Source organism: Haemaphysalis longicornis, unplaced genomic scaffold (genome assembly GCF_048455015.1).
Source record: "Haemaphysalis longicornis isolate Haplotype H1 unplaced genomic scaffold, Haemaphysalis longicornis Haplotype H1 scaffold_2, whole genome shotgun sequence".
NCBI classification, from domain to species: domain Eukaryota; kingdom Metazoa; phylum Arthropoda; class Arachnida; order Ixodida; family Ixodidae; genus Haemaphysalis; species Haemaphysalis longicornis.
In genome coordinates this window covers 134,373,854-134,445,438 of record NW_027526295.1, presented here as the reverse complement: position 1 = coordinate 134,445,438, position 71,585 = coordinate 134,373,854, and the positions used below count along the sequence as shown (strand labels likewise).

Genomic DNA, 71,585 nt, shown 5'->3' with positions numbered 1-71,585 from the left:
AGCTTCCCAGACGGCGAAATTCTTTGGTGCAGTAATGTAAAAAACTGAAGTGCTCATTCCGCATAATGCACCCTTGTGCTATTATAGGAGCGTCATTCCTAAGGACTTGACCACTTTTATGCGCCAAATCTACACCTTGGCACTGAGGCGCGCCGTAGTGGAGAGCTACGGATTAGTTTTGACCACCTTAGGATCTTCAACGTGCTCCGCAATCTCCACACATGGGCGTTTTCACTTTTTCATTTATCAGGAAAGCAGCCACCACTTCCAGGATCTAAACCGCGTCCTTTGGCTCTGCAAGACAACGCCTTAGCCGCTCAGCCACCGCGGCGGGTGTTACTGAGGGGTTGCAAAATACGGCTAAAATTAGCGACCGAGTACAAACTTTCTTGCTCATAAATTAGTAGGTTTTGCCCACCGATTAATTACTTTGTAATTAGTATGTCGTTACCTTCTTTACGCGTCCACAGTACACTTTTTTGTGTGATGCACTGTTTTAAAACACGAAAAGTGTGCACAAAATGCATTACCTGCACCGCTTATTTTAGACGGGAGCGAAGTAGTAAGGTTACTTTAGTTTCTTGGAAAACCTCGTATGGTCAAGAAGAGGACTGTGACCTATGCCTTTGAATTGGTTGCGGGGGAGACGCAAAGACCCAGCTCCTACAAATTAATCCGACGTAATTAGCTAGAAATTATCAGAAACCCAACGCTTTCCGGTTTCCCCTCGGCCCAAGTTTCACATTCGGGCCCTTGGAATGGCCGTTCAATAGCAGAGAGAATGACCGAATTGGTAGAAAGAATTGCGCGCAGTCGATTTTTCTTACAAAGAAACTCACAAAAGTTCCTCCTCCACAACTTTTCGTGATAGTAATCAATGTAGGCCTAAGCAAAGGTTTTACCGCCTCAATTCGATCATCACGTTAGGGAAGACCGGGTTGCACGGCTGTACGTCCCTTGAAGCGGGAGACACCACAAGGCGGGTCATTTAGCTGTATTTTCCGATCTCTCGTTTCTCAAGCATGCAGTGATTCAATTCGGGATTCTGTTCCAGCGGAACCATGTATAAATTACCACTGCACCGTCAAGGATCTCTGTATATTTGCAATAAGTACACTCCAGGTATAAGAAGGAAAAGCCATAAAGCGATGCTATAGGGCTTACCCGGGATGATAGTATGCCGTGAAATGTATCATGCCGCGTAGAGTAGGGCTGCAATATAAATGACCACATCTTGTAGTAAAATTAATTCCTACCAATCCATATTTCAGCTATCGAAGACGACTCCGATGAGGCGATGCGAGCAAGGCCAAAGAATCCAAATGCTTCAGGTAAGTGCAACATTAATTATTTAATGGTGCCCTTTGCCAACATTATTGGTGCCAACATTAATCAATGGTGTCATTTACTACTCAGAAAATCAAGCGAAACATAGGAGCCGATGCCATTACATATCCTAATGGGAAGTTAGGTGAGGTGGTTCAATGTTTTTAAACGAAATTTGGTAGAAGATTACACCATTTAGGTGTTTGGGACTAACTCAAAATTGTTTTGCAAACATTGCTAAGCCTAAAATCTGAATAAAAAACAGTTTGATATCTAAACGGACCTGCGAGATAACCAAAACTTCCTGAAAAAAAAGTTTCATTACTTTTCTTCTGATACTGTTATTGTCAAACGGAGCTTAACTGAGCTCTTAATTAAGCCATTTCTGGAGTGTACTACGAAATTTCAATTGCCTGCGTCAAGCAATTTCAGCTTGGGGTTGATGTCACATCTTGGCTATTTTTACGTCGTTCGGGGTGTAACTTCAGAAATCCCGCTGGCGTTTTTCCAGATGCGTTAGGAGAAAATCTTTAAACTTCTTTTCGGGCATTTGCTTACCAAACATATTTGTAAGCAAAGACTAATTTGATTTATCAATTGGCTGAACGCGCATTGAAGAATCCTTAAAAGACGATAATTTGCACCAAATCCAAGGATTTACGCGTGATATTGGTTAATTCGAAAGTCCAAAACGTCTTGTTGTACGTTGAATGCGTCGCAGATATCAGCAAAACACATTTTGATATACGAACAGCAATAAAGCGGATATTTGAGCGTGTTGCGTGGACATAATAAAAGAACAGCGCAGTTGAGACGCGCACAGATATGGGACTGGTGCACACGAGCACTGAAGCAACAGTTTATCTAAAAAATACTAAGCACACACTCATTTAATGCGGCAACCTCACAACAATGCAAAATCTCCTAGTCATTATTCAGCCGAGCATGGGCGAAAATTCCCCTCTTTCTTTGAGATGACAACATAGGGGGTGCACGCTTCAATTGTCTCTTGTGGGACACCGCCTGCCAATTTCTTAACACCCGTTTAGTAAAACACAGGCGTACATCCGCACGTGGAGCAGAGTAGAAGCAAAAACCTGCGCGGTGCATTTTAAAGCTAAGCTTAATTGTTCTCACTGATGGCGTCTGTAACACGAAAACGGGTGAAGTAAAAGAAAAAAACCGCTTTCTGTGGCGGAATCTAACCTGAGTCCCTAGTGTTATGAAGCCGCCTTCTGTACGATAGCTCCATTTCGACATGGTTGAAGTAATTTTGATTTGGAGAGGGGTGCATGGACGTGGGAAGTTAGACAAAAATCCTGCACACCACCGTGTAAAGACGACGATGATCGGTGCAGAGAAAGCTTGGCGTTCAATCATCGTCGTCGTTACACGGAGGGATGCCTGATTTACTTTCATGAATGTTTGTTATAGGATGTAATGACACGAAAATTGTATGTTTCAGTTTTATTGCTTTTGACGGTGCTTAATGGCCTGGCGAACCCGAAACAGCCCATTAAATACTTGAGCGCGCGATAAGTAATTACATTGAACGGCATGAAAATTGTTGGTTTCAATTTCCCGCGCTTTCAGCCCGAAAGGCGCGTATGACAGAATCCCGACGTGACCTCACCGCTTTGTGCGGACGTCAGAACACGGCGGAGGCTGGTGGGGGCGTTGTTTTGACCACGCCGCCGCCGAAGCTCAACAGCTGGGCTCATGGGCTAGTCAGAACACGGCGGAGGCCGGTGGGGGCGTTGTTTTGACCACGCCGCCGCGGAAGCTCAACAGCTCGGCTAGAGTGTACTAGAAGAGTTGAGTGGGACGAGCCGCCGGCTCCGTGCCTGGTTCGCCGCGAAGCGCAGTTTGTGGAAAGTTGGCGTGGCGGCGCTGCGGTAGCAGTGGATTGGGTTGTGCCGGTGAGAACTGCTAGCGCCGGCATAAGTCGGCCGCAGGTCGGAGTTCCCGAAGTCATATTCAGTCATTTGTTTTTAGATGCAGAGCATCTGATTCACTCGCCCTGTCCCTCCGGCGTCGTCGTCGGCGGCGGCGGCGTTGTCCGCCCCTCCCCCATTCTCCTCGCCGCGCCAGCTGCGCTCTCCGCCGCTCACCCCCTCTCCTCTCCGATAGCGAAAGGGCCGTATTCTGCTATCCGGCGCCCATCCGATGCGCCTCGGATGTTCGTGACGTCAAAATGACGTAAAAATCGCCAACCGCCCCGCCCTCGGAGCATGCCTCGGAGATCGCGGGTAGTACGTCATGTCCGGAAGTGCGTGTCAACGCCTTCGGGGACAATCTCATAACTTTGAAATGCTGCTAGATCGAAATTAATAAAATTGTTTGAATATAACAAAGCCTTTTCTGTTTGTGTGTTTTCACGGGCACTGCCGTTGCTGCTAATGCTAGTTGAACAGGTTTACACGCATTTATGTTTTTACTTTGTTCCGTTATGAGGCGCCAGGGAGCGCTGCGAGCGGGACAACTGTTTTTAAAGGAGGCATATTTGAACGCTCAGTACAGTTGCTGCACAAAGATTTCGTCCCACAAGGGCGTTCTCTAGGGACGAAAAGCGACGTAAACGGTACGCTGTTGCCCGGCAGTTATATATGTACGATATTTTGATCAATTTTCTAACGCCATGTCATTCTTCGGCCACTCTCGCTTGTGCAGTGAATTAAACCCGTTTTTCAAAACGCATGTGTGCGCGTTTTGCGCACGATCAGAATGCGTACTTATATTGTCACGAAGCCAAGGATGACGCAGTTGTCTTGAAGGAAAAACACGTTTATTGTAGCGAACGTGTGCTCCCCTAACAACTCAAAAGAATACAGAGGCGGCGAAGCAGCGGTCAACAGAGTGACTTGTGCAGGCGAGTGTCGTCGAATCGAATCCCTCGGCGTCTGCTCTGCACGCTTTTATCTTTCGGCGCAAGTGTTTCTCGAACCGTCCATTGAAATACAGAACATTGTAGATCAGAGAAGATTATTCTGGGCTAGTGCCGTTAGGGCGAAACAGTCTGCTTATCTGAATGAGATAGCCCGTGCGGCATAAAAATAAAGAATGGAAGACGCGCTTCGCGGACACAGATAACAGAGCCACGCGTGGCCGCTCGATAAAAACAAACAATAAATAAACAAACCCATACATGGTTCACGGTAATATCACGGCAAGCTCATTTTAATTTTTTTAATGAAAGCAGGGGTGCAAGTGCAACGTCAATGAAAGAGAGTACTGACCTCCAATCTTTAGCGTCCCGAGGATACGTTTCCCGCCTAGCTTTGTTTCATGAGCTATATTAATATGCTATTCTGCGTGACGAACTGCTCTAACAGCCTCAGCCTGTATCACGTCACATTGACCACGCCCACAAATGTGGTGCTTAATCATGCAACATGAAGTAGTTTGCTGAGTTTTTTTCTTAAAACATCCCGAGAATCAAACCGCCTTCCCGCAGGTATTGTTTCCATCCACGATAATCACTTGTTTCTACAAGCATAGGTACAACTGTGCAATGAGGTGCAATTTTTGTAATTGAGCACCTGCAATGTATCCTTACGTTAGCATATTTTGTAATTCCATTTCCCTATTTAATGCCTCTACCCTTGAGGGTTAAATAGGTAAAGTATATCGCAATAGGCTTCGTTAACTAAGATAGAGACCGAATTTTCAACCCCTTGTTGTTTTTTGGCCGTTAAGCTCATAATAAACACATTTTCAGGCACACTGGATCGGTAGAGCTGCTGGTTGTGGAAGGCCCTGAACGAACAACCAGTACTGGGGGCCTCAACAAGAATAGATGCCAACTATGAGCACTTTAACAAGCTGGAGTAGAGAAAGCAGTTTTGGCATTGCATCCCAAACATCAATGTGCCCTTCTTTATTTTTGCAATGACGTTGCGTTGGTTTCTGTGCACTTTAAATAAGGCTGTGTACCATTACTACAGAAATGCTATAGTTGATTTTGTCACGATTATTTTTTCCCAGTGTTGGTTACTCTTGGACGGTGCTGCTGCATGCAGGGGAAAAGGAAACAGTTCAACATAACTTGTCACACCCTGATTAATTGAGGAAAAATTGAATACACCTTTCTAGATGATGCTGTTGGCATATCATAATTATTTTTTACAAGCAGGTGTCCTTCATGATAGAAAAAATCGCAATATCGTTTTACAAATCTAAGCAAGCAGTCATCAAAGCACTGAGTGCTAGAATACAGGCAATGGTGGGGTAAATAAAACTTTTGTGACCATTTTTCCACTTATCATGAGAATGTCGGAGTAAACCATGACAGTGAACTCTGTGTTAAGAGACAGCCTCCAACATTTTAAGCATCTTTACTTTTTGTATCAACAGTGGAGATGCATACTGGCATATCGTGTTCTCTTAAGTAAAATGATCTGTCAGAGATTGCCAAACAAAGTCACCGTGCAATGGTTGTGCTATGTCATAATATAACTCTTGACAGGACTGAACTAAATGTGTCCAGAAGAGTCCGCAGTATACTGATTATTTTTTTTGTTTCTGGTACATGCATCATCATTCTTTGCTTCACAGCAGAATGACGGTTACAGTGTAATAAACAGAATTTTCTCAAGAGAATCTTGACCGGTCTCTATACTAACAACAAGGCCTCACGACCAATCAAAACAGTAGTCACGGGCTATCCCAGATCAAGCAACACCGTGTGAAGACATAGTATATAGTGGTCGAAAGCAAAGCAACTTTCTCTGTTGTCCTCACACAACCATGTCAAACACAAAACGACAAGAAGCTTCTCTACAGGAAACAATTTCGCGTCAGGGCAAAGTATATGCTGCTTGAAACAACAACAAAACAATTTTCTCCCGACAAAACAAACACCGCACACCACACACAATCAGAAACGGAAGTTAAAAATGACATGTTCAGTGCCACAAAGCTGTCTGAAGATGCATTGGTCGCCCTGTCCTTCAGGAGCAAGAATCAACATGTCGGGGGCAGGCACCTCGTCAGCCGCGTCGTCTGTATCACTGCCCTCGTCCCTTGCTGCTGCTGCAGCCATTGTCGTCAGTCGTTCCAACAGGCAGCCACACAACACACACTGACAATGTTGGCTGCCAGAAGAGGCCTATGAAGAAAAGCTAGTGCTACTGCAGGCAAGGAAAACAGCTCTTGAGAACTGCAATGCTACACTTCACGACAGACCACATCGAAGCATGTGCGGCATTGTACTTTTCTTCAGGTGTCTGGGGCCTGGACGACGAGCAGGGGGTGTCATGAGCCACGACTCGAGCAGGTGGCCACCATCAACCGCAGAACTCGCCAAGCTTTACACGTCACGGGCAACAGTGAACAGCCAGTCACACAAAGGCACTGTAGTTGGCAGTCACGGTCAGGGCCTTCATACTGGCGTCGCACACCTGAAAGAAATACATAACACAAATATGTACTAAAGCATTAAACAAGTACACAGTTTGAAAAAAAGGAAAAGGTAATAAACAAGAGCAAGAATACAAAGAAGTGGGTTACTTGGAACTGATTCACTCCGCAACTGCATGCAACCACAAACGACGTCGCCTTGTTGTATGTGCCTTTTCTTTAATCGTCGTTGTTTCGCGTAGCAGGGGAATTAGAGCATGCAGGCGAGCTGAGAGGAAAATTGGTTACTTACAACTATAGATAAGGGCCCTCCCACCCATCTATGCGGTACAACTGCGAAATACAACCCCTCCCCTGCCCACCCCGCATTTCGACAACGATAAACCCTTAAAACGAACCGACAAGCTGAACTTGTCACCTTTACACTATTTGCCAAGGAGGGGAAAACATCTCAGCCGAAGTGACAAGGCACCGAAGCAGTTGACACACGATGGGGGCGGGGCGAGGGCGATATACGTTACGCATATATTACACGGTTCGTTATGAAGTCAGTTAGACGCCCAACACGATACACCTGTTTATCTTTCTTTATAAGCTTTTTTTCTTTCAAGACGCCACCCTATTCGATACCTCTGAACGTGTTCATTTTAGCCACATTTATTGACATACCTTTTTGATATCATTTCACTTAAGCGAACATAGGCCGGAGACTTAAAAGATTATTTACATGTGCATGCATCTGCTAAGTTTTTTTTTTGACACACTATCTGATCATTCACAATTGCGAAATTTATGGGAGATCACTGCCACCACACCACACCGCTCAAAACAAACGCATTTCAGTGACTGCTTTTCAGACATCGCGTTCCTTTTCCCTTCGATGCAAAACAATGGGGCTACATCATTTTTTGCTTCCGTAACAAACGTAGCCAGAAACAAGTAGTACTTACACCGTGCTTACGTCGCCGGGGTATCCAAAACCCTCGTGTGTCGGAGCTCCGTCAGTGCCGACACCACAGTGTGAACGCTGCGACTGGCGTCGGGGTGCGACAGTGTTTCATGGTGGCAGAAAACGCTTTGCAAACTGTCAGTTGCGAAGAGGGACACAGCACGCACAGCACCTTCGTATCTGTTGACACTTCGCTGCACCTCGATGGCCGATAAGGGCTTCCAATTTCAGCGCCTTGGCAACGGCGTGAATGCTGCGGCTGACCGACGGCTGCGTCATGCCAAGAGTATCACCGCTACCGACAATCTGTTGAAGGCTGCCGGTAGCGAAGAGCCTCAGCGCGCACATCACGTTCGCTTCCGTAGATAGCCCCGTCGCACCTCGAGGCCTAACGTGCTCGTTAAGTGCGTCGCATAGCATCCGCGCCGGTCCCTTGTTGACACGGAAACGGCGCTGAAAGTCGCCGTCACTCGGTCGACGCTCAGGCACGGGATCCTCCTCCAGCAGCTCCAACAAAAGTGCGAACACAGGCGGCATATACGCAGCCATCGTACAATCCGATGCGCTCTCAACCGCGCCGGATTTCACACGCCGGTCGCGGGAGAACGAGCGGGAGCCTTTGGCTACGTGACGTCACCAAAATATAGCCAAAATATAGCCGCATGACGCAGGCCGGCTGACGTTTTCGCTCCGAGCCAATCGCTTGACACCCCATCCGAGCACCTCCTCACGTGACCGCACCGGACTGCGTCTGGGATCTAATCCGAGGCGCGCCGGATGCCCAGCAGAATACGGCCCTCGCGAGGGGCATTGGATTGCATTCGATTGGATTGGATTGGATTGGATTGGATTGGATTGGCTTAGCTTGGCTTGGCTTGGCTTGGCTTGGCTTGGATTGGATTTGGATTGGATTGGATTAAAGTGGATTGTGTTGCGTCATAGCCGCGGCACGTTGCGTCATAGCCGCGGCAGACGCGCTGGGGCCGGTGCATCTGCAGTACTCTCTCTTCCGCGGTTTCCCCTCCTTCGGGCGCACTGCGCATATCACCGGTGTGCCGTTCTCCGGCGAAGCAACATCCACGCTTGGCTCAAACACCTAGAGTCCACGCCGCTTTACAAGTACGCCACCGTCGTCATCGACTGGGACCGGCTTACGCAGTCCCCTCAACGTTATGCGCGCTATAAAACGCGGTTCCTTCGCCGCTCCGCCTATGCGTCGCATCTACACAGGGGTTCCCGCGAGGGGAGGTGGGAGTTTTTTAAAACTGAGCGGAACCGCTGCTGCTGTTAAACTCTCTATTGAGTGTCGTGATGTGATGAGTTTTCAGTGTTTAATTTCAACGTTCTGGGCATGCCTAGAGCCTTCGCCACTTTTACGCGGTGGGATGCCGCGCCGGCTACGCAGGTTTCAAAGCTGTAAAGACTATTATGCATTAGCGTTCGGGGAGATGAAGCTCGAAGATCAACCTGAGGGAGAAAACTGTGCGTGTGCGAGCTGCACTTCGAGTACCGCTACATACGGAGGGACTGCATGCACGTTATCGATGGTAAGCAGGTAAATCACTGGTGGTGTTCCCTGGATGGCGCCCGACGTCGAAGTGTTTGAGCGCGGAAATCGTGCCTCTCGCAGGAGCCACTGCTCATCACATTAGCTTCCAACTGGCATAACATTCAATCGCCATAAACAAAGATGTTGACCAGCTACAGCTTGCTCTGCTGATGCGGGTGATCTTCTGTATCATGGGATGCTGCTGTTAATGATCACAAAGTTTGCAGGCTCGGTCCAGTGCGAATGTTTCGGCAAAGGGCTTGTTTTTCAAATCTGGACGGATACATTTGCTAGCAATCTCGTGCTTTCGACCTTTATTTCCGCCGAAGCAGTCTTCCCTATCGTTCGTTGTATCTGCACTCCCAACTATAATTCAGTACGCTAGACAGAAGCTTTAAATTTATTTAATTCCCGAATTAAAACGTTAATTGCTCTAATTAGATATCGGGACTGGTATGTATGGCATATTCCCAGTATATCTGTAATCATAGGTAAGCAAAACAGAAAGAACTCACTCAAACTCAATCACAATTTTTTTCATTCACGCTGTACTCAATCAAACTCAGACTCAAAAAGCTCGTCTGTGCACAAAATCACTGGTACTCACTCATCAAATACTCATTTGTAATGATACTCACTTGTACTCAAACTCATTTGTCCTCACGAGTATTCGTACTCAATCTGTACTCATGAGTACTGAATCTGTACTCATGAGTAATCACTCCGTACTCATGAGTACTCAATCTTCTGTACTCATGAGTACTACTCATTCTACTGTCACGAGTACTACTCATTCTGCACTCATGAGTACTACTCATACTGCACTCATGAGTACTCAACCTGTACTCATGAGTATTCAATTTGTATTACTTACGAATAATCAACTTATCTGCACTGTTAGCTAGGTCGTATCTCGAATGGGAGAATAAATAGAAAAAAATAAAATGTTTATTTGATTAGAAAAACACAGGTTACATATATATCAGGACAGAGGAAGAAAACGTCTGACGCGGTGCACTGTCGTAGGGCGACTTACTGCGCGAAGGCACGTACATGTGAGAGAGCGAAACGGAACATGAGCACTCGCGTTGCGTCTGGCGTCTCCTCTTGTTTCAGGAAAAAAACGAGGTCTAGGCCGGGTCGGGCTCAGGGGAGCTCGGGACTTGTCGGTGCGGCCGCGGCCGTACACTGCGGTTTTGTGCGTGTCTTCGGGTGGCAGCTTTTGTCGTCCGTTTTCGTTTCCGGGCGCGCTGATACTCTCGTAATCGTGCTCCCAATCTGAATTGTGCCTGCCCGCAGGCACAGAGAAACGTTCGCGTAGATTGACGCCCGTTCGTTTGCAGATCACTGTTCGCTTATTCACAGATGCTCGATGCTGGCGTTTGTTTTTTATTGTTCCGGATACAAGAAACGTCGTTAAGAGGGTGTTCGTCTCGTTGAGTTTCGGTTAATTTCAAATCTGCTTGATTTTATTGTGTGTGTGCCGTGGGATTGCCTTCTTCAGACCTGAACTTGACAGTGTTTAAGGCGTTGCGTTAGCCGCGCCGCTTCCGTCGGCGATTGTGTTCGTGTAGCTCGTCGCGTGCTTGATGCATGTGGGGGCGTAGACGTCCGGTTTGTCCGGTGGCGAGCTTCGTTGTGTAGGGATGGCATAGTTCGGCGCGTTGAGGACGTTGCTTGAATTGTCGTGTGCGTTGCGTATGATCCGGAAGCGGTTTGGCTTTTCGTTTAGTGTGCGGTAGCGTGGCGTTTTCGTAGGGTGCCATGGCTGATCGGTCAAGGTCGTTGTGGCTCCGTGCTCGCAGTCGCAGTGGTTGTTTCGGGAGTGAAACCGTTGTGGTGGGGAAACAGGCGTGGTTCATGCCGTCCGTTCGGTCCCACATTCCTTGGCGTTGCAAGCGTGACTTCATCGTTAGGGCATTCGATGCCTTCGTCTGGATCGGGTTCATTTGTTTCCGTTCTTGCCGTGTCCGTGTCGTCGCTGAAGCCCTCGTCATTTGCCCCGTTGTTTCGAGAATGCTATAATCTCTATCTCTCCCATACAAGCAGGCTCCGTTCATCCCGAGTCCGCTTGCTCGCGGTTGCGTCCTCTTGTACGAAATGGTGTTTGTCGTGTGAGTCTCGGTCGGACTGTGGGTGCAGGGGATCTTGTTCGTTCTAGCTCGGACATGCCGCATGCGCTGGCCGTGTCGTTGCTCGTTGACGGACCTACATGCACGAGTGTTATGTCGTTCGTCCGCTGGACATCGGGCTGGAGCAGCGAGTGTGGAGAGCTCGTACGTTCCGGTAGGGTTGAACTGCGTGCGCTGGGTCTATTGTCGCTTGTGGCCAGGTGATTTCTGCGGTTGTAACATTCGCTGGCCAAGTCCGGATAGCAGCAGTGGGAGAGGATGATGTCGCGAATAGTGGTTTCCTCCGTGTGTGCTGGCTTGGTGGCGTTCCGTGTGCTGTGCATTTCGTTAGCCGTGGTCAGCTCCACTGGTTCAAGTTGGATGTCGTTCGTCGCCTCTGGTGCGTTTCGTGCGCTGTGCGTCTCGTTTTTTCTAGGAAACTCCCCTATAATTGGTGTACGGTTGTTCGCCACGTGTGGTGCATTTCGGCCACCGTGCGTCTTGTTCGCTTGTCGTGGCCATATCCACCAATCCGGATTTGATGTCGTTGGTTGCGTGGACCGGCGCCGGGACAGCACGAGCGAAAAATGTACGTACTGGCACCGTTGCGTTCCGTGTTCTCAGCGTTCCGTTCGTGTACGTCTGTACCGGAATAGCGGGTGCCAGGAACGTTGTGCCTTCTGGCTCGTGCACGCTGCGTACGTTGCGCGTCTCGTTGCCCGTTGCTGGAATGACCTGCACGTGGGCGATGTAGCTCGTGGGCAATGTAGCAGTGCAACGTGTGTTCGTTATCTCGCAAGAAATGCACTGACCTTCGATGCGTTTCCGTAATCGTGGCGATTACCTGGGAGAGGTCCGGTGAGCACGCAATCACAATTTTGCATGCGTCGTCTCGTTCATGTGCGTGCCGTCGTGCATTCTGCCTGTCACCGGATCTCGTGCAGTCCTGGCACCGTGGGAAACGTGCGGCCGGCTCTCGCCAGTTGTCTCTGAAAACTTTCTTGTTCATCACGCACTCTTAACAACTGACCTGATCATATTGTCAACTTTCTTAAGATCGTTTTGTCGTACCTTGAGATAGGGCACTGAATATGTTGTGTGGCTGATGACGAAGGCCTGCACTAGGCGGAGCGTCTCGCATTCCTGGAGGCCCCCGTGTTTGCCTGATACTCGACCGATCATACGGCTTATTTGTTCACACGTGGATTTAAGTTTGTTAAGGGCAATGGCGTTATTGAATTTGTTATTACTCCCTTCTAAAACGTCCACCGAACATTTAACACAGCTCGGGATGCACAATACGATCACTGAGCTCATAAAGGCTCCGTACACGAGTCAAATTATGCGACTGTCAATGACAACTACTGGCAGGCAGGTGCTTGAAGATCTCCGCATCGCTCTACCCCCTACCACTGAAGACAGACCGGACATCCCTCCCCCTTGGCGCCGCAAACTAATCGTTAAACCTCTACCCCGTAATATGCATCCTGACCGAAAGTCAGGAAGAAGGCAAGCCCGAGCAACAGCCATAAGAAAACAATATGGCACCCTTAAAAGCGTGTATTATGTACACGCAGCGGGGCCCACACCGGAGGGCATCTGTACGGTTGCGGTCCTGCATGAGGGAATACAGGTGGATAGACTATCGGTGAAAACGAGTAAAATTGAGTTTGCTGAAGAGACGGCTGTAGCTTTGGCCGCCACTCACTCTGACGCAACGCACATAATGTCTGACTCGCAACAAGCTTGCCGAAATTTTATCAGGGGGCGGATAGCACCCCTAGCTAGAAAAAAATTCTCACAAATGCCAATCCAGAAATATCCGACACCATAAAACAACGTGTATGGGTACCTGGCCACCAGGGAGTAGAGGGGAAAGAGGCTGCGCACACAGCCGCCCGAGCGTCTCTGCCACGGAGTTCCTCTGACTTCCCAGTCTCTGACCGTACACTTGTACCTTACCCGCTAACCACATTCTCTGAGGTCACAACATACCTGCACCACGGTAGGCGGGCGTTCCCGGTGCCCGCCAAGAGCCTGGATAGAACTGAGGAGCGCCATCTTCGCCGGCTGCAGACGGGCTCATTCTACAGCCCCGCAATCAGGGTGTCGAACCGGAACAGGAACCGAACCGAAAACCGGAACCGAACCCGAATTTTCGCCCGGAACCGGAACTGAACCGGAACCGTATGTTTTCCGCCATTTTGGAACTGAACCCGAACCGGAACGAATAGAAGGAACCGTTCCGAACCGGTTCCGGGGCCTCAACACTGTAATTTCTAGTTTTCCATTTCGGTACCTTACCTTGGGTCTGAAGATATTTTTACCATTCACCAGGCGGCACCACAAAATATTTTGCATAGTCTGCAGTTCCCTAGGCTCATAAGGTTCTTTTCTTATTATAACCCCCAATTTAATGTGAAGTTGTCCGTATATACTATCAGTTTGCGTTAAGTACTGCCCATATCCCCAATTATCTTTTACATTTATATACTCCGAGGTGACATGTCCTGAATATATTCGTCATGGTTTTTATTCACATGGTGTTAAAATCGTGTGAATTTTCAATGTGTTTTTAATTCGAATGCACCCATTTCCCCTTGTGGAGGTCTTCAGGGACACCATCAACAATAAATCCATATCTTCCACTTATTTTAGTTTGAGTGGGCAGTTATATACAAACAGCACTAAGACACAAACACTCACAGTTCTCTACGTATTGGTCGACAACCCAATGCTTTCGAACAAGCGTGTTTTTCAGTTTTTTATCAGACGTCAAGTATTTACATCTTCTTTCATAATCACCCTGGCCCTATGCACAAGCCATCTTCATGGATTCGCTTCACTTTTGTTCTTACTGAGACAATTTAGTGCTTGATTGCACATCTGTCATCAAATAACTGATCTTTGGCGCTCTTTGCCCTTGTTAGCCTTGCGCCATTAAACTCAAATCATCATCATCATCAGTTCTATACATCACAATTATTTTTTGTACAGTGCCGTCTCGTCTTTTTGGTTACTGCTCTAAGAGAACATGAGAAGTGAAAAAAATTCCGAGCCTTCTCATTTCCACTTTTAAACTTGATGCGATAGCATTTTCATGTTATCTTGTATCTGCTCAACCTTACAATTAAGGGGCGCATGAATTAAAGTCGATTAATGCTGATTAGCGGGTAGACTGGGGTGCGTTAGTGAGATGAGTGAATGAGCTAATGTGAATTAGTTGGACGGGTGGGTCGATTAATTAGGATTAGGGGAATTAGCGGGTCAGTTAATGTGGATTGGAGGGTCGGGCCAAACAAAATTTTTGGGGTCTATGGCATTTGGAAATTTTGCAGCGTTCTCGTTCTCGACCAATCAGGAAATTTAGTTACGCACAAAATAGTCGGAAAGTTATGTGACGACGACCTGAATGCTATAAAAGGTCTTTATACACGTATTGCGCTGTTAGGTTGTTTCTCGCGTAAGATTGACATTTCGCACTGAAGTTAATAACTAATTGCTAATGGATATCTTATATTCACCAAATGGGTTTCTAAACGTGTGTATATATGAGGTAAGAATGTAGGAAGCAACTAATCAGGAAAAATTGAGGAACGATCAACTGGTTTGATGCGAAAGACACCCGATAGCGTTCTTCAATACCTTCTCTTTTTTTGTGCTACCCTTGTGCAGCCTTACACATGTGTAGTATCCCAACCCGCGAACACAGCCCCCTAAATGCTGAGGAAGCGGCGATAGCACGTGCGCTTAGACAAAGCGGCGCCAAAACTCCCATAACAGACTCCTAGCAGGTGTGGCGCAACTTTGCCAACGGTCGATTGCATGTCACAACACTTCGAATGAACAAGCAGAGACCACAAACGAGACCAGCCAGGATTGTACGGGCACCAGCTCATACTGGCATCACCGGCAAACAGGATCACCAACCTCGTGGCTTTAGACTTGACCCGCTTAGCCAGCGCTGATGAAGCAGAGCCCGAGAATTACTCAGCACTATATATGCTCTCCCGTAGAACGCATTACTCCACGCACAAATCTCTACCGATTAACCAGGAAAGACTATTCCACGCCCAGCTGGTTAACACCTTCCCGCACACAACCAGACTTCTCCTCTTTGACCGGACACTATTCTCTCCCCTTCGCCGCTTCTGTGGAGAGCCAGAGAACCTCTTACACATAGTAGGCGGCTGCGACAAGTCTACCCTAGATACCCCCGACCTCCACCTTTTCAAAGAGATTTGGGAGAGAGCCTTGGCCAGCTCCGACCTCGAAGATCAGCTGCACTTGTTGGAAACGGCTGTCGACTCGTACCTCTCGAATGAGGACGCCTCTCTGAAACTTTTCCTCGATTTAATTAGAGTACATTTTCTTTCTCTACGAGGGATCATTACTACTGCTTGTGGCTTCAGTAAGCTATTATCTTTCCTAGACCCCAATCGCTGTCACCTGTCGCTGAAGTGCCATTAGCAAGTTCCTATCTCCGGTGGTTCCCTAGCCAATGCCGTCCTATACACGCCGTCCAATGAGTCATTAAAGCCGTTCTTTCTTTGTAACAGCCCTGTTAGCAGATAAAAGATTAGCAGAAGGAAATCACTCTAAACGCCACCAGCCATGCTTGACAGTAGGATGTTGACGCCGACGCCGGACTGTTTTTGACTTCTAAAGCCCTATTAATGATTTCGTGATAAAGCTGAAGCGCTATTGAAACAAGGGTACATGAAAAGCGTAGCAAACCAACCAATTTATTCACAATGCAAAATTTGTTGCTTCATTGTGCGAAAATAGGGCGTGCCTGCGCGTGCCTGCGTAGACATTTGATGGATAAAAAAATTCCCCCGCACCTCCCCGAAGGGAATCGTGCAGAAATGCGAATGCATTGGGTGCACCGATGAGTGTGTTGCGAGTAATGGCGTAATAAATGACGAGAGTGTGAACGTAATAATTTATTCATCAGCACCTGTTTGTGTTATCATTGTACCTGACGGCCACAATCTCTGCCTTGTGATCGCTAAAGTGCACGGTCAAAGGGTCTTTGAGAAGCATACGCGCGTCACAGTTTCGCGTAAAGACCAGAACAATGCAACTCCCGTGAATGGTAGTGGGGCACGTGTCGAAGCCGGCAGAGAGACAATGCATAGAGTGCCTGGTCTGCATGTACTCGACCAGCCACTCGCCACTCTTCTTGCGCACGTCAACGTTGAAGTCGCCAACCAAGACTATGGGGTCAGAGGGTTTGGAGCGCACGCGCACACTTGCCATAGCCGCGTCCAGCTGCGCGGCAACGGCGTCTCGAGCGAGGGCTAGGCGGCCACAGCTGTTGCTAGGGGCGAGGAGGAGCGCGGAGAGATAACACCTGCGGGCGCACGCCGACGGAGCACGACAACCCCCGACTAAGAAATGCATTCGCATTTACGACGACGACGACGACGAAGGCAGAACTACGAGGCGCGCGCTCACGTGCGCTCGCGCTGGAGGAATGCAGGCGCATGCCGGCCAACGGAGCAAGACAACCCCCGGCTAATAAATGCATTCGCATTTAAAAAAAAAAGATAGCGGGCGCGCAGGCTCCCCTGCACGCCAAAAAGACTGCCCGCTTGCCAGTAAACTACCTGCCCGCCTGCTTGCCAGGCAGGCGATTCCTGAGAGGATGTGTGATTTGGGGACGAGGGGTGGTCCGTCACGAGATGCCCTGGGGGAGGGGGGGGGGTACTCAGATGCAAAATGCCGCACCACGGCGACAATTGAGGGTACCAAAAAACGATTGTGGACGGACGGGGTCGTCTGCTTAGCAGGACATGGCAATTGGCAGCCTGCAGCGGGAATGCACCGGAGGGGGGGCGGCATCGGAGGCATCGGGGCGCTGCCCACTGGCCAGGAGGCTACATGTTTGCCTTCCAGAAGACTGTGACGAGGATGCGTCATTTGGAGACGATGTGCGGCCCGTCACTGGTCGGCGAAGGGAGTGGACACCGGGCGGCACATAGAGACATGCGTTAGAGCGCAGCCCTGATAGAGCGAGCAGGAAATCGGAGGATGACAGTATGACGAAAGTATAAGCGGGAGGGCGGAACTCCGAGACCGCGCGAGACGTGCTTCAGGGCGACGACGCCTAACGAGATAACGGCAGAGTACCCCGCGCGCCGTCGTGCATTTGCTGATGACGCGATCGCTTTTGAGACACAGCAGCTATGCGCCGTTGCTGAGAAGACTACAGTTCGCGCTGCAATCAAATTTCGCATTAGCGAGTATCGCAATCGTCCAGTAATATTTTTTGTCTCCTCAAGAAAACACTGCGGGTATAAAACTGCAGTGTTATAAGCCAATAAAAAAATAAAATAAATAAAAAGAAACAAAATTTAAGTAATAAAAATACACCTGTGGCCATAAAGAGTAATGCGTTCGCATTCATACAAATAGGCGCCTTAAGTGTCCCAGCGAATTCTTTATTTCGCTTCAGTTAAAGTTGTAATCGTGAACCTACCATAGAAAACATTTTGCAGTAGATTGTACTGTTAAAGAATCTCTTCAACACTTTCGATCAATTCTTTCACTCTTTTCTGCGCATCTGCAAGCACTGCGAAAGCTATAGCTATAATACAGGGCAGCAGTCAGGTGATTTGCTCGTCACAGCAGATACACGTTCAGTTTCTGGTTTGCTTTTGTGGCTTTCTTTTTATTGTCGCAACTTAAGGAAAGCCGGAAAATAGCCGCTACACCACTGTAATGACGTCACTACAGCGGTAGAAGAACGCCAAGACTGTGAAAGAGAGACAAATATTTTAAGCAAGTTTCTAAGTTATTTGATGTGGACAGAGCAGTAATTTTTGGCGACCCCCTAATCTTAGTACTCGATGTCTAGGTTGACCACGTTCTGCAAGCTTTGAAGATTTAGAAAAAAGTTGATGAAAGTGTTGCAGGATCGCTTTATGTTGGCCAAAACAAAACATTTGCACAACGAAGCTTGACAAGAAACTAATACCGATCACAAAAAATTAACAAAAAAAACACGCCCGCATTTTTTTCTTCCGAACCCGTTTGAACCCGTTTTAAACGGTTCGAACCGGTTCGAACCGGAACTGAATGGTGCTCCGGAACCGAACCCGAACCGAACCCGAAAGGCTTGAACCCGAACCCGAACCGAACCCGAAAAAATTCCGGTTCGACACCCTGCCCGCAATGCTCAAACACATCAACCCGTCCTTCTCGGGTTCGTGTAACTTCTGCGGTCAGTGGGCAGACACGTATCATATGGCATGGGCCTGCCAGTATAATTCAGGGTTAAAAGTCAAAGTGAAGCCAACGAGGGAGGGCTAGGAGGCGGCCCTGTCCGGCTGCTCGGACCTAGAGTCTCAGCGGGCTCTCGTCCAGCGGGCACCGGCGGCGGCCTCGACCAATGGGATCCCGGACTGAGGAATACCACCCACGCAAGAAAGGCCTAACCGCCTCTCCCTCTCTTTAACTCTGTCTTGTACATTAAGAAGGTTTTTCCTCCTCCTCCTCCTCCTCCTCCTCACGCAGCCTCCTGCTCTCAAACAGCGCCGCTTGCAGGGTCCTCTGCCGTTTGGTGTCGGAGGCAGCCTGAAGCAGTGTTGGCACATTCGTTCGTTTGGAGAGATGGCGACGTTCTCCGTTGTCCTCTAGAAGACGCAAGACGATGTCGTCCTTACGGCCAGAGCAGGGTAGCCTTCGTAATCGTAGTGCGCTCACGAACTGCTGTTTCTTCGCAGAGCATAGGACGTAGAGTTCCGTTGAAGTCAGCTGTGTGTCGACCACCGCTGACATGGAGTCCGTCGGTGCCCCACGTCTGCGTGCCGCACTCTCGTAGTCGTGGTGCGCTTCGTCCACGTTGTTCGTCTCTGCGTCCGTTCGTCCTCTCATGGCCTCAAATCCTGATCCTGTCGACTGCAACATCTTAGCTAGGTCGTGGCTCGAATGAAAGGCTTAACAAAAAAAAATAAAATATTTAACCAGTTACGCAAGTCTAAACAAAATATGCGAGGCTAAACAAGGCGTCGCACGCGTTCAACTGGATATTATGATGTCCGATTCACAACTCACAAACGTGCTTAGGTGTACTCGGATATTATATTTCCATTGCTGGGGCAAATTCCACCGCCGCGCCTGTACGGTGGGGCTATATGCTCACTTGTAAATGGCACTACACGAGACCATATTACTAGCGAACCTGAGCAAAATGTTTCAAAATGGGAACCTAATAAAACCATATGGGCGCACGTACATCAGCCAAATTGTCGCTTGAATACGCACAGCAGAATGGTGCGAACAATTTCGGTGAGACAAACGTTATAAACCACGCAGTCGGTTCGACGGGAGTTACGTAAATTAACTGCGACTGTTGAAATGAGCGGCACAGCTCACGAAACGACTACACAACGTGACATGCGTCTACGGAAACTTCTGAAGACCGAAAAGGAGGGACTTCAGTACGCCTAGTGCGTGCATTGTTAGCAGCCTCCACCGCCTCTCCCCTAAAACAACTGGAAGGGAGCAAGCGCAATGAAGCCGGCACTCGTTCACAGGCCGCGTCAACAAAAATAACTGCGGCAGTCAACAAGTGCCATAGGAGAAGAGCAACTGCGGCCGCGTTTCCCGCCGGGCCCTCACCCACTCGTTTTTCCCTCTTCACCGTGACCCCTTTGCGAGCGACCGCCGAGAAACGCTTACAGTGCCAAACAGGGATCGGGAAAGGGGGAGGTGCAGTTTTCGTTGTCTAATTTTGCCATCCTTGACTGTTAAGCTGCACAGCAGCACCGCTAAATGTTTGCGACTCGTACACGCGCGTCCGGACTCGAGCTCGTGATAAAACTTGTTTGCACTACTGTACTCACGAGTGCATATACTCAAGAGTGCAAGCACTCGCAAAACCAGTATTCATGACTATTGTACTGTACTGTGTACTCATGAGTACTGTGTACTCACCAGTACTGTGTACTCACCAGTACTGTGTACTCATGAGTACTCATACTCATTAGTACTCAAACTCATGAGTACTCATACTCATGAATATTGTACTCATGAGTACTCATAATCATGAGTAGTGTACTCATGAGTACTGCACTCACGAGTAGTGGATTTACCCCTGTACTCACTTGTCATCATACTCACCGTTTTTTTCTGGGTGTGTACTCAATCATCATCGTACTCACTCGTGAGTTTGAGTACAAATGAGTACAAATGAGTGTACTCACGAGTGAGTACGCCGACCTATGTCTGTAATATAGCGCGCCTAGTCGCAAGATTCTGGAAGAGCATGCATGGTCACATAGAATGTAAATATCTGACTAAAGTTTCGGGGAGTATGCAACGGGCACGGGGGTACAGTCAAATCGAAGGCCGCAACTTCTTGAAATATGTTTGATAGAAAGTGGCACATGCGGCATTCACTTCTGAATAACTAGCACACACACTTCAGCAATATATAAGCTTTGGTTGAAGGGTTACGACCACAAAATTTGAAAAATCATTATTTCGTGCAGGAAGTGCTGGAAACTTAGTGTACAATTAAAATGTAGCCAGATTCCTCGATTGGCTTCATTGACGCGCCAGTGAAATTGCCCGGTGTCATTAAACAGACGCAGGCAAAGTTAACGCAGCACTGCCCTCGTTTTTTCTATTCATTGCATTTTACGCCGGGCGAGTTAAGAGAAAACACAAAAAAAAATAGTGGAAACTGTTACTCCAACGCTTGTCCCTGTCACCTCCGTTTGTCTGTCATTCCTTTTTCGCGTGGTAAGGACTTCACTGAAGAAAAAAAAAGTGGGGCACGCTTTCCCCGCAAAGCCTCCAAAAGTCCCTTTGAATTTATTCTGACGTAGTTTTCTACCCTGCTGTTGCTTTGGCGTTGCTGTGAACATGAAAATTGGGCGAAACGCGAAAAAGCGCTGCCCGAGCGAGGCCAAGTGCTCGGATGAGTGCAGTCGGCAAGAGTCCACTTCACCCGCTGAGCCCCCTATTCAATCTACAAGCGCTACTTCAAGTGGAGCGCTCCGTTCGTCCCACTCAGATCCTTCTAGTACACTCTAGCTGGGCTGCCTGAAGGCGGTAGGTTGAATGACCGCTTTCAATAAAAGTCCTGCTGGCGACTTCCATTGCGATTCCGGGATATTTTATTGCTTCCTTTCCCGTGTGTAGAATTTTTTCCGATAGCGCCTCTCTGGACAGCGGTTATGCCTTTAGTTCTGGCTACGTGCATTCGTTTGTAAATGCGCCAGCGCTCAGTCGCCGCTCGTGGGGCCACGCGCGTGAGGTGACGTCACGAGTTTTTGACGAGCGCTGACCGCGTCACTTCTTTTGGCCACCTAGGGATGATGTCACGCTGATGTCCATTTGCTGAGCGACGCTCCGCGTGCTGTCCCATCGGCGCGATAAATGATATTCAATTAAAGTATGTTCTTCACCTCGCAGGTCGCTCATATTTCAGCCAGCGTATTCTCTTGAGTAAAAGAAGCGAACTGTGTAATGATATTAACACCGAAAATTGGTGTCAGTACCCCTTTGAGCTGTTAGCATTATTCTTTAACTTATCATTCAAGCCTCTTCCGGTCTGTCCGACGTGATATCTCCCACAACTCAGGGGAATGTTATAGAAAATACTTTCTCTGCTTTTAACGTACGCACTTCTGATATTACTACCACATTTCTGTGCGCTAGTGGCCCCTAGATAAAAAAAAAAGTTGCACATCCAGACAATTTTTTTCAAGTTCTGTGACACTTTCTTCGTATTGTGAGGGCGATAATTGGGACTGATGGCTGGGCGTTTGAAGTGTCTCTTTGGAGCATATCTACCGTTTTCTAATTGGGCCCGAGAGCTTTCAGCGGTTGCATTTGCCAAAACTTGGCGAGAAGCTAGCGGCTATGTCTTGCTTTAAATTTATCGCACGAATAAATGAGTCACGTTGCCTGTGCTCCAGAAGTGTTAGTTATAGCGCACCCGTTACGGCTCTAGCCTGTAGAGAAGTGTAGGGAAGAGATATTCTGCCTCAGTAATAGCGAGATCACGAAACATTATATCAAAAGCACCGTCTCCGTTCAGAATGTAACTCGTGATTCCAAAGACGTAATGTTATGATATATTGATAGCCTGCCTCTCAATTATGTTTTTTTTTCGGACAAGATACGGGCTTCACGTACACAGCACCCGTTCCTCTGAGCACGTGCGCAAGCAGCCCTATGATGATCTTCGGACGACCAGGACCCGGTAAGTGTAGTTCGGTTACGCCGTGTCACTAAATTTCCGAGTTTCTTATTGAAGGTACGGATTTTACAAATAGTATCGGTCCCACTTACATTCGTAAGTAGTTTTTTCTCCAAGATGGTCCCGCAGATATGCAGCATCAGTTACTATGTACCGACTAATTATCGCAGCAAAAATGTATGAACGCTAATCAGCAGTTAGCATTCTGGTTCTAGAGATTGCTGCTATTGCATCATTCCTGCCCAGATTACGTCATTGTAGCTCGAAATTACAAGGTTTTTAAAATTCTTTGCGTTTTCGCGGTTTACAAAACATCTTTGGTGGCTTGAATAGAGCTCAGTCAAGTTTTTTAAAATGCATCCATACGTTATCCTGTCTTTACGGCAACCTTTTTGCAAAGCATTCTTTGTCCATTTATCGAGCAAGCATTCAATGGCTGGATGGCTGGCTGTGTGGACTCCTGTACCAACTGTACTTGTATACGCAATGACAGCCTAGTAATTCTTTAAAATAATTGGGAGGAACTACACATGTTTTTTTCGGCAGTAATATCCGAGTAATTCCCCAAGCCCAAGAATTCTTCGCGTTGGAAGACCGTGAGAAGGCCGGTGTTCCTCGCGTATATTTTTTGCCTTAACAAAACAGTCCTCCGTCCAGTAATGCGCAACCACAATACATGTCAATACAACCACAATACATGGCATCTCTTTCACCCGCCTTGTCCCTCCGGCGTAGTCCGGCGGCGTCCGCATCCCTCCCCCATTCTCCTCGCCGTGCCAGCTGCGCGCTAGTGCCGCTCTCACCGCAGCGCCATCTGCGTGTTAGCGCTCGCCGGCGCTCGCTCCGTCGCTGTGCCACCTGGGCGTGGGTGCGGGTTAGCGCGCAGCTTGCGCTCGGTTAACACATGCGCATGCGCTGCTATGCGCTGCTATGCGCTGCTCTCTCTTATTCCGCTGCATATGAACGCGGTGACTGCGCCGCTCCGCTCAGTCTTTCCGCCGCCGCTCCGAGGATGACATCCTCCGATGACCACCGATGATTTGAATGGAGACTAACACGCCTGCTATCGCGATGGTCGGCGCAACCGTAACACGCACCGGCCACCCCGATAAATATGGACACACAACAACAATGGGCACGCTAACATAACGGAAACGCAACGGAAACCCCCGATACGTCGCATCTACCCCATGGTTCCCCTCGCGGGAAGATGGTGTACATTTTATAATGATTTTCCGCCCCCTGTGTCAGCCATCTACAGATTGCGCACCCAATGATATAACAGGTATGGTAAAATGGGGAATAGTGGAAGAGACGGCGGCAGTCTTTCTCCATTTTCGTAATTATAACGCTTGATAAACTGCTACATGTGGTGACACTGAATAACATTACAGCAGAGATGTTAGGCCGACACAAATACACCCGGCGTAGACAGAAAACACCGCACGTGAGCACGGGCCTCACCGCGACCTCCCGGAGTCGTCCAGGCTTGCGCATGAGCTTACGCCGCATGGGGGTCACCGTGCCAGCACGTACAAAGGGCGGCGGAAACGCCGCTCACTCCCCCGAAACGAAAAGGACGCCGCTTCGCCATAGAATCAGCGCTGCCCTCGCCCGGCAAAGTTTAGCTTCGCCTCCCTATAGCAGCGCATGCGCATGTGTTAACCGAGCGGAAGCTGCGCGCAAGCTGCGTGCTAACCCGCACCCACGCCCAGCTGGCACGGCGACGGAGCGAGCGCCGGCGAGCGCTAACACGCAGATGGCGCTGCGGTGAGAGCGGCGCTAGCGCGCCGCTGGCGCGGCGAGGAGAATGGGGGAGGGATGCGGACGCCACCGGACTACGCCGGAGGGACAAGGCGGGTGAAAGAGATGCGTCGCATCTAAAACACTGAACAGCCGTCAAAGCTGTTAACAACAAAGAACGAGGTGCCAGCGCATGCACAGAGCGGCAGCTTACGATAGCGCTCGGGCTGCTAAGCCAGGCTGTGCGCATGCGCTGAAGCACCCGAGTGCAGTATACGGCAGCATCGTGAGTGCCGATAACCAGGCGCCAAAGATGCGGCTGTAGCTGTTGTGAGCTGCCACTCTGTGATTAGGCAGGCACCCCGGGTTTTGTTGTTAACAGTTTGAACGACTATACATACTTTAATGGTATTTGCTTTACAATGCCGTCGAAAACGGCTTTGGGCTTTGCACTGCTGGAGTCCGGCTGCCCCTCTCTCCTGGAATCTGCTGTCAGTGCGTGGAGAGGCTAGGTTGACCCCCGGCTCTGCTGTTTCTCCAGCCTTGCACCCTTAGCGCAACGTGCGCGAATTTTTTTTTTGTCGATGAGATTATTTCGCATTTACCGTTTCTTTGAGATGGTTACCTATCTCCCAAGCTAAACTTTTCACTCCCATATTTCCTCAGAACGCTACAGACTGAACAGATCCATGACTGTTCTTTACGTTTTGGCATTCGTGTGCCGTAAAATCAATCTTTATTTTTCTTATAGCCGTAACGCCTGCACGGCCTAGTCTAAAACTTGGTATGCTCCTCCGTATGCCTAGCTTTATTTGACGCACCCACACTGACCCGACGTGATAACTACAGTTCAAGGAGTTGAGCAAATACAGCACCTGCGTACTGGTCTCTCCTTCTTGCAAGTGTCCGTGGTGACGGTGTTCAGCAGCTGGGGTCCAAACCCGGTGTCGGTGTCCTGCCCCCACTGTAAAACATTCGTCACCACCCAGGTCAGCCCACAACCCGGACTGCTCACGTGGCTCATGTGCAGTGGACTGGCCATGCTGGGGTGAGTAGTTGGCTCTTCTAAATTACCTTTCCCCAACTCTCACGCTTCCCTGTCAAGGTTCTGTACAGTCATAATGGTAGTAAGACTAATTTACCCAAAAGCTCTAGTGATTGCAACACAGAGTTACTCACTCAGTCATTTGAACGGTGGGGCTCCCAATATTTTGGGACCTCGGTGCTCTCAGACAACTTGGCGCGGGTGCTTTGCAAGCAAGTAAGCTGGGCCAAAGGTTGGTTGATTGATTATGATGTTTAACGCGCCGATGCTACACAGGCGAAGAGGTGCGCCGAAGTGAAGGGCCCCGGAATAATTTAGACCGCCTAGGAATCTTCACCGAGCGCCGAAATCTTGGGCACACCGATGTTTCCGCTATTCGGCGCCATCAGAAAAGCTGGGTTAAATGTGGCAGCCTCCCAGCCTGGGAGTGATGACAGGCTACGAGGCATGGGATGAGTGCTTCTGTGTGAGGCCGGGACGCCTGTTAAGGGCCAATTGATGTGGTGTAGCGAGGCTCCTTCTATTGGACAGAATGGGCAAGAGTCTTTAAATTCCTGAGGGTATATGATGAACATGAGATGGGACATCTTCTATAAAGTTTACGGTGACCCAGTGATGAGAGAAGGCCTTATTTCTGCTCTGTTTAAATAACCGAAGAGTTTATGCAAACAAACTACCATCTTAGTTAACGTCGCTACGAACGGTGCATGCGCACATCTAGTGGTCTAGGCAGCGGGACGTTTTACTTTAAATAATGAACTGTTGCGTACGAGAAAGTCTTGCTTCAAGTTCCTAGCCCCTCAATTCCCACTCGTTATACCGCCGAAGGGAACTGCGTTGAGGTGGAGCCAGCTGTGGAACACTCAGCGTTGCTTCTTAGCAGATCGGGCACTTAGAACATGTACATTCGTGGCAGTGAGCAATTCAATTTTCTGAGGGAATCGATGGTTCCCCATTGTTACCCCCAGGCGTACCCCAACGGGCGGCTACCCTTACAGCAGCCCCAGCACTGGCCAAATTAACATTTATTCCTCGAGCTCCTCCCGACAAGAGGCTTGAAATTTTCACGCTAGTCAAAAGACATCATGATCGTTTTTTTACATGTTATAGGATTATTCGTTAGCTGCGTACACGTGTTAAGAATGACCATGTGCATTGATTCTTTTTGACCATTCAGGAACAGCAAATACAAACCTTTTCAACTTAAAGCCAAATGCACTACATTTTGATCAAGCGTTCGGCCGAAAGCGGCAGATTTCTACAGTTTACACGTAAACTGAATTTGGAATTCTTTTCTCTACAGAGTAACAGGGCAAGCCAAAAGTAACTCAGTTTACAATGGCGGCAGTTCCCGCCTTCCGCCACGCCTGGGCGTCTTATCACTAGATGGCGCCAAAAGGCTGTTGCCAGAAAAGCGGACTTTAGTTGCCAGGTTTATATTGTGGGAAATTGCTTGATGACTACTACTCTTCGGTTCCATTTTCTCTGCCCGAGTAGTTGTGTTGAACAGACTCTAAATACGTCCAAATAATATTTTAGTGTCCAGTGAATACACAATACTGCACTCACCCCAGAAATCGTATATGACGTAGGTGAGCGCTTAGAGCAAATCTTTACATGTTCACAACCACATTTTCCGAACTACCTCAAGTTCCCAAGCAAGTGTAAGTGCTGCACCATTGGATCACGTCAATTTGCATGCAGTCTCAGCGCTGCATCATTCGACCATGTCAATTTGCATCCAGTCCAGTATACGGCATCGAAAACATTCTGTTTCGGACTTGAAAACATGGTGGAAAACAAATATAAATTGAAATGGCGAGGCAGCCACCGCTGCATGTGCAAACACCATAGCATCTGTGTCCAAAAAGGTAAGTGACAGTTTTGCGGAGAAATGCACTAAAGGGCAGAAGTTTGGGTGATGAACAAATATCTTCAAGCAGTTTCACTGATGTGAAGAGAAAGTTTTCTTGCTAAAAGAGAATAACGGTTTTATCAACGTCATCCCACGCAAGACTGCCGCTGGGTCGCGTTTTCAAGTGTGACAAAGGGGTAGCCTACTTCATTGCAGATTCGGAGAGGTGTCATCTCACGCCATCTATCCATGCTCGCAAGTGCCAGGACGCTCGTTATGATGGCTGCTGTTCCCCCTAGCCGCCTACGGTGCTGTTTACTGGTGTCATAGAATGCCACTGGTTATAAAACCTGTTTCATGATCATAGACGATGGACAATTATCTTTGCACGGCCACACAGAAATGGAGCTTTTTTCTTATCTTAGAGACAAGAGGTAGCCAGTGATGAGTTTTGGTGGATATTGGATTCAATGACGATGACGTATTCTTTGACCTGTCAGTTCCTTTTAAGTGTATACCTTTCTATGGAAATTTCTGTATTCAAACAGAGAAGCAAAAAATCTTTTTTATGTCATTAACTCTCAAGACGAGCAGTGTAATTATACTTATCATAAATTGAATTACTGAAACCTAATACTGGCAGCCATCACAGAGCTTCACGGAACACCGTAACCTGCGGGAAAGGTGTGACAGGTTAAATCGGCACCACAGTTCAGCTGCGAATGAATTTCCACAGCACTATTGATGCGTTCACTATAAAGGAAAAGACTCACTGGTGGCTGGCATTGAAAGGGTGCACGGGCGCAAGGATTGGCACCGCACCTTCTATAGCTGAAGGCTTCAACTGAAGAAGAATCAATTCCAGGCGAGTCAAATCCAGAATGCTAATCCATAGCAGTGATTAGTATAGATCGGAACTCTAGACAAAAAGCCTATTTTCTTTCCAGTCTGTATCAAGCCTATTCAACGTATAAGCGTAAACTAAGAGAATATAAACATTTTAAGCAATCATTTATAGTGCCTATACGTGCCTATTTTTCGGTTATTGCGTATATGGGCTCTTTAGCGCCTAAAAAAGCCTTCTTAGCTTCAATGCGCCTGTATTTGGTTTTTAGGGTCAATATTCTGCTAACACCATTCTCGCTTTAGAATCCCGCAACGTCAGCGTTCGTCGCACGCCATTTGCGATACAAACCCGCGCTCCTCACCAAACACACCGAAACGCAGAAACCCGTATTATATTCAGCAAGGCTTGGGAGTGCGCTAGTTGGTATTGTAACATCTTGAAGTGCAGAGGTGCGCTGCCTGACACGAAACGTAGAACAGGGTGAATAACACAAAAACAGACATGGTGAGGTGCAACCACTATAGCCACGACACCTCGTCCTGCTCAGGTTACTCGAGCAACTATCGAAACTAGGCCGCCAGAAGCCTGAACGTAGTGACACCGAAGCCACTAGCTTTTCTGGTCTGTTTTTAGCAGCGGAGCTGTTGTACAAGCCGTAAGTTCGGTGTTGTAGAAAAAAAAAACACCAAGAAAATGTGGAGTCTTCATGAGCGCATGCCTCGCGGCGACCGCCGAGCGTCACGGCACGCGCAGTGGCTTTAGCAAAAAAAAAAAACGAAAACCATGAGGAGCGAGAAAATGGCGAGCGCTAGTCAGTGCCTCACTCACGGCGACCGCCGAGTATATGGCTTTAGCAGAAAAAAAAAGGCAAAAAAGCTTTAGTGCTTTTCACAAGCCCTACCGTGCATGTTATGCTTTGCATGAGGAACACGGCGATATCGAATCATATGACGATGACTACTACTAGCCCAGTGCAAAGCCATGACAGAACATGTAAATAACCAATTTAAAACTTGTACAAACGCGTGGTGATGTGTCCTTCAGTGCTCCCGTATAAAGAAATCCTGCACCTTAGGTATGGTTCAGGCCCTGCGCGACTTAGTGCAAGCTTAGCTAGTTGAGCTAGCGGAAGTCTACAATGCTGAGGAACATTTTGCATCCGCCACTGGCTTCGAAGAAAACGGCGGCCTTTTCAATGCAAATGAGGATGATTACTAGCACCGCAATTGTGCAACTAAAATATGATACTGAAATTTGCTTATGTGTCCGGAAATGCACACCTACAAAAGCCTTCACCATTCAAGTCTTGCGCATAAAAGCAAGCTTGCCTGAATTTTTTTTCGCGGTGTATTGGCAGATCAACGGCGAAAACTTTTGCCTACATGCTTTGCCAACGCAATAAAAAAGCAAAGGAAATGAACGCGGAACCGCCGTGCATGGGTCACTGAAGGTCAAAAATGTCTCCCGGGGTACACGAATGTTTCAAAGTGACATTACAAACACGTGCGCAACCAGCCGCCAAACACGGGAACACCGCCGGCGGTCAAGACGCAGAAATATAGCACGAAGAAGGAACGACAGACGAGCATCTCAGGAATTTTTAAGTAGTCTAGCCGCCAAACGCGTCACCTTCCAAGCCGCGCAACTTTCAAGGGCGTTTCCAATCAAGCTCTACGGGTTATTGAGAAGATTTTTATGTTCTGTCTAATGTTGTTAATCGATAAACAGAGCCCAGCTATTTAATGGTTTTATTACCTCCAGCTCCCTGGTCATCCACTTATGTAGGACATAATGACACAGTTTTCTTAATCGGAATTATTGCCCCTTACAATGCTTTCGTCGGTGTTGTGAGGAGCTGTCAAGGTCGCTCGGTTCTGTCAATAAATATATACAGCCAAGAAAGTTTTATTCGTCTGCTGAGCCCAAGGAGATGGGTTCGATTCCCGCGGCCGCGGCGCCCGCTTTTATAATGGAGGCGAAATGCAAAAATGCCCGGGTGTACGAGATTTCAGCGCTCGTAAAAGATCCCTAGGCGGTCAAAATTATTCCGGAGTCCTCCAATACGGCGTGCCTGATCGTGTAGCGTGGGCGCGTTAAACCCCACAATCAATCAATCAAGCGTTCTTTGTGGCGCATTCGTCTCGTCACGGCGCAGTTACCTATTGTCCTCTTCCACCAGAGCTTGTTGTTGCCTTCTGGAAAGCATGGCTGAGGGCCAAAAACTACTACAGTAAACACTTGGGTGGTATTGACAGCTTAGCAGGCAACAAGAGCGCTGCAGACGAGACTATTCTACATCACGGGTTACTTGAAGGTGTCTTGGAACATTCATCGGCTTATTTCAGTTTGTTGCCAGAAAGCATTCAGCAACTTACAACTTGGGTGCCACTATGACTGGGAATGTTGAGCTCATGTTGAGCTCATATCAGGGTTCCAGGACAATCCCGCCGCCGTCCCCCAAGGACCGCGGCTGACAGAGCCTTTCCGAAGCTTAAACGTGTCTTGGACAAAAATTTCTAGATTCTGTGGGGTAAAAGAACTTACTAAGATTCCGATCGGCAAAGATGTTGACCTTAAAGTGGAATTAGATCATCGAGCGTTCCGAAGTATAACCATGCTCCGGGAACTTCTTTTTAACACACACATTCACTGAAAGGAGGCACAGCTTCAAGCCGTAAAACAATCAGATGGTGGTGGTCTGTCATGCCTTTTATAGCCTTTTTACTGGTATCGAATCACCCTACATTTCACCTAAGCCTGTCGACCTGGCGAACCTTGCGAGGCTATTTTCGAGACAAAATATTTTCCAACAGCACGAGATTTTCCGCTGTTTTTATTGCAAGTGGAACAGTTGTCCTGAAATACGCGGCTGAATTATATATCAGTTGAGGCTATATGCACTTAATTAGCTAGAGTTTTGGACGCCTAAATCTGCCCAAAGGGCGCCTTTAGTTCCCGTTATAGACGCCTAAAAAACCTCCATTTTTCGTGCCGAACGTTAGGGTCTCTGAGGAGAATGACGTGTGAACGAGGTGTGGTGGTAGTGGTAGCGATTGGGATCCTAAAAGTTGCTTTCCCGCAGTGTTTCTTGTAAAATGCAGCTATTAGCTTGCCTGGACCCAGTGTTTTGCTGGTTTGTAATTCGGATATTGCATTCTCTATTTTGGGCAAATGATATCTGCTCCTCTAAGGTGCTATTAACTTCTGAGTCGAGCCGTGAAAGCAATGGCGAAAACTTTTTCTCGAAGTCGCCCATTCTAGGCGAGCTGGGGCAAAACAGCTTGGTATAACCAGAGCCCTTCAATGCATTGAAGGACTGTGGTATAACGTTCGACAAACGCGTTTTCTATGCACGAATTATCTCAGGCAATCGACTTTGATATATTATGCCCTCAATATCGCTCTTTCTGGCATACTGCTTTTTATCGTAAAACGTCCCCGCAATTCCTTTTCTGCGCACGCCCGCACTATCAAACGTGATCTTCAAACGTGATCTTGCCGATTTCTTCGTGCTTATTTTTATCTCCGGGTCGTATTTCGCAAACAAACCTAGCATGTCGCAGCCGTCCTCGGAACACGTTAGGGTGGAACTTTCGACTTCGGATTGAATATTGTCCTTCGTTGTGGCGTTGCTTTGAGCTCACGACCCGCAAGGTTTTCACTTTGGCTACGCGGTTTACTACTGCTTCGCTTTCACCGCTTACAGCATTAGCCATTTCCTCGTCGCTCTCTGTCGCTTGCACAGTTGGCGTCGTGGTTTACAGTATCACAACAGCCGCGGTTGCACCTTCCTTGATCGAAGTGCCCTCTTTACGACTCTGGTAGAGACGAATCGGCGGCTCAACACGTCCAGGATTCCCACCTCCTCCACTTTTGTCGGGTGGCGGCTCCACCGTGTTTTAGGCCCGCGCACCCTTGCATTTAGCTACGGCGGCTTCCTCAGAGTCTTCCTCATTCATAACCATTTCCGAGCAGTCCTCTTTGACAACATATGTGTCCACTGCCGCACACGTCTTCACACAGTCGGCAGATTCGGGCCAAACCGCCCACAAGTGATGCAACGGGGATCGCCCATTCCCTTCGGATGTGGCCTTGACGTTGGCACCACGGATTTTTCCCTAAAAAGACGACGACTGCAAAGTCCCCGCTAACACACAGCTTATTCGGGACGTCATCGGGCTTAACACCCATATTCAGCTTCAGGACAGCCACGCGCATCATGCACCACCCCCCCCCCCCCACTTAGCTTTTCCTTCGTTAGCTGAGTATATCGTCCAAGAGGTGTAACGCTACCTTTACTTATTCGGCGGGAACGTTGTGCAGGATCCAGTGCAGCTTGATACGCAGGTCTCTGTTGCCCGGGAAAATGACCAGGCAACGACACCCCTTTACGGTCATCTCCACCACGCGCACCAGCTTTTTTGTAGCGTCGGTGATTGCAAATGTGACCGCCCAAATGTGGTTAATTTGATAAGCGTCTAGCGCTATCACGTCGCCAAACAAGCCTTGTTACATCAGCACATCCATGAAATCGTCAACCAGGTAGGGCCGCCATTCACATCGTCATGTAAACAAGCATTATTTAAAACAACTGACCCTGTAGGTATACAGCAGGCAAAACAACAGAATGATCATGGCTGGCTTCTCCATTTCTGGTACCGCGGTCGGATGAACCGCGGAAAACTACTCTGTGGGAGCCGTGCATCCTGCGTCCGATCACCTCGGTGGCCGGAAGTAGAACCCATTGCTGTTGGAAGGGGTGGGAGGAGGGGAGACGTGCGGGTGCGCTTTTATGCGGCTGTCTACAAACCTTAATCTACAATTTAAAAACATGATTATTTGGTCCTACAGACAATGTCCGGTGTACTTAGAAGCACATATAGCCCTTCCTTTCTCTGTTTTCATAGGCTCCCTTCTAAGGAGGGCTGCTAACATAAAACACAAAGCCGTAACCAGGATTCCAATTTAGGTTACTGCGGCCACAACGCAAGGTAATAACGATCACGGCTGTCCGGAGAGGACGCACGGGTGAGCTTATACGTGGCTGTCCACCGAAGTTAATCTACAGCTGAAATAAAAGCATGAATATTTCGTCCTACATACAATGTCCGGTGAACTTGGAAGCACATACAGCCCCTTCCTTTCACTGTTTTCATACGCTCCCCTTTCAGGAGCGCTGATAAAATAAAACACTATGCCGTGACAGGATTCAAACCTCTGTTATTGCGGCCACAACGCAAGGTACTAACCACTATACGATCACGGCTGTCCGGAGAGGACGCACGGGTGAGCTTATACGTGGCTGTCCACCGAAGTTAATCTACAGCTGAAATAAAAGCATGAATATTTCGTCCTACAGACAATGTCCGGTGAACTTGGAAGCACATACAGCCCCTTCCTTTCACTGTTTTCATACGCTCCCCTTTCAGGAGCGCTGATAAAATAAAACACGATGCCGTGACAGGATTCGAACCTCTGTTATTGCGGCCACAACGCAAGGCACTAACCACTATACGATCACGGCTGTCCGGAGGTTTTTTTTTTTCTTTATTGCCTGCTTGTGACATGATACAATCGACAGACACAACGCTTGGTGGATGAATGTGAAACAGCAGCCTCTCTTATGCTGCGTGAAGAACTAAAATTTTTTCAATGATGCCAGGCTATCTAATGTTGTGATCCACTCAGGTGGGTCTACTTGCGCTCGGTAAACTTCCCTGATGTACGTTATACATTCAATAAAGTATTCCCTGACGGGTCTAGCATTGGCATCAGCATGCCTGACCGCCATACGAACTCTCCACAAACTATGTAGAGCTGGTACACGAGTATGAGTTAGAAGATGTTGGCTCGGCTCTGGCCAGTGGCCAGCCGCCAGAATACACACACTTCCAAACCCAGAGTCATGCGAGGCTGGACAGGCTCTACGCATCGCTGAAGCTTATACCATGTTGCACAAGTTACAATGTCAATCAAGTATCCTTTAGTGACCACGCGTTGGTGACGCTTACGATGGGTAAAAAGCAAAAAAAGGCGAGATTTAATTGGAATCTCTGGAAGCTTAACGCAAAGCTACTCGAAGACGAAAAGTTTGTCGACATAGTAAATGAGCGGGTGCACGAGTTTATCGGAAAAGGTGATAATGTTATTGTTCGGTGGGAGCAGTTTAAGAATGACGTGAAAATGAAAGCAATAGAGCGTGCGAGTGTACTACGGTACAATGAAAAGAAAAAAGAGGAAGAGCTGCAGACGCAATTGAAGTTTTTGCTAAGCCAGGAATGCGCAGCGCCTGGAATATTTAGTAAAGAAATCAAAGAAGTGAAAAATGCCCTCGAGGTTATCGACATCGAAAGATACAGGGGGGCAATGATACGCGCACGCGCGGAACGGTTATGGTCAAATGAGACACCGACGAAGCGAGCGTTAGGGGAAGAAAAAAGGTATGCGAAACGCAACGAAATCACTAGGATACGATGCGGAAATGAAGTTACTGAAGACAGCGACCTGATAGAACGCGAATTTGTTCAGCACTATCGAGGTCTTTTTAGTCATCAAAGTTGGTTTAAAGATGACTATGAAAGTAAATTTTTGTCTCTTATGCCAAAGGTAGATGAAGAGGTCAAGGCGAGACAGGAGGAACCGATAAGTGTTAGCGAAATAGAAAAGGCAATCGATGAACTGGGAAAGGGCAAGTCACCAGGGCCGGACGGTATCAGCGCCGCTTTTTACAAAACGTTCAAGAGAGATTTAGCGGTGATATTGCACGCGGTGTTTACGAGAGCGTACGAGTGTAAAAAAATGCCGCCGTCCTTTCAAAGAAGTCACATAGTCTTAATTCCCAAAAGCGACGATCCAGAGAAGCTGCTGCAAGTCGAGTGTTACCGACCAATTAGTCTTACCAATGTCGATTACAAGATCTTAATGAAAATTTTGGCAAGCAGGTTACAATTAGTCATTAAAGAAATAGTGGGGCCACACCAAACATGTGGGATTAAAGGAAGGACAATTTACACAAACATTCATGTGGCGCGAAGTATATTAGAGATGATTGATGCACTCGGTGGTAAAGTGGCAATGTTACAAATTGACCTCGAAAAGGCTTTTGATAGGGTGGGGCACGAAGTGTTGTTCAGCATTTTGCGCCATGTGAACCTAGGGTCGGTCATTTTAGAAGGCGTGACGATGGCATACAAGCAGTGCACAGCAAACCTAGTGATAAACAAAAACGTGAGTCAGAGCTTCCCCGTTCTGTCATCGGTACGGCAAGGGTGCCCCTTGAGTCCGTTGCTTTTTGCAATTTATCTCGAACCCTTTTGTTTGAAAATACGGGAAAATAGTTCTGTACACGGGATCAGGCTCCAGTCAAGTGAAGTGAAAGTACTGTCGTACGCGGATGACATTGCCGTGTTTTGCGTGGACACAGATAGCGTGAAGGAGACTGTAAAAGAAGCCTCCTTGTTTTGTGAAGTGACTGGGAGCAAAATTAATTCGAAAAAAATGTTCAGGTTTCTGGCACGGGGATTGGGAAACCACGCCGTCCACATTTGCAAACGTCCAGTGGAGTGTGTGTCCAGTTAAGTATTTAGGCGTGCCACTTGAGTGCTACAGAGACCCAGATGAGTACTGGAAGGAGCAAATTGAGGCTACACGAAAGAAAACGCTCAAGTGGGGTGGACGGGACTTGTCTATGTTTGCACGCTCGACCGTATGTAACGTGTTTCTTGTTGCGAAGGTAATGTATGTTCTACAAGCCCTGTGTATGTCAAGAACTATAGTTCAGAAGTTACACCGAGTGTTCGCGGTGTTTTTGTGGCGGTCAACTTGGGAAAGAACGAGTCGCACGAACCTTTTTCGTTCAGCGAAGGCAGGGGGTTTGGGGCTTGTACATCTGTTTCTGCGACAAGTGGTCGCACGGTTCATGTTCTTTCGTGATAAAAGCGATCCTTTTTTGCGCCATGTTATTCAGACAAGGCTATCGCACACTCTCCCTGAGTTTGTTGTGTCAACTAGCCAAGCAAGACCAGTGTCTGTGAAAGGGTTTTTGAGTGAAGTTGTGCGTGCCGTCAAACTCCTCAAAGTGCGATTTTCGACAGAATACCTGAGTGTTGTCACGCGGAAACGTCTGTACAAAGATCTTGTTGATGTATGCTTGCCCGTGCCAATATACCGGTCGCTGTACCCAACTGGAAAAGGCAAAGATGTTCTTCAAAGAATTAAGAAAATGCCAGTTAGAGCACACTGCAAAGCGTTCTTTTTCCAGTTGCATAGTGGCACTCTTCCTGTGAATCCTTGGTTGGAAGAAAAGGGGTTATTTGTCTACGGGTCCGTAAACTGTCGTTTGTGCAAAAAAATAGAAACAGATGAACACATCTTCCTGGATTGCTGGGACGCAGTATTTCATTGGGACATTCTGCAGAGGACTTTGAAAAAGAACCTGCCACTTTCTCCTTACGGCATTAGGTACCTTCCAACGGAAAATGAAGGGGGAGTGCCCTGTGACATGATCATGCACGGCGGTCCGGAGAGGACGCACGGGAGAGCCTATACGTGGCTGTACACCGAAGTTAATCTACAGCGGAAATAAAAGCGTGATTATTTCGTCCTACAGACAATGTCCGGTGAACTTGGAAGCTCATACAGCCCATTCCTTTCACTGTTTTCATACGCTCCCCTTTCAGGAGCGCTGATAAAATGAAACACTATGCCGTGACCAGGATTCGAACCTGGGTTATTGCGGCCACAACGCAAGGTACTAACCACTATGCGATCACGGCTGTCCGGGAAGGACGCACGGGAGAGCTTATACGTGGCTGTCCACCGAAGTTAATCTACAACGGAAATAAAAGCATGATTATTTCGTCCTACAGGCAATGTCCGGTGAACTCGGAAGCACATACAGCCCCTTCCTTTCACTGTTTTCATACGCTCCCCTTTCAGGAGCGCTGATAAAATAAAACACTATGCCGTGACCAGGATTCGAACCTGGATTACTGCGCCCACAACGCAAGGTACTAACCACTATACGACCACGGCTGTCCGGGGAGGATGCGCGGGTGAGCTTATACGTGGCTGTCCACCGAAGTTAATCTACAGCTGAAATAAAAGCATGAATATTTCGTCCTACAGACAACGTCCGGTGAACTCGGAAGCGCATAGAGCCCCTTCCTTTCACTGTTTTCATACGCTCCCCTTTCAGGAGCGCTGATAAAATAAAACACTATGCCGTGACCAGGATCCGAACCTGGGTTATTGCGGCCACAACGCAAGGTACTAACCACTGTACGATCACGGCTGTCCCGGGAGGACGCACGGGAGAGCTTATACGTTCCGGTCAACCGAAGTTAATCTACAGCGGAAATAAAAGCATGATTATTTCGTCCTACAGACAATGTCCGGTGAACTTGGAAGCTCATACAGCCCCTTGCTTTAACTGTTTTCATACGCTCCCCTTTCAGGAGCGCTGATAAAATAAAACACAATGCCGTGACCAGTATTCGAACCTGGGTTATTACGGCCACAACGCAAGGTACTAACCACTATGCGATCACGGCTGTCCGCGCAGGACGCACGGGTGAGCTTATACGTGGCTGTCCACCGAAGTTAATCTACAGCTTCAATAAAAGCATGAGTATTTCGTCCTACAGACAATGTCCGGTGAAGTCGGAAGCACATACAGCCCCTTCCTTTCACTGTTTTCATACGCTACCCTTTCAGGAGCGCTCATAAAATAAAACACTATGCCGTGACCAGGATTCGAACCTGGGTAATTGCGGTGCACAACGCAAGGTAATAACCACTAAAAAATCACGGCGGTCCGGGGAGGACGCACGGGAGAGCTTATACTTGGCTGTACACGGAAGTTAATCTACAGCGGAAATAAAAGCGTGATTATTTCGTCCTACAGACAATGTCCAGTGAACTTGGAAGCTCATACAGCCCCTTCCTTTCACTGTTTTCATACGCTCCCCTTTCAGGAGCGCTGATAAAATAAAACACTATGCCGTGACCAGGATTCGAACCTGGGTTATTGCGGCCACAACGCAAGGTACTAACCACAATACGATCACGGCTGTCCCGGGAGGACGCACGGGAGAGCTTATACGTGCCGGTCAACCGAAGTTAATCTACAGCAGAAATAAAAGCATGATTATTTCGTTCTACAGACAATGTCCGGTGAACTTGGAAGCTCATACAGCCCCTTGCTTTAACTGTTTTCATACGCTCCCCTTTCAGGAGCGCTGATAAAATAAAACACTATGCCGTGACCAGTATTCGAACCTGGGTTATTGCGGCCACAACGCAAGGTACTAACCACTAAAAGATCACGGCGGTCCGGGGAGGACGCACGGGAGAGCTTATACGTGGCTGTACACCAAAGTTAATCTACAGCGGAAATAAAACCGTGATTATTTCGTCCTACAGACAATGTCCGGTGAACTTGGAAGCTCATACAGCCCATTCCTTTCACTGTTTTCATACGCTCCCCTTTCAAGAGCGCTGATAAAATGAAACACTATGCCGTGACCAGGATTCGAACCTGGGTTATTGCGGCCACAACGCAAGGTACTAACCACTATACGATCACGGCTGTCCGGGAAGGACGCACGGGAGAGCTTATACGTGGCTGTACACCGAACTTAATCTACAACGGAAATGAAAGCATGATTATTTCGTCCTACAGACAATGTGCGGTGAACTTGGAAGCACATACAGCCCCTTCCTTTCACTGTTTTCATACGCTCCCCTTTCAGGAGCGCTGATAAAATAAAACACTATGCCGTGACCAGGATTCGAACCTGGGTTATTGCGGCCACAACGCAAGGTACTAACCACTATACGATAACGGCTGTCCGGGGAGGACGCACGGGTGAGGTTATACGTGGCTGTCCACCGAAGTTAATCTACAGCTGAAATAAAAGCATGAATATTTCGTCCTACAGACAATGTCCGGTGAACTCGGAAGCACATACAGCCCCTTCCTATCACTGTTTTCATACGCTCCCCTTTCAGGAGCGCTGATAAAATAAAACACTATGCCGTGACCAGGATTCGAACCTGGGTTATTGCGGCCACAACGCAAGGTACTAACCACTCTACGATCACGGCTGTCCGGGGAGGACGCACGGGTGAGCTTATATGTGGCTGTCCACCGAAGTTAATCTACAGCTGAAATAAAAGCATGAATATTTCGTCCTACAGACAATGACCGGTGAACTCGGAAGCACATACAGCCCCTTCCTTTCACTGTTTTCATACGCTCCCCTTTCAGGAGCGCTGATAAAATAAAACACTATGCCGTGAGCAGGATTCGAACCTGGGTTATTGCGGCCACAACGCAAGGTACTAACCACTATACGATCACGGCTGTCCGGGGAGGACGAACGGGTGAGCTTATACGTGGCTGTCCACCGAAGTTAATCTACAGCTGAAATAAAAGCATGAATATTTCGTCCTACAGACAATGCCCGGTGAACTCGGAAGCACATACAGACCCTTCCTTTCACTGTTTCCATACGCTCCCCTTTCAGGAGCGCTGATAAAATAAAACACAATGCTGTGACCAGGATTCGAAACTGGGTTATTGCGGCCACAACGCAAGGTACTAACCACTATACGATCACGGCTGTCCGGGGAGGACGCACGGGTGAGCTTATACGTGGCTGTCCACCGAAGTTAATCTACAGCTGAAATAAAAGCATGAATATTTCGTCCTACAGACAATGTCCGGTGAACTCGGAAGCACATACAGCCCCTTCCTTTCACTGTTTTCATACGCTCCCCTTTCAGCAGCGCTGATAAAATAAAACACTATGCCGTGACCAGGATTCGAACCTGGGTTATTGCGGCCACAACGCAAGCTACTAACCACTATACAATCACGGCTGTCCGGAGAGGACGCACGGGTGAGCTTATACGTGGCTGTCCACCGAAGTTAATCTACAGCTGAAATAAAAGCATGAATATTTCGTCCCACAGACAATGTCCGGTGAACTCGGAAGCACATACAGCCCCTTGCTTTCACTGTTTTCATACGCTCCCCTTTCAGGAGCGCTGATAAAATAAAACACTATGCCGTGACCAGTATTCGAACCTGAGTTATTGCGCCCACAACACAAGGTACAAACCACTATGCGATCACGGCTGTCCGCGGAGGACGCACGGGTGAGCTTATACGTGGCTGTCCACCGAAGTTAATCTACAGCTGAAATAAAAGCATGAATATTTCGTCCTACAGACAACGTCCGGTGAAGTCGGAAGCACATACAGCCCCTTCCTTTCACTGTTTTCATACGCTCCCCTTTCAGGAGCGCTCATAAAATAAAACACTATGCCGTGACCAGGATTCGAACCTGGGTTATTGCGGCCACAACGCAAGGTACTAACCACTATACGATCACAGCTGTCCGGGAAGGACGCACGGGAGAGCTTATACGTGGCTGTACACCGAACTTAATCTACAACGGAAATAAAAGCATGATTATTTCGTCCTACAGACAATGTCCGGTGAACTTGGAAGCTCATACAGCCCCTTGCTTTAACTATTTTCATACGCTCCCCTTTCAGGAGCGCTGATAAAATAAAACACTATGCCGTGACCAGTATTCGAACCTGGGTTATTACGGCCACAACGCAAGGTACTAACCACTATGCGATCACGGCTGTCGGCGGAGGACGCACGGGTGAGCTTATACGTGGCTGTCCACCGAAGTTAATCTACAGCTTCAATAAAAGCATGAGTATTTCGTCCTACAGACAATGTCCGGTGAAGTCGGAAGCACATACAGCCCCTTCCTTTCACTGTTTTGATACGCTCCCCTTTCAAGGGCGCTGATAAAATGAAACACTATGCCGTGACCAGTATTCGAACCTGGGTTATTGCGGCCACAACGCAAGGTACTAACCACAATGCGATCAGGGCTGTCCGGGGAGGACGTACAGGTGTGCTTTTACGTGGCTGTCCACAAAAGTTAAACTACAGCTGAAATAAAAGCGTGGTTATTTCGTCCTACAGACAATGTCCGGTAAGCTCGGAAGCACATACAGCCCCTTCCTCTTCCTGTTTTCATAGGCTGCCCTTTCAGGAGCGCTGTAAAATAAAATAAAATGCCGTGACCAGGATTGGAACCTGGGTTATTGCGGCCACAACGCAAGGTACTAACCACTATACGATCACGGCTGTCCGGGGAGGACGTACAGGTGTGCTTTTACGTGGCTGTCCACAAAATTTAATCTACAGCTGAAATAAAAGCGTGGTTATTTCGTCCTACAGACAATGTCCGGTAAACTCGGAAGCACATACAGCCCCTTCCTCTTCCTGTTTTCATAGGCTGCCCTTTCAGGAGCGCTGTAAAATAAAATAAAATGCCGTGACCAGGATTCGAACCTGGGTTATTGCGGCCACAACGCAAGGTACTAACCACTATACGATCACGGCTGTCCGGGGAGGACGTACAGGTGTGCTTTTACGTGGCTGTCCACAAAATTTAAACTACAGCTGAAATAAAAGCGTGGTTATTTCGTCCTACAGACAATGTAAGGTGAACTCGGAAGCACATACATCCCCTTCCTCTTCCTGTTTTCATAGGCTGCCCTTTCAGGAGCGCTGTAAAATAAAATGAAATGGTGTGACCAGGATTCGAACCTGGGTTATTGCGGCCACAACGCAAGGTACTAACCACTATACGATCACAGCTGTCCGGGGATGACGTGCAGGTGTGCTTTTATGTGGCTGTCCACAAAATTTAAACTACAGCTGAAATAAAAGCGTGGTTATTTCGTCCTACAGACAATGTAAGGTGAACTCGGAAGCACATACAGCCCCTTCCTCTTCCTGTTTTCATAGGCTGCCCTTTCTGGAGCGCTGTAAAATAAAATAAAATGCCGTGACCAGGATTCGAACCTGGGTTATTGCGGCCACAACGCAAGGTACTAACCACTATACGATCACGGCTGTCCGGGGAGGACGTGCAGGTGTGCTTTTACGTGGCTGTCCACAAAATTTAAACTACAGCTGAAATAAAAGCGTGGTTATTTCGTCCTACAGACAATGTAAGGTGAACTCGGAAGCACATACAGCCCCTTCCTCTTCCTGTTTTCATAGGCTGCCCTTTCAGGAGCGCTGTAAAATAAAATGAAATGCTATGACCAGGATTCAAACCGGGGTAATTGCGGCCACAACGCAAGGTACTAACCACTATACGATCACGGCTGTCCGGGGAGGACGTACAGGTGTGCTTTTACGTGGCTGTCCACAAAATTTAAACTACAGCTGAAATAAAAGCGTGGTTATTTCGTCCTACAGACAATGTAAGGTGAACTCGGAAGCACATACAGCCCCTTCCTCTTCCTGTTTTCATAGGCTGCCCTTTCAGGAGCGCTGTAAAATAAAATGAAATGCTGTGACCAGGATTCGAACCTGGGTTATTGCGGCCACAACGCAAGGTACTAACCACTATACGATCACGGCTGTCCGGGGAGGACGTGCAGGTGTGCTTTTACCTGGCTGTCCACAAAATTTAAACAACAGCTGAAATAAAAGCGTGGTTATTTCGTCCTACAGACAATGTAAGGTGAACTCGGAAGCACATACAGCCCCGTCCTCTTCCTGTTTTCATAGGCTGCCCTTTCTGGAGTGCTGTAAAATAAAATAAAATGCCGTGACCAGGATTCGAACCTGGGTTATTGCGGCCACAACGCAAGGTACTAACCACTATACGATGACGGCTGTCCGGCGAGGACGTGCAGGTGTGCTTTTACGTGGCTGTCCACAAAATTTAAACTACAGCTGAAATAAAAGCGTGGTTATTTCGTCCTACAGACAATTTAAGGTGAACTCGGAAGCACATACAGCCCCTTCCTCTTCCTGTTTTCATAGGCTGCCCTTTCAGGAGCGCTGTAAAATAAAATGAAATGCCGTGACCAGGATTCGAACCTGGGTTATTGCGGCCACAACGCAAGGTACTAACCACTATACGATCACGGCTGTCCGGGGAGGACGTGCAGGTGTGCTTTTACGTGGCTGTCCACAAAATTTAAACTACAGCTAAAATAAAAGCGTGGTTATTTCGTCCTACAGACAATGTAAGGTGAACTCGGAAGCACATACAGCCCCTTCCTCTTCCTGTTTTCATAGGCTGCCCTTTCAGGAGCGCTGTAAAATAAAATGAAATGCTATGACCAGGATTCAAACCGGGGTAATTGCGGCCACAACGCAAGGTACTAACCACTATACGATCACGGCTGTCCGGGGAGGACGTACAGGTGTGCTTTTACGTGGCTGTCCACAAAATTTAAACTACAGCTGAAATAAAAGCGTGGTTATTTCGTCCTACAGAAAATGTAAGGTGAACTCGGAAGCACATACAGCCCCTTCCTCTTCCTGTTTTCATAGGCTGCCCTTTCAGGAGCGCTGTAAAATAAAATGAAATGCTGTGACCAGGATTCGAACCTGGGTTATTGCGGGCACAACGCAAGGTACTAACCACTATACGATCACGGCTGTACGGGGATTTTTTTTTTCTTTATTGCCTGTATGAACACCAGAACACAAATGCGTCAATGATAGGTTAAAAACCGCCGACCATGCTTTGGCTGGCGGAAAGATTTAAAATAAATATCAAAAGTACACAAATCTTCCAAAATTGGTAACCATTCCAGCTCTATACCCTGGGTTGTAGCAATATCGTACATCGAAGTCATGCTTTGTGCAAAATACTTGCTAACGGTTTGGGCGTGTACGTCCGCATGGCGTACAGCCATTCGCGACCTCCAAATTGAATGCAATGCTACAGCCATTATGAGGTCGTACGGCACACCATCAGAACACTCAACGGGGAGATACCGTATTCCCTGTGGTGTTACAGGCAATTCTTTCTTCAGGGTTCTTCTTTCTTCAGGACATCCCAAAAGAAGATGGCATCCCAGCACTCCATGAAAACATGCTCCACAGTCTCTGGTTTATTGCACAAAGAACACGTGCTGGACCAAACCTCGTATAACCCCTTTTCCTGCATCCATGTCTTTACTGGAAGAGCGTTCGTGTGCAGCTTAAAGAAAAACATTTTCACGGACGCTGGGATAACCATCTTCTTTACACGTGACAAAACATTTTGACCAGGTCCTTTACAATACATTGACCTGTAACGGGGCACCGGAAAAAGAATATCCTTCAAATCTTTTGTTAGCATTTTCCTGGACACAGTAGACAGATATTCCAAAGAGAAACGTACCGCCAGAAACCGAAAAGCATCAACAACTTCTTTCAAAAAACCCTTGCATCGTATAGGTCCTCTGTTACTGGAGGACACAACAAACTCAGGTAGTACATTGGGAAGAGTCATCTGCAAAAAACGTGCGCAGAAAAGGATCCTCCGCATCCCTTAGGAACAAAAAACGGTTCACAATTTGCCTCAAAAACACATGGCACAAACCGACTCCTCCGTGTTTCACACTTCGAAACAGATTACTTCTGCTTGTACGCTCCCACAGCGAACCCCACACGAAGACAGCAAAGACACGGTGAATCTTCTGGACATGCGTCCTTGAACAATGTAATATCTGCATAACGTACCACAGTTTCGCCAAGAGAAAAAGGTTACAAACGGTGGCCCGTGCGAAAACGGATAATGCGCGGCCTCCCCATTTGTTGGCTTTTTCGCGTAGACCCATCACTTCCCCACTCCAATACTCCTCACTATTCTGATGGTATTCCAAAGGCACTCCTAGGTAACGTGCTGGCGTTGTCGACCAGCTAACGTTCTGAAACACTTCTGGGGTTGCTGCCCACTCTCCGTACCAAAAACCGCAACATTTATTCCAGTTCACTGAACTGCAGGTGACACCGCAAAACTCTTTAGTGACAACTATTACTTTTTCTACACTTTGTTTATCCTCACAAAATACCGCGACGTCATCGGCGTAGGTTAATAGCTTCACTTCACTTGAGTGCAAACGAAAACCATGAATGTCATTGTCAATTATTATTCTTAAACAGAAAGGCTCTAAGAAAATACAGAAAAGGAGAGGTGAAGCTGGGCACCCTTGCCTCACCGAAGATTCTACAGATAAACTTTTTGTTACATTCTTGTTGATAATGAGCTGTGTGGTGCAATTTTTGTAAGCCATTCGGACACCCCTGAAAAGCACGTCACCCACATTGACATGTTCTAAAATGCAAAACAAAATTTCATGAGAGACGCGGTCGAATGCTTTTTCGAAATCAATTTGTAGCATCGCTACTTTCTGCTTAAACATATCGCAGCCCTGCAGCACACTGCGAGCAATGTGTGTGTTTGTCTGTATGCTCCGACCCCGGATTCCACATGTCTGGTGTGGTCCCACAAGCGATGTTACAATTCTCTGCAATCTTTTTGCCAGTACTTTCATAAAAATCTTGTAGTCTACGTTAGCAAGGGTGATTGGACGGTAACCCGTTACATTTTGAAGTTTAGCAGGATCGTCTGATTTCGGAATCAACACCGTGTGTGTTCTTGTAAATGACTTTGGTAGTTCGTTTTTTTCAAAAGCATCTAGGAAAACGAGAAATAAGAATGGCGCCACTACACCGATAAACTTCTTATAAAATTCCGCTGACAGACCATCAGGCCCCGGCGCTTTGCCCACTTTTAAGTCGCCTATGGCTGCTTCAATTTCTGGCAATGTTATTGGTTCTTCGAGTTGAACTTTCACCTCATCTTCCAGTCTTGGCATGAATTTAAGATAATCTTGCCTAAATCTTTCGCTACAAGGGTGAGCTGTGCTAAAAAGATTTGTGTAATGTTCAATGAAAGCTGCTTTTATGTTTTCTACATCTTTAGTCAAACGTCCCTGCCATAGTATTTCTTCAATTTTATTCCGCTTTGCGTACCTCATTTCATCGCTTAAGGCCCTTTTCATGGGCATCTCCCCCGCTAGCAAACTTTCTGCGCGCGCACGTATTGTTGCTCCCCGGTATCGCTCTTTATCGATGGCTTCCAACCTGCTTTTTATTTGTGAGATGTCGTCGTTGAAAGCGCCCGGCATTTCACATTCCAGTTGGAGCATGCGTTTAAGATTACTCCTGAGCTCATTCTCATTCTTTCTTTCAGCCCTTGCAATGATTGCTGCCCTTTCTACAGCGGACAGTTTACTATCTTCTTTTATACGTTCCCATCTATCTCCCCAGGCCATGCTTTCGTTACTTTTTTGTTTGTTGAAAGCTTCCATCACATCATCGTTGTACCTTTCATCACTTAAAAGTTTTGTATTTAGTTTCCATAGGTCCCAGCTAAACGTCTTGAAGTTGCTCCTCCTCCCCCCTAGCCAGAAAGAAACGAGACAGTGATCGCTGAAAGACACATACTCAACGTTATAGCTCTTGCAGTTGGGAGCTAAATCGCCCGACAAATAAATCCTATCTAAGCGGGCGTGGCTAGCCCCCTGAAAATGCGTGAACCGTAGCGTGTTCACGTTATCAGAGCAATGGGCGACGTCAACTAACTCGTGTTTTTCTAGCAGTTCTGTCAGCAGCTGAGTACTGGAATCTTGCCACTTACTGGCGCCAGATCGGTCTACCCTCTCGCAAACACAGTTAAAATCACCTAATAAAATGACATGCCTTTCGCAATCCAAAAACCCTTCGATAGATTCAAAGAACACATTTCCCTCTCGGCACACCGTTGGTGCATAAATACACAAAGCGCGAAAACTATAGCCGAAATAAACAAAATCGCATACAATAAACCTACCAAACACAAACGATACAACACTCTCGATCTGAATACCAACATTGTTTCTAAAGAAGATGCAACACCCCCCCGCACACCCCACTGCATGGCTTACACACGCACTAAAGCTGTTTGACAAAGGTTTTATCATTTTTTCAGTACTCTCTTCACTTTCTATCTTCGTCTCCTGTATCGCCAGAACATCGATTTCTTTTTCGTACATTATTCTACGCAATTGACATTGTTTGCGCCTTTCTCCGAGGCCTCGCACGTTTAGCGTGGCTATATGTAGCGGCCTTTGAAGTACTGCCATTTAAGAACGGGAAAGAAACAAAGCAGACAGTACTGTTCGTGTCGTCAGCTTACATGCTCCTCGTATTCCCGTCGGTGTGTCGCTCCTTTCGGGTGCGGCTGTCCGTGCTTTTTCCGGGTTGCGCGGTTGCTCAGCTCTACCAGGGCCTGACCTTGCCATCGTTGCGTAACGTCCCATCCAGGCGTCGTGCTTAAGTCCCGTAGCGTGAGCATTGCACTCAGTACCCCCACTCCCACCACCCTTTTCGACGGTCTGACTCAGGTGACGGACGGCCGACCTTTGTTACGATCCGGAGGTATGTTGGGCTTCGGTTTCAGGGATGCGCGTCGAACCTGTGGAGCCGCCTTGGACGGCGGTTTCCCGGTGTTCAGCGCCTCGGTGCCTTCGTCGCTCACCTCTGCTCGGGGTCGCTTGCCAACCGAGGAGCTGGCTGCGTCGTCCCCGAGTTCCATGCGCCCAGTCTGGTCTCCCTCGAGTTGCACCTTTTCTTCTTTGCCTGTGGACTGAAACGTGGATGCTTCTTCCGGCACTTCAGGCACCTCATCGATAATTCCGGGTTCCTTGGGCGCTGGCTGCTGTGCCGCGTCTTCCGAGGCCCTCTCGGTGGGCGTGGCCCCGCGCGGCAGTCCGTCGCCTCCTCCCTTCGCCGCCTCCTCGGCGTCCGCCGCGTCCATAATAAACTCCGACTGCTGGTCGTCCTCCCCTGATCCCGCAACGTTGGCATATGTGCGTACGCACTGGCTCTCGTCGTGGCCGAAGCGACGACAAAGAACGCAGCGCGGCACCCGGCACTCGCGCCGAATGTGGCCGCTCCGGTGGCAGCGAAGACACAGGGGCACCCTCCCGGGCACCACCAGCAAGGCCATCTCGCCGGCGACTCGTACCTGGTGAGGGAGGTCATCCACGCTGATACCCGTCTTCAGCCGGAGGGTGACCAGGCGCGTCGTCGAAGACTGCGCAGAGCAGCCTGGCACACGCCATCGGTCCCTGGTCACTTCAGTGACCTTTCCGTAAAGCCCCAGGGCGCTTCGCACGTCGTCGTCGGGGACGTGGTGGAGCACCCAGTGGAGCTTTAAACGGACATCCTGGTTTCGAGGATCGATCACGAGGCACCGACGTTCCTTGACTCGAAGTTCTCCGGCGGCAACAAGTTTCCGAGCCCCTTCAGCGTCCTTGAAAGTCACCGCCCACAAATGGTTCATCTGGTACGCCCCCAAGGCGACAACCTCGGGGAGCAGCGCCAGACGAACCAGAATATCACGAAAATCTTCCACCTTGTAAGGTCTTCCTTTGACGTCCGCGTGCAAAAATATTGTGTTAAGGGCAGATGGTCCTGATGGTAGATGGGTCAGAATAACTTGGTAGTCCTGGGTATCGATATCACGAACAGCAGACCTGTTACCGCGGGCCGAAGGGCCCGCTAAAACCGCTCCTTGCACGGAGCTTGCCATTCCCCGTCCGCACGGTACGGTGGCCGGAAGTGGAATCCCACGGCTGTACGGGGAGAACGTGCAGGTGTGCTTTTACGTGGCTGTCCAAAAATTTAAACTACAGCTGAAATAAAAGCGTGGTTATTTCGTCCTACAGAAAATGTAAGGTGAACTCGGAAGCACATACAGCCCCTTCCTCTTCCTGTTTTCATAGGCTGCCCTTTCTGGAGCGCTGTAAAATAAAATGAAATGCTGTGACCAGGATTCGAACCTGGGTTATTGCGGGCACAACGCAAGGTACTAACCACTATACGATCACGGCTGTCCGGGGAGGACGTACAGGTGTGCTTTTACGTGGTTGTCCACAAAATTTAAACTACAGCTGAAATAAAAGCGTGGTTATTTCGTCCTACAGACAATGTAAGGTGAACTCGGAAGCACATACAGCCCCTTCGTCTTCCTGTTTTCATAGAATGCCCTTTCAGGAGCGCTGTAAAATAAAATGAAATGCTGTGACCAGGATTCGAACCTGGGTTATTGCGGGCACAACGCAAGGTACTAACCACTATACGATCACGGCTGTCCGGGGAGGACGTGCAGGTGTGCTTTTACGTGGCTGTCCACAAAATTTAAACTACAGCTGAAATAAAAGCGTGGTTATTTCGTCCTACAGAAAATGTAAGGTGAACTCGGAAGCACATACAGCCCCTTCCTCTTCCTGTTTTCATAGGCTGCCCTTTCAGGAGCGCTGTAAAATAAAATGAAATGCTGTGACCAGGATTCGAACCTGGGTTATGGCGGGCACAACGCAATGTACTAACCACTATACGATCACGGCTGTCCGGGGAGGACGTGCAGGTGTGCTTTTACGTGGCTGTCCACAAAATTTAAACTACAGCTGAAAAAAAAGCGTGGTTATTTCGTCCTACAGAAAATGTAAGGTGAACTCGGAAGCAAATACAGCCCCTTCCTCTTCCTGTTTTCATAGGCTGCCCTTTCAGGAGCGCTGTAAAATAAAATGAAATGCTGTGACCAGGATTCGAACCTGGGTTATTGCGGGCACAACGCAAGGTACTAACCACTATACGATCACGGCTGTACGGGGAGGACGTGCAGGTGTGCTTTTACGTGGCTGTCCACAAAATTTAAACTACAGCTGAAATAAAAGCGTGGTTATTTCGTCCTACAGAAAATGTAAGGTGAACTCGGAAGCACATACAGCCCCTTCCTCTTCCTGTTTTCATAGGCTGCCCTTTCAGGAGCGCTGTAAAATAAAATAAAATGCCGTGACCAGGATTCGAACCTGGGTTATTGCGGCCACAACGCAAGGTACTAACCACTATACTATCACGGCTGTGCGGGGAGGACGTACAGGTGTGCTTTTACGTGGCTGTCCACAAAATTTAAACTACAGCTGAAATAAAAGCGTGGTTATTTCGTCCTACAGACAAGGTAAGGTGAACTCGGAAGCCCATACAGCCCCTTCCTCTTCCTGTTTTCATAGGCTGCCCTTTCAGGAGCGCTGTAAAATAAAATGAAATGCTGTGACCAGGATTCGAACCTGGGTTATTGCGGCCACAACGCAAGGTACTAACCACTATGCGATCACGGCTGTCCGGGGAGGACGTACAGGTGTGCTTTTACGTGGCTGTCCACAAAATTTAAACTACAGCTGAAATAAAAGCGTGGTTATTTCGTCCTACAGACAATGTAAGGTGAACTCGGAAGCACATACAGCCCCTTCGTCTTCCTGTTTTCATAGAATGCCCTTTCAGGAGCGCTGTAAAATAAAATGAAATGCTGTGACCAGGATTCGAACCTGGGTTATGGCGGGCACAACGCAATGTACTAACCACTATACGATCACGGCTGTCCGGGGAGGACGTGCAGGTGTGCTTTTACGTGGCTGTCCACAAAATTTAAACTACAGCTGAAAAAAAAGCGTGGTTATTTCGTCCTACAGAAAATGTAAGGTGAACTCGGAAGCAAATACAGCCCCTTCCTCTTCCTGTTTTCATAGGCTGCCCTTTCAGGAGCGCTGTAAAATAAAATGAAATGCTGTGACCAGGATTCGAACCTGGGTTATTGCGGGCACAACGCAAGGTACTAACCACTATACGATCACGGCTGTACGGGGAGGACGTGCAGGTGTGCTTTTACGTGGCTGTCCACAAAATTTAAACTACAGCTGAAATAAAAGCGTGGTTATTTCGTCCTACAGAAAATGTAAGGTGAACTCGGAAGCACATACAGCCCCTTCCTCTTCCTGTTTTCATAGGCTGCCCTTTCAGGAGCGCTGTAAAATAAAATAAAATGCCGTGACCAGGATTCGAACCTGGGTTATTGCGGCCACAACGCAAGGTACTAACCACTATACTATCACGGCTGTGCGGGGAGGACGTACAGGTGTGCTTTTACGTGGCTGTCCACAAAATTTAAACTACAGCTGAAATAAAAGCGTGGTTATTTCGTCCTACAGACAAGGTAAGGTGAACTCGGAAGCCCATACAGCCCCTTGCTCTTCCTGTTTTCATAGGCTGCCCTTTCAGGAGCGCTGTAAAATAAAATGAAATGCTGTGACCAGGATTCGAACCTGGGTTATTGCGGCCACAACGCAAGGTACTAACCACTATACGATCACGGCTGTCCGGGGAGGACGTGCAGGTGTGCTTTTACGTGGCTGTCCACAAAATTTAAACTACACCTGAAATAAAAGCGTGGTTATTTCGTCCTACAGAAAATGTAAGGTGAACTCGGAAGCACATACAGCCCCTTCCTCTTCCCGTTTTTATAGGCTGCCCTTTCAGGAGCGCTGTAAAATAAAATAAAATGCCGTGACCAGGATTCGAACCTGGGTTTTGGCGGCCACAACGCAAGGTACTAACCACTATACGATCACGGCTGTCCGGGGAGGACGTACAGGTGTGCTTTTACGTGGCTGTCCACAAAATTTAATCTACAGCTGAAATAAAAGCGTGGTTATTTCGTCCTACAGAAAATGTAAGGTGAACTCGGAAGCACATACAGCCCCTTCCTCTTCCCGTTTTCATAGGCTGCCCTTTCAGGAGCGCTGTAAAATAAAATAAAATGCCGTGACCAGGATTCGAACCTGGGTTTTTGCGGCCACAACGCAAGGTACTAACCACTATACGATCACGGCTGTCCGGGGAGGACGTACAGGTGTGCTTTTACGTGGCTGTCCACAAAATTTAATCTACAGCTGAAATAAAAGCGTGGTTATTTCGTCCTACAGACAATGTCCAGTAAACTCGGAAGCACATACAGCCCCTTCCTCTTCCTGTTTTCATAGGCTGCCCTTTCAGGAGCGCTGTAAAATAAAATGAAATGCTGTGACCAGGATTCCAACCTGGGCTATTGCGGCCACAACGCAAGGTACTAACCACTATACGATCACGGCTATCCGGGGAGGACGTGCAGGTGTGCTTTTACGTGGCTGTCCACAAAATTTAAACTACAACTGAAATAAAAGCGTGGTTATTTCGTCCTACAGACAATGTAAGGTGAACTCGGAAGCACATACAGCCCCTTCCTCTTCCTGTTTTCATAGGCTGCCCTTTCAGGAGCGCTGTAAAATAAAATGAAATGCTGTGACCAGGATTCGAACCTGGGTTATTGCGGCCACAACGCAAGGTACTAACAACTATACGATCACGGCTGTCCGGGGAGGACGTACAGGTGTGCTTTTACGTGGCTGTCCACAAAATTTAATCTACAGCTGAAATAAAAGCGTGGTTATTTGGTCCTACAGACAATGTCCGGTAAACTCGGAAACACATACAGCCCCTTCCTCTTCCTGTTTTCATAGGCTGCCCTTTCAGGAGCGCTGTAAAATAAAATAAAATGCCGTGACCAGGATTCGAACATGGGTTATTGCGGCCACAACGCAAGGTACTAACCACTATACGATCATGGCTGTCCGGGGAGGACGTGCAGGTGTGCTTTTACGTGGCTGTCCACAAAATTTAAACTACAGCTGAAATAAAAGCGTGGTTATTTGGTCCTACAGACAATGTCCGGTGAACTCGGAAGCACATACAGCCCCTTCCTCTTCCCGTTTTCATAGGCTGCCCTTTCAGGAGCGCTGTAAAATAAAATAAAATGCCGTGACCAGGATTCGAACCTGGGTTATTGCGGCCACAAAACAAGGTACTAACCTTTATACGATCACAGATGTCCGGGGAGGACGTACAGGTGCGCAAGGTACTGACCAGTGTACGATGACAGCTTCCGGGGAATTTTTTTTTCCCTTTATTTCCAGCATTTTTCAGGTAACACACTATTGTCCTTTTAAAACCCACCGGCCAGGCTTTGGCTGTGGAAAACTGCTAAAAACGCCAAAAGTTGCAAGGTTCCTAAAATCATGCAGCCACTCGGTTTCTATGCATTGCATCTCGGACACTTTCTGGAGTGACTTAACATTCTCTGCAAAATACTGGCCGACAGTATTCGCATCAATGTCGGAGTGCCTTACATCCATTCGTCTTCGCCATATTGCATACAGGCATAACAGCACTGCAAGGTCACATGGAAAGCCATTTAGGGCTTCTACTGAAAGAAACCGGATACCATGCGATGCGTGCGGGAAGTCTTTTTTAACGTTCTGTGCAGGACGTCCCAAAAATGAAGACATGCTCTATTGCCTCCCGCTTCTGACAGAGGAGGCAATTAGTTGACCAGGGTACAAATAATCATTGTCCTTCCATGCACGCTTTTACTGATAGGGTTTCTGTATTTAATTTAAAAAAATATTGTCTTCACTGAGTCCGGGTCAACCATCTTCTTGAAACGCAAAGAACATTCTGGTCAAGGCCGATATTGTACTTCACCCGATACATCGCCCGGAATAGCATCTCTTTTAGGTGCATGGTTAAAGGTTTTCTTTCAACAGTGTACAGATATTCAAACGAAAAGCGCGCACCCAGAAATTTGACCGCAAGCACGACGTCTTTCAGGTACCTTTTTACAACAGAACGATCATCATCACTTGACGATGCAATGTATTCGGGAAGCACTTTCACCTGTGCCACTTGTAGGAAGTATGGAGAATTGGGTCCGTGGCGTCCCGCAAAAACAAAACCCTATTCACGATTTGCCGCACAAAAATGTGCGACAAGCCTAACCCTCCTTCCTTAACTCTACGAAACAGATGGATCCTGCTCATTCGCTCCCGCGTTGATCCCCACACAAATACAGCACACACTCGATGTATCTTCTGCACGTGTAGTCGCAAACAGTGCAGCACCTGTACTGTTCCAGAGTTTTGCGAGAAAGAGCAGATTGCATACAGTTGCCCGTGAAAAAATGGGCAAAGCTCTACGTCCCCATTTTATTGTCTTTTCAGGCAAATTAATTTCCTCCTGCCAGTACGCACCGGTGTCCTGACAGCAGTCCAGCGGCACACCGAGGTAGAGCATTGGTATGATTGTCCACGATACGTTTTCAAATATGTCTGGCGTCGAGGTCCATTCCCCCTGCAAAAAACCCGGGCCCTTTTCCCAGTTGACCCAGCTACCAGTCCCGGAGCAGGATCCTTTAGTGACTGCTACTGAACTGCTCACAATTCTCTTGTCAACACAAAACAAAGTACATCATCCGCGTAGGCAAGCAGACGCACTTCACTTGAGTGCAACTTAAAGTCGTTAATATCGTGTCTATGCAAAATCTTCGAACAGAAAGGTTCAAGAAATATCCAAAAAGATGGTGGGTAATTGGACAGCCCTGTCTAACAAAAGATGAAACAGGAATTTGTTCTGTGATGCTTTTGTTAATAATTAACTTCGTAAAGCAGTTGCTATAAGCCATGGAAACTCCGTTTATCAACACATCGCCCTGGTTTACATGTTTAAGAACACAGAATAGAACCTTGTGACACACCCGGTCAGAGGCCTTCTCGAAGTCGACTTGCAATACTGCCACTTTCTGTATAACATTTCGCAACACTGTAAAACGCTCCTCGCCACGTGAGTATTGGTCACAATACTCCTCCCGCGGATTCCACACGTCTCATGCGGCCCCACTTTGGTTGTGATTACTGTTTGCAAACGTTTCGCAAGTACTATTATTAAAATATTGTACTCAACATTATCCAGTGTTATTGGGCTGTAACATGACACTGACTCCAGTTTTAGATGTTCTCCGATTTCGATATTAGCACTGTACGTGTCCTTGAAAATTGACAGCGGAAAGATTGCCTCTCATACGCCTCTTTAAATACAGAATACAAAAAACGGCAAACTCTCCCGCAGCGTTATAAAATTGAGCTATCAGCCCAACTGGCCCTTGTGTTTTGCTAGTTTGTAATTCAGGTATTGCGTTCTCTATTTCGGCAAAAGTTATCGCCTCTTCTAAAGTGCGCATAAATTCCGAATCGCGCCGGGAAACCAAGGCCAGAAATGTTTCCTCGAACTCATTCATTTAAGGTAATCCAAAAAGCTCGGTATAATGGTTGACAAACGCAATTTGTATGCATGTTTTGCACCCATTCAATCGACCATGATACATTGTGCACTCAATATCGCTCTTTCTGGAATACCGCTTTTTTTTCGCAAAGCGCCCGCCTTGTTGGTTGCTTACCGGCGAGAAACCTTTCTTCACGTGCGCGGACAATCGCCCCTTCAAACCCGATCTTGTCGGTTGCTTCTAGCTTACTTATTATTTCCGAGATATCTTCCTTAAACAAACTTGAAATGTCGCGTTCTAGTATCAGAAAGTGTGTCAATTAAGTTAGAGTGCAATTTTTCCACTGCAAATTTCTCTAACTTTTTTAGCACGCTAGCTCCTTCTACTGCTTCTATGTGAACTTGTTGCTTAAAAAGTTCCCACTTAGTACCCCAAACAGCGTAGTAATCTTCCAATTGTTTAATCAAATGAACATCCACTTTGTCGCGAAATACAGGATCATTAGGTAGTTTCACGTTTCATTTCCACAATTGTCAGTTAAACTTGTTCGCCTCCTCCTTTCGCTCCCCAGTAGAGAACGAAGCCACGCAATGACAACTGAAAGACACATTTTCTACCGAATACGAGTTACATTCCTCGGCTACTTCCGACACATATGCTCGGTCGAGGCGCGCGTGACTTGATCCTTGAAAGTACGTGATACGCAGACATTTAGAAGGTGGTGCTAACTGACCGACGTCTACAAGCTCATATTCCTCAACGAGCTCTACCAACAGTTTCGTACTTTCACCCATAAACGGTGTGCCACCACTTTTGTCTTCACTCGCACAGACGCAGTTAAAATCTCCGATGATGATGATGAAAAAACTTTATTATAGTCGTCTCTGTTAAGGCGGAGTCACTGCTTGGGAGTGGCAGTGTCCTCGTCCCTTCAGACGGCGGTCAGGAACCCATGGGCCCTGGCGGCGGCTTCCGCCAGCTGGAAGACTGCTGTTTGGACGTCGGGTTGAGAGCTAAGCAGCGCGGCCTCCCATTGCTCGTGCCTCGTAATGCGTACACGTGGGGTCTCTCCGGTTTACTGGGACACGCCCAAACCATGTGTTGGAGCGTGGCGGCTGCGGCGCCGCACCACTTGCACTTATCTGTGTATATTTCTGGAAAGTTACAGAGGCACAGGGCGGAGCGTGGGAAGGTGTTCGATTGTACCCTGCGCCATGCAACCGATTTACCTCGGCTAAGTGTAGGATGAGCGGCTGGAAGTGTGCGTCAGCCTAATCTATAATGCTGGGTAATTTCTTGATATGTCGCCAGCCTGTCCCTCCACCCCGTCGATGACGGCACGTTGTCTTCGAAGTCGGCCTGGTAGCTGAATCCTCAGGCCGCTTCGTGTTCCATCTCGTTTCCCGGGAGAGACGAGTGTGCTGGTGTCCATATCAAATGGATATGTCGTGAGGGCAGGATTGGTTTGCTTTGAATTGTCTTAGCTGCAGCTTTGGATATTCTCCCTCGTAAATAATTTCGCAGTGCGGTCTCGGAGACGGAGATAATGGTAGTGGCCGACGTGCCCGCAACGGCCAGAGCAATGGCTACTTCTTCCCCAATTTCGGGATTAGCCTCTGTGACGGAGCATGATGCGACCGTATTGCCCTGCCGGTTTACTACAACAGCCACTGCCGTTCTTCGTCTGGGGTAGTCCGCCTCGTCAACGTAGCAGACCTCTGAGTTGGAGTGTTACTGCTTGTAAAGTGCCGTGGCTCGGGCAGCCGTCTCTTTTGATGATGCTCCGGATGCATATTTTTACGTAAAGGGGCCACACTGAGGTGCGCGCTTAACTCATCCCGAAGCAAAATTTTTGTTCCGAGTAACAACATGTTTTTATCACAGCCCAAGTACCCCTGATTGATTGGCAAAATTCATGTGTGCCACGAACTCCATTTGGGGCATAAACGCATATTAACCGAAACGGTACATCTACAAACGTAAACTCACACAAGACTAGCCTTCCTGACTCACAGGAAATCACGTTTTCTACACTAAGATTCATTGCATTTATACAGAAAATACAACACCCCGCAGAAACCCCCACTGCATGGCTAACGCAGACACTGTAAATATTTCCAAACTGTTTAACCAAGTACGGTCCTCACTCTCAATTTTTGTTTCTTTTATTGCTAGCAAGTCGATTAAATTTTCATTGTTGATTGATTGTGGGGTTTAACGCGCCGGCGCAACGCAGGCGATGAGGCGCGCCGTAGTGGAGGGCTCCGGATTAATTTTGATCACCTGGGGATCTTTAACGTGCGCCGAACTCGCACACACGGGCGTTTTTGCTTTTCGCCTCCATCAGAAAAGCGGCCGCCGCGGCCGGGAATCGAACCCGCGACCTCGTGCTCAGCAGCGCAACGCCTTAGGCACTGAGCCACCGCGGCGGGTAAATTTTCCTTTCTCAACCGTTTCAGTTGACATTGCTTGCGCCTCTCTCCTAGCCCCCTGACGTTTAGCGTGCCTATTCGAGTGTTTTTTAGTCGTTTTTCTCATAGTGAGTGCCCTACGGAGAGCCTAGTTTCCAAAACGCATCGCTAATTCGGAAACACTCCACCTTTCAATGAAGAGAATACATGGTCGTCCAGTACGTGTCACTTGTCCTGCCGAGCCCGAAACGTCCTTCGCACACCGCCTTCACACAGCACTATCAAGCCTTCGCCGATCTCGGAACACGTTCAGGCGGAACGTTCGGTCTCGGCTTGAACGTTTGACTTCGTTCTGGCGTTGCTTTGAGCGCACGCCCCACGAGGGTTTCACTTTGGCTGTGCGACGCACTACTGCTGCGTTCTCTCACACCGCTAACAGCATTACCTATTTACTCGACACTCGCTGCCCCTTTCACAGTCGGCATTGAAGTTGACACTGTAACATCAGCCGCGGTTTTTCACCTTCCTTGATAGATGTGCTCTCCTTAGGGCTCTGTTCGAGGCTACTCGGCAGTTCGACACGTCCTGGATTCGCGGTGGCGGTTCCACCGTGTTCTTGGCCCCTGCACCCTTGCCGTCAGCTCCCGCGGCTTCCTTGGAGTCTTCCTCATTCATAATTATTTCCGAGCAGTCCTCCTTGACAACTTTCGTGGCCACTGCCCCATACATCTTCACACAGTCGGCAGGTTCGGGCCGAAACCGCCGACAAGTGTTGCAGCGGGGATCCCCCACTCCCTCCGGATGTGGCCCTGACGTTGGCACCGCGGATTCCTCCCTGAAAACACGACGACTGCAAAGTCCCGGCCAATGCGCAGCTTATTCATGACGTCGTCGGGCTTAACACCCACATTCAGCTTCAGGAGAGCCACGCGCATCATGGTGGACTGCTTGCTGCACCCCCCCTCCTCTCACCCCCCCCCCTTTTCCTTCGTTACTGGCGTCCATCATTCAATAGGTGTGTAGCGCCCTCTGGTTGGCGCTCTTAGCCGGCGCCTTGGCGCCGGCTAGAAAAGACGAGAATAAAGAGACGAGCGGCGCGTGCTTGTTGCGCCAGCACGGCACGGGCAGTTCGATTCCAAAAGCCTGCCACGCTGGTACTTTCTCTCTTCCGCTGCGCTGCGACCCCGCGGTTCCCGACAATGGTGACTCCGGACTAGGACATGACCGACCCCAGCAACCTCGCGCCCTCGGGCCCTCTTCTGCCTGACGTTTCCTCGCGGCCGCCGGACGTCGCAGTCATACAGCTCCGTCTGCCCACCTTCGTGCGCAAGAACCCACACGTCTGGTTCGCCCAGGTCGAAGCCGTCTTCGATCTGCACCGCGTCACCTCGGAGACTACTCGGTTTCGCCACTCGCTTTGCAACCTGCCTCCGGAGGTGGCTGATGAAGTGGCAGACGTCATCGGTGCACCTTTAAACGATGCTCCGTACCAGCGGCTCAAGCAGAGTATTCTGGACCGAACCACGGCGTCTGAGAGCGCGCGCCTCCGGCACCTGCTCACCCACGAAGAGCTTGGAGATCGCCGCCCTTCCCAGCTGCTCAACACCATGCGACAGCTTGTGGGCGCGAGCAACGTGGACTCCAACGGTGCACTTTTAAAAGAACTCTTTCTGCAGCGCTTGCCACAGTCCACTCGCATCGTTTTAGCTGCTGCAGGGGACTTGACCCTCGACCGCGCCGCCGAGCTTGCTGATAAAGTTCACGACGCGACTTCTCCCTCAGTCACCCCCCTCGCTTCGACAGCAGAGTCATCGGCCGTTTCCCGCTTAGAGACTCGGATCGATCAACTCGCCGCTTCCATTGAAGCGCTTCGGACGTCCTCTGATCGCCGATGCAGCTCCTCCCCACGTCCTAGCCGCCGTTCGTCTTCCCCGGGTGGTTCTTGTTCGCGCAGCCCTCGAAGCTCGGCTATCTGCTGGTACCATCGCACTTTCCAGCACCGCGCCCGTCACTGCACTTCTCCATGCAGCTGGTCGGGAAACGCGCCGCGAGATCACTAATGGCGGTAAGTGACCTCGCCTTACAACCTGGCCGCCTTTTCCTGGTCATGGATCGCATTTCTGGTTTGCGCTTCCTTGTAGACACGGGTGCTGAAGTCAGTACACTACCGGCCACCAAGGATGACCGTACTTCTAAGTCACCTGGACCTACACTTCGTGCAGCGAACTCTACCTCTATCGCCACGTATGGTCTGCGGTCCCTCACCCTCGACCTTGGTTTGCGACGCGCCTTCCGGTGGGTCTTCGTAGTAGCCGACGTCAATCAGCCCATCCTCGGCTCCGATTTCCTCACCCACTTTGACCTAGATGTCAGCATGCGTCACCATCGCCTGATTGACAGCAAGACGCGCCTTTCCATCCTGGGCATACTGTCTACTGTCGCTCCAACTGGCATCCGCACGCTGCTTCCCTCATGCCCGTACGCAAAAATCCTCGAAGACTTCCCTGAGGTCACGAGACCCTGCAACTTAAAGCAGCCGCCCAAGCATAGCGTTACCCACCACATCGTCACGCGTGGTCCACCAGTCGCAGCTCGGCCGCGCCGCCTCTTCGGTGAGCGTCTGGCGACTGCTAAACGTGAATTCGAGCACATGCTGGAACTCGGTATTATCCGCCCATCGTCCAGCAACCACGCGTCTCCACTGCATATGGTTCCTAAGAAAAGTGGAGACTGGCGTCCGTGCGGTGATTACCGAGCGCTCAACGCTCAGACTGTCCACGACAGCTATCCCCTACCCCACATCCAGGATTTCACAAGCCACTTGGAAAGGTGCACAATCTTTAGCAAAGTGGACCTTGTCAAAGCGTATCACCAAATCCCCGTCGAGCCTGCCGATATCCCGAAGACGGCCATCACTACACCCTTCGGCTTGTTTGAGTATGTGCGCATGCCCTTTGGGCTACGCAACGCAGCTCAAACATTTCAAAGGTTCATTGCCGAGGTGACGCGCGGCCTTCCGGCTGTATTTGCGTACATCGACGACATCCTAGTCGCGAGTCCTACTCCACAAGATCACGAGAGTCACCTCCGAGAACTCTTTGAACGCCTTCAACAATTTGGCCTGGTTGTCAACGCCCAGAAATGCGTCTTCGGGACGTCCGAGCTCGAGTTCCTGGGGCATCACATCTCGGCGCAGGGAATTCGTCCTTTACCCTCTCACGTTCAAGCCGTGAAGGACTTTCCCGAACCTACTAGCCTCCGCCAGCTTCGTGAGTTCCTGGGCCTGGTGAATTTCTCGCGACGCTTTATACCCCACTGCGCCGAGCTTCTGCATCCACTGACTGAGCTTCTTCGCACAACCAAGAGCTCCTCATCCGCGATTTCCTGGTCTCCCGAAGCTCAAGCCGCTTTCAACGCTGCTAAACAAGCCGTCGCCGACTCGGTGCTTCTCATCCACCCGAGAACCGACGTGCCCACTCGCATCATGGTAGATGCATCCAGCGTTGCAATAGGCGCTGTTCTCCAGCAGAGAATCGACTCCGAGTGGCACCCGCTGAGTTTCTTCTCTCGGAAGCTCCAACCTGCCGAGACGCGCTACAGCGTTTTTGGTCGTGAGCTGCTCGCCATTTACGCCACCATCCAGCACTTCCGGCACTTTTTGGAGGGCCAGTCCTTTCACGTTCTTACGGACCATAAGCCTCTGGCGTACGTTTTCCGTACGAACTCCTCCAAGTACGTTGCACGGGAACTCCGTCAGCTCGCCTATATATCGGAATTCACGACGGACATTCGGCACATCAAAGGCACCGACAACGAGGCGGCTGACGCGCTTTGACGCATTACCTCCATCGGCAGTGCTGCATCTGCTGTGGACTAGGAACGCCTAGCTCAGGCGCAGATTCAAGACCCTGAGCTGCAAGCACTGCGGGACCACCCGGGTTCCCTTCGTCTACAACTTGTGCCTCATCCGTTCGTGCCTGGCTCAATGTAGTGTGACATGTCAGCGGCGGCGCCTCGACCCTTCGTTCCGGCTGCCTTTCGTCGTGCTGTGTTTCGCTCGCTCCACGACATCTGCCACCCCAGCATCCGAGCCACGCAGCGCCTCATCACACAGCGGTACGTCTGGCCGAGCATCAACGCTGATGTCCGCCAGTGGGCCCGTTCGTGCCTCGCTTGTCAGACAGCCAAGGTGACCCGCCACACGAAGACCCCAACGCAGCCTTTTTTGCCACCTAGCTGTCGCTTTGACCACGTCCATCTTGATTTGGTCCGACCATTTCCTCCCTCCCGTGACTGCCGGTACATTCTCACAATGATTGACCACTTCACCCGTTGGCCCGAAGCCGTACCAATTCCGGACATCACGGCAGAAACGGTCGCAAAACCCTTCGTTTCGACATGGGTTTGCCGTTTCGGCTGCCCCGGCATTGTTACCACGGAACGAGGCAGGCAGTTTGAATGCACCCTGTTCACTTCCCTCAGTCGCTTGCTTGGCACTAAACACTGCCGCACCACAGCATACCATCCCTGTGCCAACGGCATCGTTGAGCGGCTCCATCGCCAGCTAAAAAGTGCTCTCACTGCGCGCTTGGATAGAGAGCACTGGGTTGATCACCTGCCTGTAGTGCTTCTTGGCCTGCGTGCCGTCCTTCGTCGCGAACTCGGCTGTTCAACTGCTGAACTTGTCTACGGCGCACCCCTGCGGCTTCCTGGCGATTTGTTCGTCCCTACGGCCTCCTCGCCCCAGCCGCTTGAGTACCTCCAATGCCTGCAGGACTGCATGCAGCACCTACGACCGGTCCCACCTCGGTCTTCAGACCACCGCATCTTTGTGCATCCCGACCTGGCGTCTTCGACACACGTTTTCATCAGGCGGGACACTGTAAAGGCGCCTCTTACCCCCTCCTACGATGGGCCGTACCGTGTCCTTAACAAGACCCACAAGTCCGCCACCATCCTCTTGAATGGCCGCGAAGAAGTCGTCTCGTTGGACCGCCTCAAACCAGCCTACCTCGAGACGCCACCCAACGAACTCCGCGCAGACATCGCAGGCATAAACACTCCACTGCTCGCCCCCAACACCAACGCCCGCCAGCCTCGCCGTCGCGTTGGTCGCGTCACGTTCGACATTCCGTCTGGCCGGGGGGCCCTGTAGCGCCCTCTGGTTGGCGCTCTTAGCCGGCGCCTTGGCGCCGGCTAGAAAAGACGAGAATAAAGAGACGAGCGGCGCGTGCTTGGTGCGCCAGCACGGCACGGGCAGTTCGATTCCGAAAGCCTGCCACGCTGGTACTTTCTCTCTTGCGCTGCGCTGCGACCCCGCGGTTCCCGACAGGTGCAAACGCTATCTTTACTACTTTACATCTTTACCAGGGACGGAAGTGGTGGCGGTGGGGGTGTGGTGGTATGGTTTCTGTTTTTTGTTGCGCTCCGAAACTTGGCCAAAGAGCGCCAAATGTGGTATTAAAATTTCTCAGTAAGCGGAAATGAAAACAGGCGTAAAGTCACACTCAATGTCCCAAATCGCAAATGTAACTAGGTTGCTTTTCCATGGAAAAACGTCTGCACATAGTTCTGACGGAATCTTCATTCCATTCGTTGTTGCTATCACAGAAGCATCTTCGGTCATTTGCGAAGCCTCTTGGGCAACTAGCGCCTCACAATCTGTGATTAGCAGAGGCGAAGACAACAATCCGCGTTAAATTTTGCCATTCATTGCGAGTGGTGGTCTCCGATGTTGTAAGCTACAGTATTCAGCGTTTTATGGACAAGGCAGAGAATAAATGTTGACCAGATTTAGTTCTACGAGAGTTGAGGAAAGGCTTGATTACCGTCCTTTTTACCCCCAAAAAGGTTTTTTTACATGCCTCGGGGTTTTTGTTTCGCTGTTCCACCTTTTGCGATTCCATGGAAGTGCCACAGTCGGGAATATTTGCTCTGACCATCGACAGACACCCTATTTCGTTTCCTTTACAGTGCGAATCGTGGAGCAGCGCCTACGTCTTCCTGTTTGAGAAGCGAAACAGAGCTCGGAGGAGCCAAGTCGCGGACGGTGCCACCATTGCCCATCCAGTTGCCCTTAACTCCTCGCTGCATCATTCTCCCCAACACACGACTCCGATCGCACGCACTGCTTTCGAGGACAAATCCGCAAGCGTACGTGTGCATGGATTGGCAACATGCTGTCCTTTCTATTCCGTGCCGGCGAACACTGCAAAGCACGACATAACAGCGTGTGTCCCTATGGGCATTCCAGAGCGTCATTCTGCAAGATTTCGTAGACAGTTTTGTCGTCATACTATTGTAATGTTTGCGTCCGAAGCGTATCCCTGTGAATCTAGGCGGGACTCTGGCGTTTACTTTTGAGGACATTTCGGTTCATGGGGCCGTAACGCCGCAAAGCACGGTAATGCCACAGCAATGTCAATGAGAAGAGCGCATATAGGTAAACAATTGTTCCATACAACTGGTAGTAATCGCGCGGTGCACGCGTCCATATTATACGGCCGAATCGAAGCCTAGGATACAGTTGTAGCAATGTACAATCACATACGCGAGAGTGGAAGATGAGCGGCATAACGGCACAAGACGAGCGCTTTTATTATCTGTGCATTTATTGTTCGTGTTTCTGCTGCTGGCGTCGCCCCCAGTGCTGTTACATATGATTCCCAACAAACTGGCCCAAATCTCCCTTTTGCTGCGAGAGTAAAAGTTCTCATTTAGTACACAGTGCATAAGTTGTTACAAAACAAATTCGTACTATCACAGCCACCAACTTCAAATAAATCTGATGACACCTAAGCACTTGTGAGTTCGGAACGCCAAAGCATTGATGTCCCACTAAACGCCGCGGAGTTGGAGGCGGCTGTGCGGCGCACAGAGCGCTATGCTTGCGGGTGACCTATGTGCCGCTAAACGGGAGGAGCGGAGCCGACGGGGGCGAAAAGCTCGAAAGAAAAACGCCGCACTTCATTTTCCACGTTGTTCCGCAGCGATATTCCGTTTCGATATAGATTCAAGGCAGGCACTCCTGACTCGTTACAGGAAGTTAAATAAACTGGTTGATATACCACGCTCCGCCCCCACAGCGACCTCTGACCACGTGGATCAAACGCTATTTCACCAATCGCTACAAGCTGTACTGAATGGTTAAAATGTGTCTGAAACCATCCCAGTATTCTCTGGCGTCCCCCAAGGATCTATTTTATGCATCCATGTGGTTTCTTAATTACACCAGGGACATCGCAGACATAGTTGAAGTAAAAACCAGATTTTGGTAGATGATTGCATTCTGTACGAGAAAATTTACAGCTATCAGGATAAGTTATATCTAAACAACTCGCTAAAAGGGCTCAGAAACGGGTGTCGCGTATGAAAAATGAAAATAAATATCTAGACAACAGTCACCATGTCAGTAACAGAGAAAAAATGAAGACAATGTTTTTGTGCACATAGGAAGGGCACCACTTCACACCGTCGCTTGCTGCAAATATCTGGACATCTTGATATCGTCCGACCTAAATTGGTCTGCACATGTCGGGCACATTACAAAGACGGCTCTCAATAAGTTATTTTTTCTTAAAGGAAGGCTTCGCCATTCGACACAACAAACAAAATTTATAATCTATATCGTGCTTACGCCCAATCCTTGAATATGCGAATGTGGCCTGTTTCCCTTTCACGAACAAAAATATAGGTGTGCTTGAAAGAGTAGAACTGAAGGCAGTTGGTTTCATTTATAATCGTTATAGGCGTCTCTACTCCCCGTTTCTTTCTTTTTTTTTGCAACAAGCGGACCTTTCTACTCTAACGAACGGCACCAACCTTCCCCGCTTAACATTTTTTATCTCCTCCTACATACCTCATTGACAAATAAAGCCGGCCAGTTATGTTAAGGTTACCGGCAAAAGCCAAGAACGAAACGAGCATTGTGACACCATTAAATCATACTTTTGTACCAACAGCGTTCTTCGTCCCTCTTTTTTCCCGCGAGCCATATGCGGACGGAATGCACTGAAGTCCCTTGTGTCGACAAAGCCGACCCTTGAAAAATCTGTACCTATACCAAATGAACCTGTGTTGACATAAAACAGCCATGATCACTTCTTGAACTTGACTACGTAGCAAGTTTTAGCTCTCTTTCGGTGCTTTTTGCTTCGTATACGCAAGTGAATCTGTGATGACCTATACATAATCATGACAAATTGTTTACTTACGTTTCACTCCGCCCAATGCTCCAACACCGTGTCTGTGCTTTCATGCTTTTATTCCAATAGTTTGCAGCGTTTCTTAGAACAGGCGTATTGTGTTTTAATATGTGACTCAACTACTGCACTAATCCCTCAACGTTATTGACAGTATCCTAATAGAAATAACTAAATAATAATTAAAATAAAGAGCACCATATCACAATTGTTTACGATACGAATGCGTAGATATGAGACAACAGAAAATTTTACAAAAAAAATCACGGGTATTGAAAAAAATTATTGCACTGTTCGGGATCGAACCCAGGCCATTCGCGCCGAAACCCACGATTCTACTCCGAGGATGCAGAGGCCTTTTTTATTTCTGAATTTTTAGGTAAAGCACTCTATTATCGGTTTAGAACCCACTGGCCGAACTTTGGCTACAGAAAACTGCTAAAAGGCCAAAGCTCTCAAGCAAAAACTCTAAACACTCAAGCAGCCACTCTATATCTCTACATTGCATCTCATACGCTTTGTTCAGCAACTTAACATTCTCTACAAAAAAAATGCCCCGTATCTATTTTCGTTGCAAATGTCGCCGATAGTTGAGTGGTGCCCCTGTCAAGTAAAAGCTTCCCTGTCCTTTTCCGCTCACCTCTCATGCTCTTCCTTTTCCGTCTCGTTCCTCGCAAGATAACACGCTGAAGGTTCGCTCAAGTCAATTTAAATTTACCGTGTTCCACTTTTGCAAGTCGGGTGTCTCGATGCCAGCGCGGCCTTACGGCGGAGTTGCGCGTGAATTGAGGTACCCAACTAAAACATTTATAGAACCACGACGCCGTACTGCACCAGAGTTCCAAGCGGAACGTGGATCCCATCTAGTGCAAGGTTTCCTTGCTACTGCCATTTCATTTTTAAATGCCGCCATGAGATAACGCTGGCAACAGCAGGTGACGGGTTTTTGTCGTTAATGTAGTACTTTATTTCCTATCACGAAAACCAAACATCCATTAATTGTTTAATAACAGAGCACTGCAAATGTCACTTATCTATTTATTCTCTGCCTTATAAATGCATGATGTCTTCTTTTTGTTCAACAATGTTGACAAGTATGAACACTGATACCGGACTTAGACGTTTAGATTTGGTTGTGAGTATATAAGACTACGGCGAAGATTTTGTTTCACTTTGGCCGGGTGACTGAATCGAGTCACAGACAGACAGACAGAGAGACAAACAGATCAAAATCTCTGTGTTTAAGTAGCCAAGAAGGCGCCTTTGAAAACTGGGAGACTGTATTCACATCCAGTGGGAGTGGCTCACAGCCCTTCGACTTCGCCATGTTGCATACATGCTCAACAGCATAACAAGATGACATGGTAAACCGTTTACGGTTTCTACTAAAAAAAGCCGAATGTCGTCACCTCTGAGTGGGAAACCTTTTAACACTAAAGTATTTTATTCCAAGATTCACAAAGAGTTCACTTACGTCATATCCGTCACGGAAGTGATGCGAGTACATAGAAGCAAGCGGCCTGTAAAAGGTGCACCTGCACACGCAGTCTTCTTGCGGGGAAGTACTAAAGAGTACGTTATAGTTCGGGTTGTTTGTTGTAGGATTGTATATTTTAACACAAAAGTGGTTTATGCCGAAATACACAAAGAGTTCACTGACGTCATATCCCTTACGGAAATGACTCCAGTACACCTTTCCCGAAGTGACCCGCCAGCAGACGTCGCTCGCCAAGCACAGCCACAAGACAGTCGCCGACCCCCAAATCACGCTCAGTTGCAGATTTCGCTGCGCATTTCATTTTCGTGTTTTGCCGATTCCTCTGACAAAAGAATCAATGACAGTTTTTTTAACGTCCGAGGATCCTGATGCCGAAAAACGGGTTCTTAGGATTTTGTCAAAAGGATAGAAGGAGCGGTCAAAACTAAACAGAAGATGGCGCTGGGTGCGATAGGAAGTCCCCAGGTTGTACCCACAGGAGAACGGAATCCCGCTACTCTGCACACGACCACGCGTTGCCCCAACGTAGGTGCGGGCTCTTTTCCTTCTCGTTATTTCCGACGCAAGAATCCTGGAACCACACGACAGGCAATCATGCTTTGGGGGCTGTTTCGTTTCAACAGACTGCGTGTCACTTCGTGACTGCGTGGCACGTACGCCAAGGCCGCCTTTCCAGCGTAATGAAACATTAACGCTCTCGCCTTAAAACTTGGTCTAGGAGGATTAACAACTGCACAAAAAGGGAGAGGCGGTTAAACTGCATTCAAGAGAGCGTCCTGGCTGCTGTGTCCCATTGGCCCTTCTATAACAGGCTTTGGCTGTTTTAAATGGACAACAACAGATTTCCGCCGTGCATAATTTCTCTATCCCAAACGAAAGGGCGTCACTTAAAACACTTTAAACCCAGACGGTTTTTCTGATAGCGCCCTAGAACTTTCGAAATACGGCATACGAACTTTCGAAACTTTGGAAATGGCCGCATACGTTGCCTGCCAGAACAGCACGCGAGATCAAACAAGGTAACTAAAGCCTTACCCCCCGGTAAAACAACAATAATGTGCAGTCTTTCCTATCCCTTTATGCGGTTTTTTAATCACATTGAAACCAGCGGAGTTATTTGGACACGTACGGAAGTGTCACGTTTTGGCACTTCATGGTGCCACCTTTCAAACTTCAGAAATTTTAGCGCGAAATTAAAATGATTTCCGCCTATTTGTTTGGAAATCATTTGCGGCTACTCCACTGTGTAAAACACTGGCTTTCAGAGAGCACATGGGCTCCACAAAACTCGGTTGTGTGTCTTTTTAAGCAACTAGGTCAAGGTTGAGTTCACCCGGCTTCCTACTCACTTAAAAAACAAAGAGCCTGGCCTTACGTCCCCACCACGAGTTGCGCAGCGCGCGTCTCCGTCATGTGGCCCATGATATCTCCGCTATTAGCAATGCCACACCATTAGGCAGTTCACAACGCCTAGCTCCATTGAGTCCGTCGAGTTGGCTGTTTGGTGCTTGTCCGTGCTTCCTCACCCGCTTGGTCCAATGATGCTTGGCTTAGCGCGTGTCGAAGACCATGCAAAGAAGTCTGTACTTGTCGTTTCAGGCGTATTTGTTTCGTTTTGAACAAAACGGACGATCATTCGCAGCGAGCGTCTTTTACTATTGGGCAAAAATATGCTTGAAGCTACGTGGGCAAACTGCGGTGTAGTATGCTTTAATTGTTTCTTCACCCGAACTCTGGTTCACGTTGCAACTACGTTTTCCTCAGTCCCCACTGGCGGTGGTATTTTTTAACCAGTTGACACAGCGCACATTTTGCCAGCCGCCAGTTAGTACACTGAAAAACAGCATTTAGACAGCAAATATTATGCCCCTTAATGTCCTATAACTTACTATTGCAAGAATGTCATTTCTATTTAAAGAAAAACCTGGATATAACGAATTTAAAAAAAATCTGCATTTTTTTCTTACATCCAGGTTTTCGTTACATGCAGGTTTAAAGTTAAAGCTCGCGGGAATGAAGCAGAAACAAAACCAATATGCTAGGCATCGGTGATGCTGAACTCCCCCTTCTTCAAGGATATAGTTCACCCTGAAAAACTGCGTGATTTGCGCTTGCTGCTACTACACAGCCCCCGAATTCACAAACGTAACTAAGTATTGCTTTTGCTTTTTGATACGTTTCGGTGCGTTAACGCGTTTCAATAACCAAACGTATGCTGAAAGGGCGCCTTTTCGCGAACTTCAAGCTCTTTTCTGCAGTCAAAATTGTTGAACGAATGCTAGCTTGGACACCGTACCGGGCAGTGACGTTCTTCTTTCTCGCAGGTGAAGACGGCAATTCAAAGTGCAAGCTTGTCTTGAAAAGGCCAATCTTATCGTAGTCAGGCAGCAGAAATCATCCACGAGGCCATACCACAGATATCAAAGGACACACGCGAATTCACGCCGACAGGAACGCCTAGCACCTAACCGACAGCACACGCACACGTGGAAACGCACGAGAGATTGCGATGCGGGCGAAATTCGCCAAATTAGGGCATAACGCCAGCCTATTTTTTAGAAAAATGGCAAGAAACTCCGACTCATCAGCGTAGTGAATTCGTTACATCCAGGTTAATCGTCACAACTCCTTCGTTAAATAAAGGACGGAAACACATGAGCTTCAATGAAGGTGGAAATGGGGAATTGAAAAACTTCGTTAAATCCAGGCATTCGTTAGATAGAGGTTCAATACATCGAGGTTTAGCGGTATTACCCTTTATGATCCGTCTGTGTACAGGTATTCACTTCATGAGTGAAAGTAACAGCAGACTACCAGTTAATGTCCACAGTCTGAGACCATTGAAATTCATAGTCATGGCCAAATTACATAGTGAAATCGAGATTTGTCACAACAATGAACAGATTCCCTATTAATCGGGATGCACGATTGTCTTCATACATGCATGCAAGTTGATATATATCTGTACATACCTATACTAACAAAAGCACGTGGATGTCACCGACTCGCCGAACGTGTGGCCGACAAACCAACCGACAAACCTACCAGCTGGCTGACTCGCTGATCGACCAGCTGATTTACTGGCTGCCTCTCTGACTTTGCTCGCTGCCGTAACAGATCATCTCTTACACTGCTACTCTGTGCGGAACGTTTGCACGAAACTACTTCTATGGGAGCCGTTTCTTGCCACAGACAAACGTTCATGTAAACAGTGGGTCACGTTTTCCGCGGGGGAATTGCGCTGTCGTCATGCCTGTTAGCGGAAACGAATTCTGGGATTCATAAAGATATCCCTTACGTCGTATCCGTCACGAAAGTGACGCCAGTACAGCGAAGCAAGCGGCCTGTAAAGGGTGCACCCCTGCACACGAGGTCTTCTTGTGGGGAAGCAACCTTTATTACTAAAGAGTATGTTATTCGTTTCCGTTACACTTTTTTCAAAACATGTTGATATTTTATTAAAACCTAACCACTTTCGAGGTCGTAGCGGATGTTGGTGTTCAACAATTACACCACGCATGATATTCGTGCTAAATCTGAGCTCTAGCGCGCTCTTTACCCGAACAGATATTTCATATCAACACGTACTACGCTCCAACGCCTTCTATGTCACTCGGGAAATTTTTTATCCTTTTTCTCATGTTAATTTTCCCTTTTTTCTTGGGTTCTTTTTCTCCTTGCATTTCGCAGTTGCGTGTTGGGATGCTGCTTCGTCCCGTTCTGTGTGTACGAGTGCCAAGACGTGGAGCACTTCTGCCCAAATTGCCGACGCATTCTGGGCGTCTTCAGGCGCATCTGAAGGAACTCTTCCGGCGTGCAAGTCCACTCTTTCGGGAACCGAAGGACTCCGTGCCAGCACTGCCGTTCTATTCCTGAACTTTCGTGCGGGCGGCTGTGCGAGTGGTGTAAGGGCTCGGCTTGAAATTCGGCAACATTACTTTCCACATTACTTACTTTAAGGGCTCGGCTTAAAATTCGGTGACTTTACTTTTCACATTACTTGTTTTAAGGGCTCGGCTTTAAATTCGGAAACATTACTTTTCACATTACTTACTTTAAGGGCTCGGCTTAAAATTCGGTGACATTACTATTCACATTATTTATTTTAAGGTCTCGGTTTAAAATTTGGCAACATTACTTTTCACATTACTTATTTTAACGCCAAATTTCTACGCAACATGGTACGACTACGAGATGGGAGCATACCTTGCTGAGTGTTCTTATTCCCAGTTACGTGCGGCGACCACGATTTGCGGCACATTCATTCGAAACAAGTAAGAGTTACAATAAATCAGCGTTCCATCATTGTAAAGACGGCCAATTTTAAGTCGTCTTTATCTGACCTCGAGCAATCGTGATGACGCCATGTCAATCACTTCGAACGCACATTATAAAAACGAGCACACGTAGGCCTTCAAAGTTGCATATACGGTTCTTGCATGACTTCTTGTTCCTGTTAATGTCAATTCAATGACGCCGGCTCATTGCAAATACCATCGCATAAGCTCCACTAAGACAGACCCCACAGAACACTCTGCCGACGCTATTTATTTATTTGTTGATCTAAATCGACATTTCTTGCGTTACAGGGTAGGGGTACATACATG

The 71,585-nt window shown here is 48.3% G+C and overlaps 2 protein-coding genes and 9 non-coding genes across 11 annotated transcripts; 1 reads left to right on the top strand and 10 right to left on the bottom strand.

Annotated features, from left to right (window-relative positions):
- Nucleotides 1-22,489: 22,489 nt before the first annotated feature.
- Nucleotides 22,490-70,777, top strand: LOC144167400 (lipopolysaccharide-induced tumor necrosis factor-alpha factor homolog). Its single transcript, XM_077696671.1, has 3 exons — nucleotides 22,490-22,514; nucleotides 25,158-25,302; nucleotides 70,669-70,777. Exons 1-3 carry the CDS (start codon nucleotides 22,490-22,492, stop codon nucleotides 70,775-70,777), a joined length of 279 nt encoding a protein of 92 aa, XP_077552797.1.
- Trnah-gug (transfer RNA histidin (anticodon GUG)) lies at nucleotides 38,518-38,589 on the bottom strand. The gene has a single exon. It is a non-coding gene; the product is annotated as a tRNA-His (tRNA).
- On the bottom strand, nucleotides 40,331-40,402 carry Trnah-gug (transfer RNA histidin (anticodon GUG)). Its single transcript has one exon. It is a non-coding gene; the product is annotated as a tRNA-His (tRNA).
- Nucleotides 41,365-41,436, bottom strand: Trnah-gug (transfer RNA histidin (anticodon GUG)). The gene has a single exon. It is a non-coding gene; the product is annotated as a tRNA-His (tRNA).
- Nucleotides 41,881-41,952, bottom strand: Trnah-gug (transfer RNA histidin (anticodon GUG)). Its single transcript has one exon. It is a non-coding gene; the product is annotated as a tRNA-His (tRNA).
- Nucleotides 42,913-42,984, bottom strand: Trnah-gug (transfer RNA histidin (anticodon GUG)). Its single transcript has one exon. It is a non-coding gene; the product is annotated as a tRNA-His (tRNA).
- On the bottom strand, nucleotides 47,276-48,504 carry LOC144170925 (uncharacterized). Its single transcript, XM_077700925.1, has one exon. It carries the CDS (start codon nucleotides 48,467-48,469, stop codon nucleotides 47,276-47,278), a length of 1,194 nt encoding a protein of 397 aa, XP_077557051.1. The 5' UTR covers nucleotides 48,470-48,504.
- Nucleotides 49,731-49,802, bottom strand: Trnah-gug (transfer RNA histidin (anticodon GUG)). Its single transcript has one exon. It is a non-coding gene; the product is annotated as a tRNA-His (tRNA).
- Nucleotides 50,763-50,834, bottom strand: Trnah-gug (transfer RNA histidin (anticodon GUG)). Its single transcript has one exon. It is a non-coding gene; the product is annotated as a tRNA-His (tRNA).
- Nucleotides 51,279-51,350, bottom strand: Trnah-gug (transfer RNA histidin (anticodon GUG)). The gene has a single exon. It is a non-coding gene; the product is annotated as a tRNA-His (tRNA).
- On the bottom strand, nucleotides 51,537-51,608 carry Trnah-gug (transfer RNA histidin (anticodon GUG)). The gene has a single exon. It is a non-coding gene; the product is annotated as a tRNA-His (tRNA).
- Nucleotides 70,778-71,585: the final 808 nt, after the last annotated feature.

Excerpts from the sequence above, each read along its gene's own strand:
- LOC144167400 (XM_077696671.1), top strand. The coding sequence starts at position 22,490 with ATGATCTTCGGACGACCAGGACCCG. Across the intron at positions 22,515-25,157 it reads CTTCGGACGACCAGGACCCG|TGTCCGTGGTGACGGTGTTC; the intron begins GTAAGTGTAGTT and ends CCTTCTTGCAAG. Across the intron at positions 25,303-70,668 it reads AGTGGACTGGCCATGCTGGG|TTGCGTGTTGGGATGCTGCT; the intron begins GTGAGTAGTTGG and ends TGCATTTCGCAG.
- LOC144170925 (XM_077700925.1), bottom strand. The coding sequence starts at position 48,469 with ATGGCAAGCTCCGTGCAAGGAGCGGTTTTAGCGGGCCCTTCGGCCCGC.